The sequence below is a fragment of the Tamandua tetradactyla genome, chromosome 9, assembly GCF_023851605.1.
Source record: "Tamandua tetradactyla isolate mTamTet1 chromosome 9, mTamTet1.pri, whole genome shotgun sequence".
In the NCBI taxonomy this organism is placed as follows: domain Eukaryota; kingdom Metazoa; phylum Chordata; class Mammalia; order Pilosa; family Myrmecophagidae; genus Tamandua; species Tamandua tetradactyla.
The window spans coordinates 105260581-105332669 of NC_135335.1; the positions used below are offsets into that span (position 1 = coordinate 105260581).

Consider the following 72089-nt stretch of genomic DNA (forward strand, 5'->3'; position numbering starts at 1 on the left):
CAAATGTGACTTAGGGAGCCCCTTTCCTTTTCACCATGTCACTGAGGACAACCTAGAGTTAGCAGGTAGGTGTTTCTCTAATATACCTGGAAAAAGAGAAAAACAGCTTTGTTCTCCACACTCAGGTTTCCTCTGTAAGAACTGGGCTCCTCCAAAATTCTGAAAGTTCTGAAAACAGACCTCAAGAATGGGGATACAGAGACTGGATAATTAATCTTCCTATGAGCTCCTTGGCAAGCACGATGCTTTATTTATCTCTGGGTTTCCTGTCAACAGGGACTCCTGTTCAATAGCAACATGATAGCTGCTGAAGAGTTTTGAACTGCATCAATAAATATTTGTGTGTTAGCATGTTCAGGTTTTAGAATTTTATGACAGATAAATTGAGTATATATACAAAGAAGTGGACAGGAAACAGATTCTGGATTGTTTTTGCTCAGTTTTTCCTGTTTTCTATCCTTTTTCTTCTGCATTAATTGGACATGATGTTATTACATGGACTATACAAGCCCCTAAAACACATTACAAAGTTCTTCCCTCCTACCCTTTCTTTGTTCACATTAGGTGCTCCCAGAATGGTGTCATCGTGTGTTTGGGAAAGAACATGACCCCCAGGACTGCACAGCTGCTTGGGGAATAGAGAGATATGAATGTAGTGCAAAGATAAAGAGGTAAGACAAAAGGTGAATGACGGATTCTGATGCAGGAATTCCAGGAAAAAAGAATAAGAAGCTGCCACCTTTTGAAAGGGCAGACTCTCATCATCTGTTTTTATCTATTTGTTAGGGAATACCTTTTGCCAATTTTCTTTTACTAAGCTGTTTTCTTTATAGGTAATATAGTTGTCATAGAAAATAAACTCCATATAATGTGGTGAGTAATTAAAAGTACTTCTTGGTTCCTTACATTTGTGCCAACCAGAATGGTGGAAGTGACCAGGAGTTGCCCTGAATGAAAAGGAAGGAATAATAAATTGGAGATAAACATTATTAGACCTCTAACCAGAATCCATTCCAGGATCAACAGTCTCCTGCTAAGGAAAGTCTTGGTTTTCCTTTCAAGCACTGTTGCTTTGCTATTCCCTACATTAAAATCTTAGAGAAGATCTTGATGAGTTAAGTGATTTTATGTTCCTGTCATTAATTAAGTGCCAATTTGAAATGTATGCAAGTGTTGCTTGCTACTCCTAAAACCTAAATTCACCCCAAAGGAAATATGACATATAGCAGCTCAGTTTTATTGTTCCTCTTTCAATAATCTAGCAGTTTTCTCCTTGATCCTTCCAGTATGGTTTAGCTAACCCTATTAGGCTGCTGTTTGTTTGAGATAAAAGAACATCATAGACTTTAGGTCACCAACTGCCCCGCTCCAGAGTGTCCATTCACTTGGAAGATTACAGGTTTCCAACAGACCAAATTCCATGTGGTTCTATGCCAGAGTATCTACCCACAAAGGAATCCCAAATTATTTCCAAGGACTCTTCTCCCAAAGACTTCATTTGGAGTGTAACTCATGAAGCCATCAACCTGACTACCTACTAGAAACACTTGTCAACACTAAATTTTTCTTTGCATACAGATGCAGAAAGTACTGGGTGTCTGAGGCTCCTTTTGGTCTCCCAAAAGTCTGACTCATATAAGGAGCACTGGCTCAGTAGAAGAGGAAATCTATTCTATGAAAACAACAACAAAAAGTCCTAGGAAGAGTTCTAGGAGTAATTCCTACAAGGAAGCGTTTGACAGGTAGCACCGTACTCTTCTGTGTAGGTTCCTAACTCAGTTGTCTGTCCTGGAGGTGCCAGCTTGAGCCAGTGAGCTTGGCCCACCCGCTCAGCCACAAGGGCAGCAGCTCACTCATTGACTCAGGCAGAAATCCAGAGACTAGAAGGCTGGTAGGAAGTCTTTTCTCCTAAATCTTACAGACAAAAGAGGAAATACAGGCCATTATTATTTTTGTGGCTCTAGAGAATGAGACTGACTCGGTCTCCATTTCCCCGTATAAGTGATATTAAAACATTTAAAAATCCCACAGCCTTCCACTTTGTGAAAATTGAACAGATTCTCATCATAATAAGACCATGCTTGAGTGATGAGATATGCCAGGACATTAATCACCATGAAATGATTCAAATATCTTAGTGCTCAAATCTCAAGGCAAAAGGATGTGTGTGACATGGATGTAGCTGTATTGTATAAATATATAGGTAAAGAACCCTTAAAAACCTGTTTATGAAAAAAATGCATACATTAAAACCTTTTTTGGTGCATAATAGTGGGAAATATTTTTTGCTCTCTACCCATTTTCTCCCACCCACCTACCCTCAAATAAAGCCTGTATAGCTTTGTGCTTTCAGTTGCATCAAATTGTTTCTTATATACATGAGTTCACTCTTTCCATTTTTCATCAGGCTGATGTAAATCATTAATCTGCCCTCAATACTCAACACCAAAAGGTTAAACAAGGTGTGGCTCCAGCAAAGGGGAGGGAAACCTTTCTGCTCATGGAAACTAATGGTTAGTTTATAAATTCCTAGTCTGTAGAACTAGCCGGTGACTGATTTTTTTATGGCATATGTTCCTTTCTGTGTTTTTCATCTAATGACGTTTTAAAAACAGCCACTATTCATATGGAAGTGTCTGCAATTATCGTCAGATTGCCAACATGTAGCATGGATTTAGCACAAGAAGGTGTAAATACAGTATGCACACCCCATTAGGAAATGCCACATTTTACTTTCCTTTTGCCCAGTCTTTAATTATTTGAAGAGGTCTAAAAAATTCAGTTACTGATGAAAATAAGGCTGCACATGTAGTGTCATTCTGACAGCAAGAACAAGCTATCTTTCAACTGGAAAGACCAAAGCCCCACCCAAAGCTAATCATCACTTTTTAGCCTGACACAGTGTTTTACTGGAAAGATGATTATCTTCTTCAGGGATTGGCCTTTTAAAAATGTGAATTCCTTATGGTTTTATGGACAGAAATCCAACCATTTAAGCAGCATATGATTAAACAAATAAAACTCAGTTAAGGCTATTAAACCAAGTACACTGTTGAATTCAATGGTTAGATTTGGCAAACAGAGTGGCAGACAAATGGGTATTTCTAGCTTGGCAAGTCTAATAATGGATAGAAACTTGCAATCGATTTATAATATAGGGAATTGCCATGGGGATGGTTCCCCTGGTCCACACTATGAAACACAAAACCTGGGAGAACAGCTTTTGGCAGCTCTTAGAAATAACAAGGTTTTCTGGAGTTATTTTTCTTTAAAACAATAAAGGGCACATTGGTTAATATCCTCGCAGATAGACTTTGGCAAGATCAGAAACCTAGCTTGCCTGGGAGCTTTACTTTTGCCTGTCTGTGCAAGCCATTGCTGACTTGGGTGAGGAAATAAGATAATGCCTGCAGCAGGGAAAGAACCAGCTATTCAGTCTTTCTCTCTTCTTCCTTTGTTTCCACTCCCTTCTCCTTTCTCTACTTTCTCCACTGCCAAGAAAAGCATGTGCATGAGGCAACAATAAAGCAACTCAATGACTGCGGTGGGAATGGCAGTTGTGGGTGTGGAAATTCAACACACACATAAAAAATTATTAAATACTACTGTCCTGGAATCTGCTATTGGCCCTTCCACCAAGAGTTTTTAGAATAAGGCATCTCTTTTAATTCTTAAACAAAAGAATAATCACTGCAATATGTGAACTACCCAAACCCACCTAACCTCCTAAGGGAATCCCAATAAAAGCAGTTGTGTAAGATATCTGCATGCAAGCTTCCATCTGTTAGCCCTTCTCCAAAATTTAGCTTAGAACTCAACTTAGAATCTGTATTAAATTTCAAGTTCCTTTCTTCCCTTTTTCTCTGCCCTTTGGAATACTCTTTTTTGTTTGCTATGGCTATTTGAGACTTACTAAACATTGAGAATATGCTAAGCATTGTACAAAACTCCTCTGCCCTTCTCCAGATGACATGCTTCGCGGGTCATTCATTTGTTGGCTTGGAGTTTGGAGACCTAGTCTTAACTCTGCCACTAACACTGGTATTACCTTGGGTAAATTCCTTTACCTTTGTGGGATCGGTTCACTGATTGCATAAAAGAATTTCTTAGACATTCATCTCCAAGTCTCTTCCAACTCTAAAATTCCATAACCACTAGGTGATAGACTCCTTCACCTGAAAATTTAGTATGTTCCCATCAGAGGGAAAATTGTGAAGCTGAGAAGTCCATAAAGGTATTACATGAATAGCCTAAAGGTCCAAAGTCAGCAAGTGATAGAAGCAGGAATTGATGTCAAATATCTTTTATGCTATCCCATCTAAGTCATATATTTGCATTTAACCAATACTCTTGAAATAAAAATTCCTTAACACCAAAAAAGTTTCTAATAGTTGAGCAGATAGGTGGAACATGCAGAAGTCATTCATGGAATACCTCAAGGCCTATGAAAAGTCAATGGCCAAAAAAAAAAAAAAAAGGACAGACAATGGTGGCTCCATGGCAGAGTTCTTACCTGCCATGCCAGAGACCCGGCTTTGATTCCCAGAGCCTACCCATGCAAACAAACAAACAAACAAAAAATTCAATTATTAAAAAAGAAAAACAAAAAAAAAAAGAAACAATGGCCAACTTAGTCTATCCAGAGGGTGCAAACCTACCCTTTGCAAAAATGTGGTTGGAATCAAGGCACTTTAAGCCTATAATGTAACCTGAATCATTGGCGTAAATGTGTTTCTTCAAGAGATGTCTGAAATTCACTTTGATGACCAACACTCTCTGTTATTTTGCAAATCTCATCTAAATTGAAAGATTGAGGAACAGTTGAGTTTATTATTACATTTCTTGTTGCCCTTTTGAGACAGCCCAAATCTTAGAAACTTAGATGCAGCCTATATTCTCCAACACTGTTTTAGGCTGATCACAAATGTGATTACAATGGCTAACTTTCCATTCATGGCTGTACCCATGTTACACCATACATAAAGACCTAAAAACATCAATTTCTAATAAAACTTTTTAATATTGGATTCATATTTTAAATAATTTAGAGAATTTTAAGCGTCTGCACTGGGAAGCCTTTTTTAAGGAGGAAATGGTTTCCTAATTCATCAATTTTGCCAATTTAGATTTTCATAGGTTGTGTTTTTGTTAAAAGAAATTCCAAATATATTGCAAAAAGTTCTTTGTATACTCTATATCTTATCATGACAGTGTCTCCAATATACATAGATTTGCATGTGAAGCTAGAGATATGTCTTCAGTAAATAAGGTTGATGAAAGATTTTCTCGCATCTTAGGAAGGAAAAACAAATAAACTAATATCTATAGAAATTTTTCAGGACAAGCAAGGCATTGACACAAGGCAGGGGAGTTAGGAATTGGAATGTGGAGCTGTGACTGGAAGATAGAGGGATGGTAGAGGGAGACAGATTGGATGGATGTTTTGGGGGAGGAATCAGGTGAATGGTGGACGCATCTGGGCCAAAGCACACATATGAAGACAAAAACATGCTTTTTTCATCTTAAAATATAACCTCTCCCTTTCCTATTATTGCATTTCCATGAATGCAAGGCTGTTCTCCCAACTACCCAGGCTTGCAGCCTTTGAGTCATCTTTGGCTTAGAAATACATAGTATTTCAGAGCTGGAAAAAGTCTTAAATGATACCTCATCAAATTTCTTTATTTTATGGAAGAGGACATGGCAATCTGATGAGACCCTGCTTTCAGCAAGTTCACATTACAAACAACAGATCCAGGCCTAGACCCCTATTCAGTATTTCCGACACTGAACCACTCCATTCTTTCCTTTACTTCCCCTGTTATTTAGTTAGACAACAAATTCCACTGACTCTTCTTTTGGAATGTCTTTTATGAATTTCTTCTTTTGCTACCAACCTAGTCTAGGTTCTACTCTAAAATCACTTCCTAAAATGGCTCCAGGCCATTAGGCTCTCAGCTCTACTCCATCATATTCACCGTAACTAATTTAATCTTTCTCAGCTGTTAACTTCATCATGTCTCTCCAGAACCCCTCATCAAGCATGGGATAATAAAATGTATTTGGGTTTTAAAATCAGATAAACTTGGGTTCAAGCACCTTGCCTAACTCCAAACTTAGGCAAGTTACCTAATCCCTGCTTAAATTCATTTTCCTCATCAGTAAAATGGTGATTATGACAATCAATAAAAAAAATTAAAATGAGGGTTATAAAGAGAATGGACTGACTTCCAGTATGTTAAATTCCCTAGCAAATAACAGGCATTTGGAAAAATAATTCCTTTCCTGGATTTTATACCCCTGTGCTATTTAACAATTACCTACCTTCAGTCTTGTTTTTCACTGTCCTCCAGAACAAGTTCTCTGCTTTGGCCAGATTGGTCTACTCACTGTCCCCTGAACACACTGCTCAGTCTCAACTGCAAAGTTATTCTCACTATCTGAAGGTATCCCTTCCTTAGTGTTTGTACAAATCCTTAGAATTTTTCAAAACCTGTGTCTCCTCAGTTCTCACTTGTGCAGTCTAGAAGAAAATAGGAGTTGTTCAAACAGAATATGTGGGAAACAGTATGAAGTCTTTAGTTCTGAACTCTTAAACATGCCTCTCTTTTCTGGCAGAGGCTTGGGGGATCATGCATTCTCCTAGATGGTCCCATGCCATCCCTGCTCTGCTGTTGCTGGTTGCCCTGCCCCAACAGCCATTCATCCTTACAACTAGCCACCAGTACTGCATGGCACTCTGTAGTTTCTATAGCTCCCTATCTGACATCCTTCAACCCCCAGTGGGGTCCACAGCACTCCTTTCCTATTCTGTCCTTCTGCTCAGTCGTATCTAATAATACCACAAAGTGTTGGATTTCTTTGGAGTCCATGCATAATGAGGATATGACTCCATCCCTTTAGGTCTTCATCTTATCAATTCAAGACATCAGTTTATGTAAAGGGGAATATGGATACATGTGAGAAAGCCCTGAATGATCTCTGAAGGTATCACCATTCTCTGTGAGGCTTTAGGTAGCTGTTGTTGCATCTCTTTTATTAGGCTTGCTTTCCCAGTTTGTCAGAAACCCTGCCCCTTTCCTCTCATGGTATAAACTCTGGTATGAGCTGAGAGGCACTTCCAATGACTCTGCTCAGTGTTTTGTCCAAATATAAAGGTTTCTGAACTGATCGAAGACAATTATCTTTTACCTTGGAATACATTCTCAGTCTAAAAGGGTCTCTGCCCAGGGGATTAAGAAGCCCTTTTTGCCCTTACTCTCGTCTCCTCTCCCTTAGATAACTCACTTAAACTAGCTATGTTGCCTACAATTGTTCTCCAGTCATAGTGTTTGGGTGCTCACAATTGAGTTAATATGCATGAAGCACTTCCCTCTGTGTGGCTGTGTAGGTTATAGCAGGCCTTTGTGCTGGAGCATGTAGGGGCTAAAATCCAGCCCATGCTCCATTCTCCAACCCCAGGGCTTGGGCATGGGGCCAGATCTGCCCAGGGGTAAGGCACTTTTATTTATTTATTTATTTATTTTTTGCATGAACAGGCACCGGGAATCAAACCCAGGTCTCTGCTGCAGCAGGCAAGAATTCTGCCACCTAGCCACTGTAGCACTGTCCCAAGGCATCTCTTTTTAATCTTCCCAAAGTGTCATTGCTTGTCAAGCCCCACACCTAATCAGACAGGGGACTTTCTTCTAAGTTACATGAAGACTCTGTGTAGGTTAGTGCAAGCCTTGCTAGAATGTGGTGGGAGCTGGATGTATCGTAGTTATTATAATAGTTATTACTGAACCTAAGTAGTGGCTACCTCTAAGAGATTGTCCAGAATAAAAATACTGAGATACCAAGGGCTTTAAATTCGTGGAAACATCTAACACACAACCAAAGAAAAACACATTGTAATCTAACCAAATATTTTCCCATTGATCTTCTTTTCAGTGTCCATAAACTAACCAGAAATAATTCCTTAATAGAGTTGGTCTTATTCAAGCTTTAGAAATAGGACTTTTTCTTTAAAAAGGAATCTACTCCTTATTTTAATTTTGAGACACCATATCTCTGACTTAATTATCTGCTGATTTAGGGCATATGGATCATACTAATCCTGTAAGCGTATCATAGAGTAACAGTCAAGCAAAGAACACATCTGTTTTATGCAACAGTGAGTGGTAGGACAGTGTTTTATATAAAGAGGAACAAGAAAAAAATGTACTTTCCTTCCCACTGTAAATGCTGTGCAATGAAATTCTCAGACATGACATCACCAGTTTCTGATTTCACAATAAGGATTCTTAGTAGATAGAGCTGGCCAGGGGAGAAGAGGAGCAGATGCAACCAGTATCAGAAAAGACAACTTCTTCAGCTTTCAAAAATGTTAAGCTCTGGAGTAGCTGCTTGAAATAAACTCTACACAAAGTCCAGAATTGCTTAATGAGAACAAAAGCATGATTAGAGTGGTAGGTTTGAGAAAAGCAAGGAACTCAGGAGTTATCTAATTTTATAAAATGTGATTATTTTAAACATGTAGTATATAATATTCCTATGCAAGATTTTGTTGTAGCTTTAAGGACATTTAATAGTTATAAACAGGTATAAAACAATGCCTAATACCTATTGTTTAGGAATATTTATAGATAAACTGTACCACTTTCAAAGTAACTAAGAAAAGGCATACATATATTTAGTTTCAAAAACTGGTTTAAAAAGTTCAGTCCAGGCGGGCCGCGGTGGCTCAGCGGGCAAGAGTGCTTGCCTGCCGTGCCGGAGGACCCCGGTTCGATTCCCGGCCCCAGCCCATGTAAAAAACAAACAAACAAACAAAATATAATAAAACAAGAAAATGTTTAAAAATGTTTCCCTTTCTTCCTCCCTTCCTTCCTTCCATCCTTCCTTCCTTCTCTGTCTTTCCTTCCTTTAAAAAAAAAAAAAAAAAAAAAAAGTTCAGTCCAATGTAGTGCATTCATAGGAAAGGATTTTGAGAGACATTCTTGAGGAAGTACAAAGCTGAAATTCAAGGACTGATGAAGCATACATCAAAGAATAGATCTTATGTAAAAAGTTTACTGAACATAATCCTTACGTGACTTAAAAAATATGGAGAAAGTTGGTGGTGAACTTGTAAACCAAATGAAATATTATGAAATATTCCTGATTCTGGATGGAATTTATTTGCTTAGCACTTCCAAATACATTTAACACTTGCTGTGAGAAAATGCAGTCACAATAACTCCACACAGCTTGAATGGCTTTTAAGAAACCTCTGTGACCTAATAAACAAATAAGGTGTGGTGGGAACCAAAGTGGAAAATCAGGATCCCAGCTGCCACCTAAGAGTGTACTCCCTGTAATGGAACACACTAAGTCAATCTCAACCAAAAGCATTAAAAAATAAGGGAGACTAAGCCTGAGTAAGAAGAATTCTAATGCCTCATCGCCGAGTCAGAAGAAGAAAAGGAGGAGTCCTTTTTCCCCTTACTTATAGGTGGGAAGGAGAACCATTGTCTTTTTTCTACTTAGGCACAAGACTCCCTATACATCTGTCCTGAAAGCACATGGCTGCAAGCAATAGAAACCCCAATGAAGCAATGGCTTCACCAGTTTAGCGGTTTTATTTCCCTCATGTAACAACATGTCCAGAGGCAGGGAGTCAAGGGTTTGTGTAGTAGCTCCACAAGCTCCACAATTTCATCAGGGACCCAGGCTCCTTCTACCTTTCTGCTCGGTCATCTTCAGCAAATGACTTTCACCTTCATTCTTGTTGTACTGTAGTTACAAGATGGCTCTGACCAGGCAGGAAGAAGGGGGCATGGGAAGGGAAAAATCCTACCCAGAGTCTTCATACATATCTCATTGGCCAAAATGTTGTCACATGATTGCCTCTGGCTTCAGAGGATAATAGAAATATACACTTTTTAGCTGATCAGATTACCTTTCTTTTCTGAATAGTAGGGACAAAGGAGGGGAATGTGAATGGGTCAGCAGCAATCATTGTCTACCACACCCTACCACCCAACATTCAGTCTATCCATCCCCAGAAGCACACAGGATATGTGGGCCAACAGTCGACCTCAAGTTTATCTAACCAGCTCTCCATAATCTCTTCTGATGGAGTGCTGTTTAATCCAGTACCATTATCTTTACAACTGTATACCAGAAAAGCATAAATCCTCCAGGTGCAAACTTGGAAAAAGGGAGAAAAGAGTAAGCCAAGAGAATTTTTCTATCCTCAGTTGCAAATACTCTTAGTTGCTATTCAATTCCCCTATCCCCCTTACTTTGCTAAAAATTAAACTGCAAATTGACTTGGCAGCAATGCACCAAATTCTAGGTTAGGGGATGTCAAACTACAGCCCACAGGTCAAATCTATCTCACTGCCTGTTTTTGTAAATAAACTTTTATTGGAACACAGATGAATCCAATTTGTTCATGTAATTTCCAGGGGCCATTTTCTAGCTATAATGGCAGAGTTGAGAAGTTGCCACAGGGACCATCTGGCCTGCAAAACCTAAAATATTTATTATGTGGCCTTCTAAAGAAAATCTCGGCTGACCCCTGCCCTAAATTGTGGGTCATGATTGGACTGGCACCATTATAACAGCATTGTTCTTTATTTTCCCACCCTCTCTTGCACCTATGGACAGCCATGAGACCATATAATAGACAATTGCTGAGACATTTCTGGGAAAAAAAATTTCTGTTTGGGTAGCTGTTGCTAGTTCCATCTCCTGCTCCTCCTTCCTTTTTTTAAATGGGGACATAAAGATTGGAACTGCAACAGAAAACTTGGGATCATGAAAGAAAAGCCAAAAAATCATGAGGACATTGAACTTGACATCCTTAATCCACTAACTACATACTGAGAACAACCTACCTCCAAATCTCCTGTTATGTGAAAAACATAAATGCTTTTTTCTTTAAGCCCTGATATTAGAACTCATGTTCATTGCAGCTGAATGTTTCCTTAATGATACAGCTTATGTCCAGGATGGACTTTCTGATAACATTCAGCTAAACCCATTTGACTGAATGAAGCCAAGCACATATTGTACAACACAGCGTTGTCATTCAATCAGCTGCCACTTTTTTTTTTTAACCATGAAATTTGCAGTATCATAGAATCGAGCACGGTGTAGTAACTCTTAACTGTTACTTTCACATCACTTTGGACAAGTTACTTCACTTATCTAGAAATTTTCTCCTCTGTAAAAATCAGGAAAACAATAGTCTTACCACATACGCTTTTTGTGGGGATTAAATGATCTTATGACTGTGTAGCATTCAGCTGATCCACTGATGCTCAATAAATGATTTAAATTATTACCATCTGTTTTAGTTTTCATGGCTGCTAAAACAAATGCCATACAATGGGTTTGCTTTAAACTGCGGGAATGTATTGGCTCACAGTTTTGAGGCTAAGAGAAGTCCAAAGTCGAGGTATCAGCAAGACGATGATTTCTCCCCAAAGGCTGTGGGGTTCTGAAGCTGGCTAGTGGTCTGGTCCTTGGCTTCTCTATCACATGGCAGTGCACATATGACGTCTTCTCCTTTCTCCTCTGCGCTTCATAAGCTTCCAACTTTTTCCCATGGCTTTCACCTTCTATGTCTGAATTTCATTCTGCTTATAGAGGACCCCAGGAATCCACATTGAAGACCAATCTGATTCACTTGCACCGCATTTTACCTGAAGAAACATCTTGAAGAGGTCTTTTTAACAATGGGTCCAAACTCACCAGAATGCAGACCAAGACCAAAAACTGGGGCAAACAATTTAATCCACCACAGCCAGGGTAACCTAAGTTGGGTAAAGTATTCCTCCAGGCTTGACACCGTGAGAAAATATCCAAGGTCATCTATTTGTCCCTATCTAGAAAAAAGTTAAATAAACCTATCATTTGATTTACAATTCCATTTCTAGTGGCCTACTCTCCGTCAATATTCTTTCACATAGGTAGTTGTGTTCTGATGCCTTTATTCACTTCAGATTTGTTTTGACCTTGAATTTCTGGTTTTATTCACATCCTTTGGGGTCAAGGGCAAATTCCCATGTCAATAGGGAAGACTCAAGGTTGTGGTTTGTTTTTGTGGCAACTTTGGGCAAACTATAAACTGCTGCTCACTCTGGAAAATGAATTAGAGCAGAACTGAAACCCTCCCTCACTTGTCTCCTAAACTGTGTGCCTTTGTGCAGTACACACAGCCACCAGTTTGTGTGTGGCCTAATAGAGTTGCAGTCAAAGAGGGGGTCAGAAATTGTGCTAATGGGGAAAGGACTTAACAGTTGGATCAATCCTTTAAAATCATTATACAAAATGCTTCTGTTCCCTAGATTTCAGGACCCTGGGTAAAACATTTGTTTTGCCACTTTAGTTACTGGCCCTAGAATCACCCAGTCTACCGGCTCTGCTTCTCCCCACCTAACCCAGTCAATCATCAAGACTGTGTCTCCTGGGCCAGTCAGTCTCCTGGGCCTTTGTAGCCCTGCTGGAGTGTCCAGAGACCTACCTCTACTGACTGTGACACCCAGATCACTTTGCCTTCAGGTTGGGTTTGGCCAATGGCAACAAGAATGCCCGAGGTGAAAGGGAGAGAAAGGTATTGATTCCCACACTTATCCCACACTCCACCTTTTTGTCTTGCTGGATTCTGGTCATGGCTGTGCCAATCTTGGATTATAGCTTTTGAACTGTCAGATGGCTTCACCTCCACATCTCCAGCTCTCCAACTCTCTTGGGTTCCAATAACACTATTCCCTCCACTTGCCCCCAGGTGGTGATGGTTTCCTACTGTTGCCAGCCTCTGAGAGCTGCACTATTCTTTGCTGATCCCCTTAGTTTACTCAACCCACACCTCTGGAAAGAGTAGAGCCCATTCATTATATTCTCTTCAGTTAAACTCTTTGAACTATACAAATATTTAATGTCTTTCAATTATAATATTCTTTCATTTATGTTTAAAACTTGGTTGCCAACTCCTTAAGGCTTTTCCTTTCTTTTGTGTGACAAAAGATTAGGTTCTAACTATCATGGAATAGTAAGCTATATCAGACATGAACTTGGCCAACTTCCACATATCTGTGAAGTTAAGCATGTGTTCCTGGCGTCTGCAAAACTTAAAGCTTACCCTCACTAAGTTAATTGATATTCCAATAAATAAACATCACCCAAATGCAGGAAATGCTTTTTAAAAAAAAAGTTTGGGAAAATTCAAAGCATAATGCAGAAATTGTTTTGAAGCATTTTAATTGTGGACCGTATTGTGGATGTATTGGTTTTATCCTTTTTTTCAATTTTATTATTATTTTTATTCCCACTCTCTCTCTAACTCTTTGAAAATTTACCAAGCTTATTCTAGGTGCATTATTAGCACTGAAGCCTGGTGGAAAACATTTGGAATTTATGTGGAACTCCAACAGCTAAATAGATGGTGGTATATCATTTCTGTATTATTATATGCCTTATTAATTTAAGTTCCTCTTTGCAAGTACAATGTACATCAGCAAATTAAGTAAACAAGGGAATTGAAGACAATCTTTTTATATATTCTTGTCCCCAGATCATAATTAGTTCATCATTCTCCTTCCAGGTTATCAATCCTGATCTCAAAGACCTCAAAGAGGAAGATTTTACATTCATTGCTCATCATCCTAGTGCTGGGTTCTAGGCAGTAGTCTGGAAGACTGGAGCTGATCTACTTTGTCTCTCTGTCTTTCAGTTTAATAAACCTTGTTGGAATAATGGCTTTCATTATCACATGTTTTGCAACTTCCTATTCTCATATCCCTCTTTAATTGCATCCCTTCGATGTAAAATAGCATATTAAAATAAATATTTTATAACGGTAACTTGTATAATTCACTCTCGCAGCTGTCTTACCCTTTAAAGATGATAAAGACTTCCTTCTGCAGTTGCTAATCACAGCAATAGACACGTTGCAGTATAAAGTCCACTGAATTTGCAAAAAAGAATGTGAAATCGACACATCTAAATAACATCAAAAATTATGAGAAATGTGTTTTTATTCCCCCTTTACTTCCCCAAGTACTCTGTCTTTAACTGATAAGCAGGGAAATATCACTTACAATTTGAATCATAATGAAACGAATCTTGCTTCTGAAGACAGTATCTCCTGTTTTCTCTTTAAGTCTTAGCCAAATCTTAGTACAGATTTAAAGTAGTATCACTCCAGCAACTTTTAAATGAAAATGTCTTGTTTTCTGCTTTCACCTCTGTATTATGTCTTTTGGTAGAATGTCACATGAATTAAATGGTCTCTTTCTGAGCTGTAAGCTGTCATTTTGCTTGACATTACCTTAGAGAATGGAGTGTTAGAATCACAGTGTCCAGAACTGTGTGGGTCAGCTAAAGATGGGAAATGATATAGACAAGAGTGATCAGGAGGACGCTTAGAAAGGTATCAGGGAAAAACCACGTCTGATTTTCAAGGATCAACTAGAAATCAATCCCAAAGTGGGACACTACTTACCACTAGGATTCCCCAAACTAATGACGCCGTGTTTTCATATCACTCACTCTCCCCTTTAAGTATTTCATAGTTTATTTTACAGCAATTATTAAGGGATTTCTGGTACAGGATAAAAGTTTACTTTCAGATGCAGTGGAAACATTTACAACGTTCTGAAGCACACCCATAAAAATATCACTGTATGTTCTCAGAGTCCAATTGTTTTATAAAAACTCTTATCCCCCATGTCTTTTATAAATTCTTTCGTTATAACCCTAAATTCTTCCTGGGTATCAGGCTACCTGTTGTCATATTTTGTTTTTTGGTTTTTGTTATTTTTTAAACCTCTTCATAAGAAAATAAAAGTGAAGTCTGGGAATCTTGATGATATTATTGGCGTTTTGAAAAATGTACTCTATTCAGGTGTGGAAGTTGACCATTCTCACTAAGAAAAAAAAACTACAAGTTTGACTATGCATTGATTAGATGGGGCATGGGTTATCACCCAAGGAAATGGTGTGAATGGGTTCTTTTTATGGCAGCAAAAATTAATGAGATATTTAATGAGTAAAAAGGAAGATGAATGTGCTAGTTTGAAACCATTATGTAACTCTCAAAATCCATATTTTAATCCTGATCCAATCTTGTGGGACCAAACTTATTGTTTAGAGTGGAAAACTTTGCTTGGATTGTTTCCATGGAGATGTAACACACACCCATTGTGGGTGTGACTTTTTGGTTAAATTACTTCGATGAAGATATGACACACTCAATTGTGAGTATGGCCTTTTGATTAGATGGAGATGTGACTCCACCCACTCGAGTCAAGGTTAGTGTGCTGGTTTGAAAGGAAGTATGCCCCCTAAGAAAAGCCATGTTTTGATATAAATCCCATTTCTAAAAGGTAGAATAATCCTTATTCAATACTGTATATTTGAAACTGTAATGAGATCATCTCCCTGGTTGATGAGATTTAGTTAAGAATGGTTGTTAAACTGGATTAGGGGATGACATGTCTCCACCCATTTGAGTGGGTCTTGATTAGTTTCTGAAGTCCTGTGAAAGAGGAAACATTTTGGAGAATGAGAGACTCAGAGAGGGCAGAGAATGCTGCAACACTACAAAGCAGAGAGTCCACCAGCCAGCGACCTTTGGAGATGAAGAAGGGAAATGCCTCCCGGGGAGCTTCATGAAACCAGAAGCCAGGAGAGTAAGCTAGCAGATGATGCCGTGTCTGCCATGTGCCCTTCCAGCCGAGAGAGAAGCCCCGACTGCGTTCGCCATGTGCCTTTCCAGATGAGAGAGAAACCCTGAAACTTCATCGGCCTTCTTGAACCAAGGTATCTTTCCCCGGATGCCTTTGATTGGACATTTCTATAGACTTGTTTTAATTGGGACATTTTCTCGGCCTTGGATCTGTAAACTTGCAACTTATTAAATTCCCCTTGTTGAAGGCCGTTCCGTTTCTGGTATATTGCATTCCGGCAGCTAGCAAACTAGAACAGTTAGTTTACTAGATTTGTTTGAAAAGGGAAACATTTTGGAGAAACCTTAGATGCAGATGCTTGGAGAACAATTGCTCAAACCTGACAAAGGCACAGATGTGTGGAGATGCTTGGAGTGCTGATAGAGAGAACAGATGTCTAGACATAGGAAAAAGCCCAACAGACATTGACTTGTGCCTTCCCATGAGATGTTAAGCAAGCCAGACCCAGAATTACATTCCATAGGAGCAAAGTAAAGGCCCACAGATGCTTAAGGAGGAAACCACTGGCATCAGAAGCTTGAAGTGATGAAACTGGGAACAAGGACCAGCAGATGCCAGTCACATGCCTTCCCACATGAAAGACATCGGCCTTTCTTGAGTCAAGGTATTTTTTCCTGGATGCCTTAGTTTGGACATTTTTCTGACCTTTGAACTGCAAACTTGTAACACAATAAATTTCCTTTTTAACAGCTGTTCCATTTCTGGTATATTGCATTGCAGCAACATCAACAGGCCAATACAGTAGCAGAAACTGCTACCAGTTAGGCATAAACAACTTCATTTTTCTCCATTGTATAAGGTAAATTTATATTTCTCAACCTCCTCTGTACTTATATGTGATCTTGTAAATTGATTTATACCCTATGAGGTATGAGCAAAAATTGTATGTGCCATGTCTAGGGGAAAAAATTTATGACATTTGTACACTTTTCCTGGTATCTCTCCATTTTCTGGAAGAATGGTGGTCTCCAAGAACTTAGAATAGGGTAAGCCTGCAAAATGGACAAAGTCGGAGTACATGAATTACCTGCATTGGATTTCTATTTGAGGAGAAAAAAGGAATAATCCAAGGATATTTGAGCTATTTCTATAATATATGTTCATGTTAGCTTAACTCATAAAAATTTGGGACTTTAATATGTATAAATAGAAATCATTGCCAGCTTTTAAGCAGGGGAGTGTGTTGAAATCTCTGTGCAAGGAGCTAGCCTCTAAAATGACCCCCAGTGACCTTTATCTCCTGTCATTCACAACCTCTGTAGTTCCTACCATATTTTATCAGAGTTGTTCTGTGTGATCATTAGAATGGCAGAAGTGATGGTATGCATGTACAGGATTAGGCTTCCATATTGCTTTCTAAGTTTCTCTAGGATCACTGGTCCTGGAAAAAGCAATCTGCCATGTCATGAGCAGCCCTGTGGAGAGACTCCTGTGGCAAGGAACAATGATGTGAATGAGCCTTCTTGGACGTGGATCCTCCAACCTTGCTGAAGCTTTCAGATGACTTAGCACTGGCTGATAGATTGATTGCAATTCTCAAGTTTTAGGGGGGATCTTATTATATATGGTAAGGTGTGGCAAGGAGGAGCAACACAAGAGATGCTTGTCTTTTTCTTATTCTCACACATTCTATGGACAGAGTCACAGCATGCCTCATGGAGCTGCACAGGGGTAAAGCATCAGGGACTTGAGGCTCAACCAAGCAGGCAGGGAGCCAAAGAAGCACAAGAGGACCTGGAACTATGCTTTTATAGTATTAGAGAGATGGAGTTTGAGTTGGTCAGTCAGGTATTGAGGAGTGTTCAGAGCTAGGTGATAAGGGGGATCACATGGAAATAAAAATGGAAGATGGCAGAGTTGGAGAAATTGCATTAAGCATGATTGAGCAAGAAAATGATGGAAAAGTTATCCACAATGGAAATCCAAGCATACTTTTAAACAAGCCAATGTAAAAGGGATTATTCATTCATTTAACAAATATTAATTTACTTGCTTCAATTTCCCAAATATTTTAGCAAGTGTGGAATCCTACGGTGATTAACACCACCAATAAAAAATGAGAATCACTCATGCTGCCCTCATGGAGCTTACGGGCAAATTGGAGAAACGATAATTAGAAAACAAGTACACAAATAAAACAGATATACACTTACAACTTTGATTAATATTATAAAGATGTAACAAAGAGGTGCAAGGTGGTTTGAGGGTCCATAATAGGAAAATTTGCCATTATGAAGGGGGTTAGGGAAGGTTTTCCTGTGGAAGTGTTGATCGAGCTAAGATCTGGATAACAAGAGTTAGCTGGGTTGGGGATGGGCAAAGTCAAAGGTTGAGGGCACGTGGAATCACTTGTGTGAAGGGTCAGGGGTTGAAAGAAACATGGGGAATAAAAAAAACTCAGCCAAAGTCAGAGGGGTTGTAATGTGCAGAAAAGTCAGGAGGAAGTGAGATATGGAGAGTTATCCCAGGACTAGATGATGCATGGCCTTGTGGGTTATTTTAGGAAGTTTTGTCCTTATCTTAAGAGCAAGGGGAGGAAAATTGAAGAGTTTTTACATGACAGGGGGACAAAATGGGTAGTTAAGAAGAAAAGTGATGTGATCAGATTAGCCTTTTTTGAAAAAAATGTAAACTCTGACTACAAAGTAAAGAAAAAATTGGAGTGGGCAGAATGGTTTAAGGATGATCAATAGGAAAAGGTTGCAATAGTTCAGGTGAGAGGTGATTGCAACTTGGAAGAGGATAGTTGTGGTGGGGTGGAAAAAAAGGGGAAATACTTTTTCTTGGTAAAGCACTGACTATTAAACATGAGAGAGAGGGAGGTGTCAAGGATGATTGTGAGCTTTTGGACCAACACAACTGGTTGGAGGGAAGTATCAGTCATTGAAAAATGGAACATTGAATTTGGCTTAGAAATTAGGCAAGGAGATCATAAGTTCAGTTTTGAGTATGTTGAATTTATATTTGAGGACTTCAAAAAGATTCGTCAAATAGACAAATATATACATGGCTATGAAGCTCAGAGAAGAGGCCAGAGCTACAGATATCTGCTATGAGATATCTGCACATATGGAAAAATTGAAGCTGAGGTACAAATGAATGTATCCTGAACCTTAAAAAACTCCAACATTTAAAGGTCAAATAGAGAGAAGGGTCTTGTAAAGAAGATTAAGTATGATCAAGGAAATATATGGAGAAAAAGGGAGTAGTGGGTTTAGAAGTCAAGGGAAAAGGGTGCTTTAAAGATTAAGTTGTCATTGTGTCAACTTCCAGTGAGAAATCAAATAAAAAGCAAAGGAAGAATGGCTTCTACTGTGCTAAATAAAACAATTTTTGAAGCTTTTCTTCTAGAGGAATTCAATGTCTCTTAATTGATTCCCTAAATATCAGAATTATGGGAATGGTTAAAAAGCTTTTTTAGCATCAGGGACCATATAAGGCTCAGTATGATATAACCAAACTCAGAAAAGTGCACAATGCTCTTTATTCCATATGTTAGAAGTGGTACTCTAAGTTAGGAGTTTACCCCACAGTTACTTAAATTAGGTTTAAGAAGTTCTGATAGCCACCACCTTGATTTCATTTTGAAAATGTAGAGAAAAGTTCTTTAGAAACATTTGTAAAGATAGAAACCATTTTTAATGGACTGTGCCAGAAAACGAGAAGAGAGAATCCTCAAGAAACAATAGCAGGCAAATATATCCTCCCAAGACTCTAAATTATCTTTATTTTTTTCCTTTGGTTTATCCTGAGGTATGTGGATGTAGCGCTGTAGCAAAGCATAGGCCTTGTGCTCAATGTTTCTTACCCAATGGTTTTAATGCCATTTTAGTGAGATATATTCACATACCATATAATCATCCAAAGTATACAATCAAAGGTTCACAGTATCATCATATAGTTGCACACTCATCACAATCAATTTCTGAACATTTTTGTTATTCCAAAAACAATAATACCCAATGTTTCTTAAATATTGAAAAAAAGATGCCAACTTGAATCAGGCAAGCCAAATTTAGTTTTTAAAACTATAAGGAATCCACATCTCATCTTCAAAAAGAAAACTGACCCATTCCTTCGAACTAAATGAAAAATTGATATTCAGGCATAATTTTGACATTTTTCAAATTACCCAGTGCATTTCCTGGTCTCTGTCTTTCTTTCCATTTATTACTATACCAATATATGTAAGAAAAAATTTATTCGCTCTATAGGCCAGGGACAGCCTCTCCCATGAGGTGAAGAGGAAGAATTTACAGAGGCTGACACTCGAGCAATTGACATCTCATTTAGCCCTCACAATAAATTCATGAGATAGTCTCCCACATCTTACAGTTACAGATAATGAGATTCTGCTCTAGTATGAACAGTAAGTAAATACATTCATGCCTATAAGCCAGAGTCCAGGCTCTTTTCACTATCTGTGCTACGCATAAAACAGGGTTTGAAGGATGCTGGAAAGATTCCTCCCCTCAAATGCCATATTTACTTGGTTATAGAAGCCAAAATTTCTTTAAATGAGGATCACATTCCCATTCTAAATTAGACTTAAAAGGTAACACGCTTGAATGGAGAAGAGAAGTATGACGTTGGATTATTTCATATGAGCATATTATAATAAGATAGATAAAACATTACTGAACATCTGAGATATGAGAGGGACGTAGGCTGGGGAAAGAAGAGAGTCTCAAAAAGAGGACCTGGGGATACCAAAGACAGTTTCTTCATAATATTGTCTTTAACCAACCCTCTTGAAGGTAGAATCACTGTGTTTTTTATATAAAATTCTTTCAATCAATCACAATTAACATGTTTTTATAATGTATTTTCCCCTTATATATTTTCTAAAATAATGTTTCTCCATTTCTGAAGCCACAACTTTCGTCCAGGATATAATGAAGACCCTTATATGAGTTACTTTTGAATAGATTGAAAATTACACGAATAGAATGATCCAGGACATAATCCACAGGCTTTCTTATTGATTAACTCTTAGCTACATTGATTTTTCCCAAGGTCGTGATAAAGAAAAAATGAAAGAGCAGACTAAGTTCATGACCAGAGAATGTCAGTTCTAGCTAGTATCTTCCTCTGAATTTCTCAAATAGAGCCTCTATAAATAGTCATCCTTCACCCAGCAGAGTTTGATTTGGAAATTAACAGCTGCCTCCATAAAGTTTTAACCCCACAAAAGGGAGAAAAGTTTATTAGAGAAGCAGATGCTAATTGCTCTACTGCAGTTCCCAAATGTGTGACTCTTTCTGAACTGCAATACATTGCTGTTTCTTCAACATGGCATGTCTATTCCAAAAGTAGAACGTTACATCCTCGAAGTGACTTCAGCATTCTTTTAAAATACGCTCTTTAGAATATAAATGGGTGTATTGGTTTGAATCTGTGGTAGATCCCAGAAAAGCCATGTCATTTAATCCGCATTCAATATTGCTGGGTGAGAGCTTTTTGTTTATCCATGGAGATGTTACCCACTCAATTGTGGGTGGTAACTTTTGATTGAATGGTTTCCATGGAAATGTGTCTCCACCCTTCGAAGTGGGATTGTTTACTGGAGCCTTTAAGAAGCAACCATTTTGGAAAAAACTTTAGAGTCACAAGAGCCTACACAGCCAGAGACCTTTGGAGATGAAGAAGGAAATGGCCCCCAGGGGAGCTTCAGGAAACAAGAAGCTGGGAGAGAAAGCTAGCAGACGTTACCATGTGCCCTTCCAGCTGGAAGATAAACCCCAAACTTCATCAGCCTTTCTTCAGTGAAGGTAATCTCTTGTTGGTGCCTTAATTTGTACATTTTCAATTCCTTACCTTAATTTGAACATTTTCATGATCTTAGAACTATAAACCTGCAATGTAATAAATTCCCTTTTTAAAAGCTGTTCTGTTTCAGGTATATCACATTCCAGCAGTTTGCAAACTAGAACAGCGGGTAAAATAGAAGGCCAGATACCTCATTCAATAATTTACCTTCAATGCTCTCAAGGTAATAGTGCTAAGCTTATTCTCGTTGGTCTGAAATCAGCACTTCCTTCCTCTTTCTTGCAGCTTTACCATACACAGAATGGGTTATGGAAGCTGAAGAGGACCTGGGCACTTTCTAAGCCACTGTGGGCATCTGAAGAAGAGATTGTCTTCTTCCTGTGTGACAGACTCTGTAAGAAAGCCATCACCAAAATGTTGCTATCCAACCTCTGTAGAGAAACCAACATTCGATTAAAGTGTTTTGGTTTTGTTAAAATATTTCCAGTACTTTGTATTCTTTAAGTGACCCTTACTGGTTCCCTTCAATTCTGTGCCCTCTTCCAGATCTTCCTCTCCTGTCTTTTTTTTTTTTTTTTTTTTAATCTGCTGGTAGAACTTCTTTTAGTATTTCTTCTAAGGCCAGTCCCTTGTTGACAAATTCTCTCAGAATTTGTCAGTGAAAATTTTAATCTTTCCCTCAGTTTTGAAGGACAATTTGGCTGGGTACAGAATTCTTGGCTGGAAGTCTTTCTCTTTCAGGCTCTTAATTATATCATACTATTGCCTTCTCACCTCCATGGTGCCAGGTGAGTAGTCTGAACTCAGTCTTAGGTGGTTTCTCTTGCCGCTTTCAGGATTTTCTGCTTCTCTTCAATATTTGACATACTGATTAGTATGATTAGTCTTGTGGAAGGTCTACTTGGATTTTGTTCTATTTGGAGTTCATTGGGCTTCTTTGATTTGCATATTTATGTCTTTTATAAGGGTTGGGAAGTTTTCTTCCATTATATCCTCAAGTAATCCTCCTAGTCTTTTACTCTTCTTTTCTATGTGACACTGATAATTTGGGGGGGGGGGGGGGGGGGGGGGCAGTGCATGGTCTGGGAATTGAACCCAGGTCTCCTGCATGGAAGGGGAGCATTCTACCACTGAACCACCCAGGCACCCAGACACCAATGATTCTGATATTTGTGTGCTTTGTTTTCCATCATTTCCCTAAGATCCAATTCAAACTTTTTCCATCATTTTTGCCATTTGCTCTTTTGTGTGCTCAAAATCAGTTGTCCTTTCCTCTAGTCAACTTATCCTTTCTTCTGCCTCTTCAAATCTGCTGTTGCGTGCCCCTAGTATATTTTTAATTTGGTCTACAGCATCTTTAATCTCTATATCTGCTATTTTTCCATTTCTTTTTTCAAATTCTTCTTTATGCTATTCTAGTGTTCTCTTGATCTCCTTTATGCCATTAGCCACCCCACTGATTTTATTTTGTAGAGTCACATGAACATCTTTGATTAGTTGTTCCAAGGTCTGTGTCTCCTCTGCTGTTTTAATTTGGTCATTAGGCTGGGCTGTCTGTCTGCATCATATGCTTAGTGATCTTCTTTTGCCTTCAAGGCATGTAAATATCTTGATAGGCTTACTTTGGAAGTTGATTTCCTTCAGTAATCTAAAGCTTTGTATTTGTGGGACAGCTGTGGACAGGATGTGGGGGATGGGGTGGGACACAGTTGGGTGATGGGTTGCAGCATAGGTGTAAGCATGGGTAGGAATGTTATGCTGGTGTCTGTGAGGGTGGGTGTGGGGCACAGGGTCGTAGAGGTGCAATGTGGGATCCATGGGGTCAAGATGCAGCTCAGGCAGGCCTTGGAGCTCAGAGGCAGGGTGCAGCATGGGAGACACAGAGGTAGGGCACAGCAGAAGGCAGATGAGGGGGGCTGTGTGAATGCACAGGGGCTGGTGAGGAGGCAGAATGTAGGTGGGCATGTGGAACGTGGGACTCATGTGTATAGGGTATGAGGTACGGGGCACAGAGGTCACAGCACAGGGATGGCAGGGTCAAGTGTGTCTTTGTGCAGGGGAAGGTGTTCAGGGGGTCTGGGATGCCAATGCATGAATGTGTAGGGGTGAGGCACAGGTCATAGGGGTTACAGGACATAGGTCGGGGGCAGGTGATGTCAGGTGGGCATGGCTGTGCAGGTGTGGAGGGTTGGGGCAGGGGTGCATGCATGTAGCATAGCTGTGCATGTGAGCACCTCCCAGGTATGGGAGCAGGGCGCTTGTGCAGGGGTTGAGGGGGCAAGAGTGTGCATGTGTGCAGAGCAGGGGGCTGGAGTGCAGGGATCACGAGGTCGATGCATGGATACGTGGGCACCCAGTGGGGAGGATGTGTCTATGTGTGTGTGCCGCACGCATGCAGGGCACGGGGCCTTGGCAAAGCTCAAGGGTCTGGGTGGGGTTGCATGACTGTATGGGCTGGGGGCGAGTGTGGCTGGGGTATGAAGGTGAGCGCCCACAGGCAACCACCTGCAGGGTGGGGGACGTGAGGGTGGAGGGGCTGCATGCAGGTGCACAGCTCTCAGGGTGGGCGGGGTGAGACTATACCCTTGCTGAAAGGCTTGAAGCTACATATAAAGAAGGTGCAGTGTTATTGTAAGGAAGGAAGTAATAACATGTGGCTGAAATGATGATAAAAGTATTCAAGAAAAGCCTAATGTCTACTGTCTATTGACAATTTAAAACACTTTTTGCTCGCTTCTGTCTTTCTTCCGCATCTCAGGGACTGAAAGGGTTGAAGTTACATATACCTGAACCCCTTGTTAGTAAGACTTTGGGTTATATTCTGCCAATGACTGATGCACAAAATTTGGGAGGCAAAAGAAACATGGCACCATATTATTGTTTCTTTAACAGTAGCAAGTCAATGCATGAACTACAGTATTTTTGAGGATATTTAGTGACTTTTTTGGGGCATTTTCCTAAGGACCACCTACTTTCACACTCCAGGCAGTCATGAACATTGATGACAATTTCCTGTGGTTGTCTGAACTTCATCATTTGATGTTAGGAGCAAACCTGGAATAAGTAGTAGTTTTCTTTAGCTTTTTTTTCCCCCTGCAGCCGTTTCAAGCACTTATATCCTTGTATTAAGTCCTTTCCTACTTAAAATACCTGTTTACGGTATTTTAGCTGAGCCTATTGAAATGACCAGGGTTTTGGTATGGATGGCTAAGTGGGGGTAATCAAGAGCACTGTAGTCTAACAATTGACAGAAGCAGAAATGAATCATCTTATCATCATCCCCATCACCATCATGCCTTTAGAAGTCCTTACTATGTGCCAGGTGCTGTTCTAAGCACATTGTAACTCACTCAATCCTTAAAATGACCACTGACTAGTTGCTATAATTATCAGCATTGCAAACATTAAGAAATGGGAGCCAAGAGAGGTCAATTAAATTTGCCTAAAGTCACAAGACTACCAAGTGGTGAAACCACAATTCAAGTTTGGACAAAGAAGGGTATATGTAAGAATATATTGAAGATATGACCAGAGAGATTGAGCCAAGACATTGATGGGTGGCCTTAAGTATTATAAATTATTAGTTTTGTTAATTTTTTAATTAAAAATATTTGTAGACTTATAAGAACTTGCAAAAAGAAAAAAAGAACAGAGATATCCTGTATACCCTTTCCTCAGCTTCCCACAAATGGTAACATCATATATAATTATAGTACAATATCAAACCAGGAAACTGACATTGGTAAAATACTATTAACTAACGTATAGGCCTTATTCAGATTTCACCAGTTATTTTTCTAATGTACTCTTTTGTGGAGGGGAGTATTTGGATACAATGTTATCAAATAAATTACTACATTTAAACTCAAAAACTTAATTATATAGTTTTAAAATGTCTTAACAGATTTTCAGAACAAAATTATAGTGTGATGATTGAGAATGGTCTTAGATTGTCTTCGTAGAAATACAGTGCCCACACCCTTGGTGGTAACAGTTCCGCTATAGTATGTGTTACTGTGACCCCAGCCAGAAAATTGTGTTCATCTATGCCTGGAGAAACATGGTAAATGGATGTCGAGACGTGATGATGAAGGTCTGAATTCCTTACCATATGGACAAGGATTGAAAGAGTAGGCACAGTTTATCCCTGAGAATAGATGGTGTGGACGGACGTGGTGGCAAGCTGCCTGTCCAGCCTCATTTCACACTTACACAACACACATTGTTAAGCCAAGCCCCACTAAAACATGAGCATTGATACCTCTTTGCACTTGGTATGCCAGATTCTCAGGAAGACCTCCATGATTCTTAGTAATCCCTTCTTGGATATAGAGAACATTTACTAAATGAGCCACACCATATAGCCCAGTGGCTCTCAAAGTGTGGGTCCCAGATCAGCAGCATTAGCATCACCTGAGAACTTCTTGGGAATGCAAATTCTTGTACCCTATCTCTACTAAACCAGAAACTTTGGGGGCAGGGCCCAGCAATTTGTATTGTAACACGCCAACAGGTAAACTGATGTGTGCTAAGCTTAGGAACCACTGATACTGCCCTTAACGACCTGGGGTCTTACACTGTGTGGTGAGGTTGTAAATATGATATCCTCTCTCCCCAAAACTTGTAAGCTCTGTTCCCATTCAGCCCAAAACACCTCCAAGCAGACAGTGTATTGACTGATTCAGGGGACTCATTGTGCCTCTATTTCAAGAATTGTGTCTGTTCTGATACATATCTGGAGTTGGCTTTCATCCTAGAATAAGAGCTTCCTCTGACTTCCCAGGATTTAATGCAGTTCACTGTTTATCAAAGACAAGATGTTTGAAACTATGCCCTCCATCAACAACTGTAAATGTTGCCAACACACTTTTGACATTGAACCAAGAGCACAGACTTTGACATTTCCTTAAGGCTGACTACTACATAAATTTGGCAATCCGTACATACCCTAGGCTGACAATCCGTACATACCCCAGTCAAAAGAAAGTTAGCAAGCTGGCCTTACCATGAAGTTGGTTTCATATCAAAGCTCAGGTGTGAAAGCAAAGAACTGTAGCCTTCCATTCTAGTCTGTCCTCAGTTCCCTAAGCACATTGGAGTTGACTGCTTCCATTAGAAGTTACCAGTCTTGTTTTCAGAGATATATCACATAATCAAAGAGTATTTACTAAGCGACTGCTGGCTACATACATTTCTTATGTAGGTACTAAAATTCTTAGAATCATAGCCTGTAGGTCATTTACATATTAGTTCTGTGACTTTGGACAAATTGCTATAGCTCTGTTCCTCAGTAAAATAGTTCAACTGCATCCATGTAGTTGTAAGAATTAAAAGGAATTAATACATGTTAAGTGCTCAGGACAGAACCTGATATTTGCTAAGCTTTCAATAAATGTTAGTTATTATTATAGTTAATGCTGTTTCATATCAAACATTATTATCTCACCCCAATAATGAATTGCTGGACTCTGGATATGATCAGACATCAGGAATTCTTTACATCTTAAGGTAATCTTTTAGATTATCGAATAGCTCTACTTATTGGCAAACTCTGATTTATGCTGAGCTGAAATATGCTTCCCTGTAATTTCTATCCACTGGACACTGTTTGGTCCATTACAGCACTTTATAAAAGGATTGCTTCATGGCATTCCTTCATATATGCAGACTACTGCTATTTCTTCTCTCCTGCCTCGTAAACAAACAGCTCCTCAAATAACATAGCAGCAAGAACAGTAACACCTGCTTTACACTTTGTAAAGTTTTAACACTTAGATCATGTCATTTGAGCCTTTCAATACACAGGTTAAATATTACCACCACCACCACCATTTTATAGGTCAATAAATTCAGGCTCAGAGAAGGAATTGACTCCTGAATGACAAGGTCACAGCCAGTAGGTCATAGTGCTGGGAACAGCACATAGGCTGTCTAGTGCAAAGCTCTTTCCTCTACCATGTCTATTTTAAAATGCACACTTGGATTTTAAAATAATCCAAGTGCAAATAATCCAATTGCACACTGAAGAAAACTCTGCATTGTCAAATACACCCTTTTATTGCTGCATTGATTAGAATCCAGCCAGAAAAATAACCACTCTATATCTTCCGAACAGGGGTAACGTAATACGTGGTTACACATATGATGAGAGAGTTAAGAAACCAAACAGAGGATACAGAAGCAACCCAGAGATTAGCCAAAGCAGGAAGCCACTGCTATCCATAGGACACGGAAGCAGATAGTATTCCCAAAATCCAGGAGCCAGGTCAGCACAGTGGAAGCAGAGAATAGAGCCACAGGAAACAGGGTGTGGGAAAAATAATAATCTTGCTCCTCCCCTCTTCCCACCCTCAGGTCTTCAGTCCATGCTCTTCATTAACTAAACATACCTGGAAACCAGGGAGCAAGGGAGCTTAGGAAAGGCGGCTCTTGGATTATAGAGCAGAGCCAGGGAAGTGTGAGGAACGGATCTGAGAGCAACGTGGCTGTTAGATGCACAATTTCTTGGTGGCACAGTTTCTTAGTGGCCTACTCACGCTTCTAAGACACATTAAGCTTATTGTTAAGACCCAAGTCATTTTACATGTTCATTCTTTTTTTTTTTTAATTTTTTATTAATTAAAAAACTACAAGAAACAAACATTCCCAACACATACACTCAGCAATTCACAATATCATCACATAGTTGCATATTCATCATCATGATCATTTCCCAGAACATTAGCATCAATTCAGAAAAAGAAATAAAAAGACAACAGAAAAATATAACAAACAGAAAAAAAATATTTTACAGGTCATACCCCTTACTGATCCCTTGCATTGATCACTAGAATTTCAAATTAAATCTGTTTTAACATTTGTTCCCCCTATTATTTATTTTTATTCCATGTGTTCCTCTCATCTGTTGACAAGGTAGATAAAAGGAGCATCAGACACAAGGTTTTCACAATCACACAGTCACACTGTGAAAGCTATATCATTATACAATCATCATCAAGAAACATGGCTACTGGAACACAGCTCTACATTTTCAGGCAGTTCCTTCTAGCTTCTCCATTACATCTTGGATAATAAGGTGATATCTACTTAATGCATAAGAACAACCTCCAGGATAACCTCTCGACTCTGTTTGGAATCTCTCAGCCATTGACACTTTGTCTCATTTCACTCTTTCCCTTTTGGTCGAGAAGGTTTTCTCAATCCCTTGATGGTGGGCCTCAGCTCATTCTAGAGTTTTTCTCAATCCCTTGATGCTAAATCTCAGCTTATTCTAGAGTTTTTCTCAATCCCTTGATGCTGAATCTCAGTTTATTCTAGAGTTTTTCTCAATCCCTTGATGCTGAATCTCAGCTCATTCTGGGATTTCTGTCCCACTCTGCCAGGAAGATCCACACCCCTGGCAGTCATGTCCCACATAGACAGGGGGAGGGTGGTGAGTCTGCCTGCTGTGTTGGCTGGAGAGAGAGGCCACATCTGAGCCACAAAAGAGGTTCTCTTGGGGGTGACTCTTAGGCTTAATTTTAAGTAGGCTTGACCTATCCCCTGTGGGGTTAAGTTTCATATGAACAAACCCCAAGACTGGGGGCTCAGCCTATAGCTTTTACTGTCCACACTGCTTGTGAGAATATCAAGAATTCAACTTGGGGAAGTTGAGTTTTCCCCCGTTCTCACCATTCCCCGAAGGGGACTTTGCAAATACTTTTCCACTCACTGATCAAGTCACTCTGGGATTCATCAGGACATCACCTGGACAAACCAACAAAATCTCATGTCCTATACCAAGTTCCATGTACTTAAGGTGTTCAATCAACTATCTACATAAGTTATATTAGGAGATGCACTAGTCAAAGTATAGATTTGTACCAAATAAACATTTTTTGCTTTAGTCTCACACATTAGTTGAAATTTTAAAATATTAAGTACCGTCTATTTTCAGCACACTGCAGTAATGACATTCTTTTGTTCTTCCTCATGCAAAAACTTTTTAAATTTGTACATTTAGTCAGTATCATTATATACTCTAGGCATTCCTAGATTACACCATCTCAATCTTTATCGTCTTTCTTTGTGATTTCATTTATGCCCCAGCCCTCCTCCCTCTATCATTCTCATATGCAGCTTCCTTCAGTGTTTTAACATAATTGTATTACAGTTAGGTAATATGGTGCTGTCCATTTTTGAGTTTTTATATTCAGTCCTGTTGCACAATCTGTATCCCTTCAGCTCCAATTATCCAATATCTTACCCTATTTCTATCTCCTGATGGTCTCTGTTACCAAGGAAATATTCCAAGTTTATTCACTAATGTCAGTTCATATCAGTGAGATCATACAGTATTTGTCTTTTTGTTTCTGGCTAATCACACTCAGCATAATGTCCTTAAGGTCCATTCATGTTGTTACATACTTCATAACTTTATTCTGTCTTACAGCTGCATAATATTCCATCTTATGTAAATGTCACAGTTTGTTTAGCCAACTGTCTGTTGATGGACATTTTGGCTGTTTCCATCTCTTGGTAATTGTTAATAATGCTGCTATAAACATTGGTGTGTAAATGTCCATTTGTGTCCTTGGCCTCGTGTCCTTTGAGTAGAGACAGCATATAGATGGGTCCTGTTTTTTAATCCATTCTGCCAGACTATGTCTTTTGATTGGAGAGTTTAATCCATGAACATTCAGTGTTATTACTGCATGAGTAGTACTTTCTTCTACTATTTTGCCTTCTGGATTTTATAGGTCATATCTAATTTTCTTTCTTTTTACCTTTACTCATAGTCTTCCTTTCTACACTCTTCTCCACACCTCTCTCTTCTGTCTTCATATCTGTCTCTAGTGTTCCCTTTAGTATTTCTTGCAGAGCTGGTCTCGTGGTCACAAATTCTCTCAGTGATTTTTTGTCTGAAAATGTTTTAATTTCTCCCTCATTTTTGAAGGACAATTTTGCTGGATATGGAATTCTTGGTTGGCAGTTTTTCTCTTTTAATAATTTAAATATATTATCCCACTGTCTTCTCGCTTCCATGGTTTCTGTTGAGAGATCTGCGCATAGTCTTATTGGGCTTCCCTTGTATGTGATGGATTGCTTTTCTCTTGCTGCTTTCAAGATCCTCTCTTTCTCTTTGACCTCTGACATCTGATTATTAAATGTCTTGGAGTATGTCTATTTGGATCTATTCTCTTTGGGGTACGCTGCACTTCTTGGATCTGTAATTTTAAGTCTTGCATAAGAGTTGGGAAATTTTCAGTGATAATTTCCTCCATTAGTTTTTCTCCTCCTTTTCCCTTCTCTTCTCCTTCTGGGACACTCACAACACGTATATTCATGCACTTCATATTGTCTTTCAATTCCCTGAGTCCCTGCTCATATTTTTCCATTTTTTTTCCTATAGTTTCTGTTTCTTGTCGGATTTCAGATGTTCCATCCTCCAGTTCAGAAATCCTACCTGTTCTGTCTCTTGAAATCTACCATTGTAGGTTTCCATTGTTTTTTCATCTCTTCTACTGTGTCTTTCATTCCCATAAGTTCTGTGATTTGTTTTTTCAGACTTTCAGTTTCTTCTTTTTGTCTTTTCCTTGCCTTCTTTATATCCTCCCTCAGTTCATTGGTTTGGTTTTTTTTTTCCTTTCATTTTTTTTTTTAAATATGGAACGCTTCACGAATTTGCGTGTCATCCTTGCACAGGGGCCATGCTAATCTTCTCTGTATCGTTCCAATTTTAGTATATGTGCTGCCGAAGTGAGCACCATTGGTTTGGTTTTTGATGAGGTTTTCCATGTCTGTTCGTACATTCTGAATTAATTGTTTCAGCTCCTATATGTCATTTGAATTGTTGATTTGTTCCTTTGACTGGGCCATATCTTCAATTTTCCTAGTGTGATTTGTTATTTTTTGCTGGCATCTAGGCATTTAATTACCCTAATTAGTTTATTCTGGAGATTGCTTTCACTTCTTTTATCTAGGGTTTTCTTGCTGGATGAATTTGTTGTCTATCTGTTCTTTGACATTCTGTTCAGCTTTATCTGGACCTTTAGCTTAAGTTTTGTTTAACAGAGGAGAATTTTTCAGTTCTTGTTTTCTTGTTTCTTGCCCTGCTTGTGTGGTGCCTTTCCCCCACACACACTTAGGAGGGTCTGTTTAGATATTATAGACTGCAGCCAGATTTTCCCAAACCAAACTGGCCTCTTATCAGGAGGAAAGAGTCACCTGTGTCGATTTTCCCTGAGGGTGAGACCCAGCAGGTTGAAAGACTTTCCTGTGAGGTCTCTGGACTCTGTTTTTCTTATCCTGCCCAGTATGTGGTGCTTGTCTGACTGCAGGTCCCACCAGCATAAGGTGATGCGGTACCTTTAACTTTGGCAAACTCTCCCTGCTGGGGGCGTGGTGGAGACAGAGGAGAGGTTATAGGCTGGTTTTAATGACTTCAGATTACCAAGCCCTAGTGTCTGAATTCCTTGATGGAGGGATTCCACCTGGGTGGGGCTTCACCCCTCCCCTGGGGAAGGCACAAGCTCCAGATAAGCCCCCAAAAGAGCTCACTTCTGCCTATGCCTGGGGCAGTTGCAGCCTGAAAAGTCCTGCCACTGTATCCAGAGGCAGTCAAGCCTTTGTAGATACACAGCCATAAAAACCTCTGTTTCCTTCTTTTTTTTTTCCCCTTTTTCTGTCAGTCCTGCCCCCTTGGCGCCGGGGCAAAAATGAGCAACCTCCGCTTTGATCAGGTTCACCTAAGCTGGGGGTCTATTTTTAGTAGTCAGAATTTGTTAATTAGTTCCCAAATTGGTGTTTGATTGTGCCCAGTCCCTGCTGCTGGTAAAGTTCTTTCCTTTCCCCTCTGGGAAGCAGCCTGTGGGGGAGGGGCACTGGCTGCCACAGCTTTGGAACTCACGGTTCTGGGGGGTGCTCGCAGCCAGTCCAGCTGGTCCAGACTGGGGTACGCTGTGTGTCCAGTCACTGATGTGGCCCCAGGAGCTGTTCTGTACTGTTTCTGGTTATTTAGTAGTTGTTCTGGAGGATGAACTAAAATGCGCACATTGTTAAGCTGCCATCTTGACCCAGAAGTCCCTACATGTTCATTCTTAATGAATTAGTTCTTCTTTTTGTATTTGACAATTCACTTTTTGAATATAAGCAAGGGCATTACAGTTAGCTTAATTTCATTGTTTGACATTTGGCCAGCCTTTCACTTGCTGAAAATCTCCTTCATTTCATCTAGTTTTGAATAATCTAAACAGTAATAAACATTATTTATGTACCTAATCAAACTATTATTGGATATTCTGAACAGGACAGGGACAACATTTGAGATCAATACATAAAGCAACTGGGATGAGGCAAGTGACCTACTGGCCTCAGGTGCAAAACCTAAGGAGAGTACTGAAAAATGCAGTAATCAGGATAAATTACATTAGAGTGAAGCTTTTCTTTTTAAAATCAAAATTAATGTAAAATTTCATGATGACAAAATATCAAAATCATTAAAACAGAATTCATGATTGATGAGCATTGATCAATATCTCAACCAATTTCAAATTCTCCTTCCTGTCTTCCCTACACGTTTCATCTAACAGTCAAAGATATGACTAAAGACTTTGTAAATACCATCTAAGTATTTTAATATTTGATGTCCTAGAATCTAAAACATTAATTTACTAACAGTACAGAGACTGAGAAAAAATTCAGGATCAGATCTAGGTTGGTCAGGTCTGAAGCTTATATAAATTAGAGGAAGGCTTTAATGAGATTCCTAAATTACTTTTGAGTCAAGTTAGACATAGGAAAAACATCTTGCAAGCCCTGAGACACTTTCAGAGGAGGTGCAGGGGGAGGGCATCTGGTGACAACAGTCAGGTTCCTGAAACCCAAAGCAGTCAGACGAACAAGACAGAATACACCGTTCAACTAAAGGGCATGGACCAATTATAATAACCCATTTACATTCCTTAATTTGAATATCTAGACAACCTATCACAATAGCTCACTTATAATTCTTTATTTACGCGTTTACAAACCAATCACAGGAATGTATAGACGATCAATCATAGGAATGTATAGGCAACTAATCAAGAATATATTGACAGCCAATAGTTATAGCCCATTTGCAACACTTAATTTGAATGCTTTCTAACCAATTACAATGTACCAACATCTCAAAACCCCCATTTTCCTTTGTTTAATCTGATAAAAACCCTTGTGCCAAACAAACTGCATGTGTCTCTCTCTTGATCATGCCCCCACTCAACCCTTTAAGTATGTACTTATTTTTCTCTTCAATAAACTTTTCTCACTTGCTTATACCTACTTGTCTCTTCCTTGCATTTCTTTGTGCAAGAAGACAACGAGCCTGGAACTGGGCTCCGGTGACAAAGGAGCTCTGGCAACACTGAGAACCACATAAATATACCTCCCTAAACTCTTTTAATTACCAAATGTATCCACAACTCTACATCCCTTTAGCCAAATCCCCAAAATGTGGTCACTGCAATGCTACCTTACAGGAGGGAGTATGTGACAAAGGGCAAGTCAGGGTGAAAAGAGAAAGCGGTCTTAACTAATTGTGGTTAAAATATTTTGCATGCTTTCCAAAAACATATATTCTTTTGAACATATGGTGCCCCTTCTAGGGCTAGGGAAGGTGCCATTTCAAATCACGTTTTATTACCTTCACGGTAAACCTTACTTGGAATTTAGTCAAAACTCATAGTAAAACTTCACTCATGTAAAAACGAATTACAGTAGCAACTTCCCTTCTTCATTATTACACAGATCTAATTTCTTCCTAGATCGAGTCATACCTTCTGGCCAAAATTCTTTTTCTATTTATGCATAGATTGGAATAAATGGTTTTGAAGATGCCCTCTAATTTTAAAATCCTGCCCCATTTTGTAAAATAAAGGAGGGCTGTTTCAGACATATCCCAAAACAAAGATAACAGTCAGTGGTCTGAATATAAAGTGTTTTTCTTTTGTATAATTTTTCATATACAAAATTGCATTCTCAATTAGCAAGAAGAACTAAATTCACTGTCAGTTTTTACTAAAGAAGACAAATATCCAGTGTGTTTTAACCAGATAACCAACTACGAAAGAAAAAATAACTGAGCATTAAATTTCAAAAGATGGTCTTCCTATTGGTGCTTGTTCAAGGGAAGTGCTCACAAAAATAAGCTCAAATGAGGCTGGAGGGAAGTGCCTGAAAACGTAGAGCTGTATTCCAGTAGCCATGTTTCTTGAAGATGATTGTATAATGATATAGCTTTCCCAATGTGACTGTGTGATTGTGAAAACCTTGTGTCTGATGCTCCTTTTATCTACCTTATTGACAGACAAGTAAACCATATGGATTAAAAATAAATAAATAATAAGGGGAACAAGTGCTAAAATAAATTTAGTAGATTGAAATGCTGGTGATCGGTGATGGGGAAGGGTAGGGGGTATGGTATGTACAAATTTTTTTCTTTTTTCTTTTTATTTCTTTTTCTGGATTGATGCAAATGTTCTGAGAGGTGATCATGGTGATAAATATACAACTATGTGATGATGATGTGAGTTATTGTTTATATACCAAGAATGGAATGATCATATGGTAAGAATGTTGTGTTTATATGTTGTTATGTTTAAAAAAAAATTTTAAATTAAAAAATATACCAAATGATAACTTTAAAAAATAAGTCATTGGATATAACAGGGGAATTTAAAGAAATGATTTGAAAATGCTAATATGGATGCTGTAAACACAAATCCATAAATATCTCAAGTTTAATAGTTGAAAACTGATTGTCTTATGAAGTAGTATCATTGACTACTTAGAGTATGGAAAACTTACATAGAGAATGGAAAACTAATTCACAATGAATGACAAAGTCAATGTGTTAGGAGGTAGTAGTATAGGCTGGTAAGAAAATCTAAGCAAAGATTGATTTGTCAGAAAAAAGTATTTTCAGCCTTCAATTTGGAGATGGTAAATACCCATTTTAGAACAAGAGGCACAGTATGACTCAGCTACATTAAGTGCATTTCCTTATTACTCTGGAAAACCACCCACAAACAAGAGTCAGCTCTCTGCTTAAATCATAATAAATTTTCATAACTCTTTAAGTTTGTAAAGTTGCCGTTGACTCTTAATAAAATACAGTGGAAGGCATTGTAATTTCTTACTGGTTGACATTTAAATGCTGGATTTGATTATTTAGCTCTTGCTGCTTTTTAAGAGTCAATGTTTTAAGGAACAATTTGCAATATCACAGACTTGGCAGTGTAGAAGCATGGATTGCACATTCCAAGTCCATAGTAAAAAATAAAATAATATAAAATCTCTTCCACTTTATCAAGTGTGGTACTATTTTGACAATGACCTAATTTCTTTCAGAAGATACAAATGATACTTGTTTTAGTTGTTAATCATTCTAATAAGCACTATCTAGTATTTTGACCCATTTTGCAATTCTTGATTTGTTAGTATTATGTTTATTATTCAATTTTCTTGGTTGTTTTTAGGAACATGTTTACAATTTTATCAGAATACATAGAAATAAAATTTGATTTTACTTCCTCTCCAAAGGAAGAGGAAGTCAATCAATAATTGTACAGCTAATGACTTCATATCTTAAAATCTTAGAGCTGCCACTATAGCAAAAGGTGGAAAGAATTTAAATATATTGAGTCTTGTTATCAACAAACACCATTTAATGGTTTCAGTTGTCCTTAATGGAGGGAAAATGGACAATGTACAAACATATTTGTAACAACCTGATTCCATGTGGTCTTGTTTATGCAAAAGAGGTCAAGAAAAACACTAACCACTCACTGAATTCAGCTTCACATTGTGGTAATGAACTAGTTCTCCTCAGTAAGTTATTTTAACTACTTGCAGAGAGAACAAAATGTATATTAGCATATTCATCATTATACTTTGAAATAAGTTTTGACACTCATTACTCATGAATAAAAGAATGTTGAGGCAATGAAATCCTCTGAGGCAATTTTCATAACACCAGGACTTATTTCTTCATCCCAAATCCTCCACTACTGAGGGATTTTTTGGAACTTGAACTTAATGCTTCAAAGTGCATATCTGAAAAGAAAATAAAATTTAATTTTTGAAGCTGAGCTTTTTATTTCACATATTTCCCCTCAAGAAGATGCAGCAGATGCAATTCAGAAGATACAAAACAACTCTAGTTTGCTTTATGTTGATAGAAACGTTTAGATTCTCATTCTGATCACAATTCATATTTTCTCTTGTATACATGAAAAAGATGAAATATTAGACCTGCTTTGAGCATAAGGTAATTTCCCATCTCCTGTAATATTAATTAGTTTGTTGGAAATGCTTATCTTTAAGTATACTATAGTACCATCTGCCATTATTATTTATAGAACACTTGTATTTCAGAGTATTTTGATGAGTTTTACAGTCATTTCTCATTGTATCCTCTGCAGCTGTATTATTTCTCTCATTTGCTGCACAATGAAAACCATGAATAAGGATATTAAGGCCATGATTTACACTGTGCCAAAAATATGCATTTGATTCCATCAATGCAGCTAATTCAGTCATGGAGGAAAAAATAGTAGCTCAATCAAAGCATCTGGCACTATCTGGACAATAAAGAAAAAAAATAGATACACAAGTTTGCAGACATGATCTAAATGGATGATATGGCCACTCAAAATATGTTTGTTACAACAAAACGTCACACCTAGCTTCTATCCAAGATATGAATTATTATGGAACAATAATAGCTCTTCTCTAAATGGAACGTTTTTCCTGAACAAAAAAAATAATACTTTTTAAATGACTACCTACAAAACAGCTTTATTTTTTTCAAAAAGGGAGTAGTTGGAGAAGTGTGGGGGAGTTTACTATGCGCATTTGAAATTAGTCCTGCTCAAGCTTTTACCCTCATTAAGAGTTAAGTTTCCACCAATTGTGAATATTTTGAAGAAAAAAAATGCTAGCTGATAATTACTGAGTCTTGACTCTGTGCCAGCCATTATTGTGGATCATTTCAACAAATCCTTTGAAGGTTCATGGTCTTAACAGGTGGGCTTTATGCCTGACAGGTGATATAACAGCCTCAGACAGAAATGCCAAGGAACTTGCCCAGAGTCACAAAACTGGTTATGGTATAGCTGGGATTTGGACTCAGGTGGTCTGACCTTAGAATCTGCATGCTTTACCATTTTCATCAGATGAAAGTAAAAAATCCAAAATTCATCATGATGTAAGATGTAGAGTTCAGCATGACGTCCTTTACTTTGACTTGTCCTCTTACCAACCCCTATGGACTCATTCCTTGGTTCTCGGTAGAGACCACATTGTGAGTAAAACCTGAAATAGGTTTTTCACTAATAACTCTCAAAACAGCAGTACTTTGACACTCACCTGATGAAGTGTCACATAAAATGGGTGGGTTGGTGTTCTTCCCTCTTCTGCATATGATGTACCCATACACAGCATGTCTTTAGCCACCGAAAGCTCCAGAATATACACCCTTGCTTGGACAAGTGAAAGAGCAGAACATTGCTTATGGTGATTCCCAGGACTAGAGGCCCTGGGTGGGTGGGCCTTGTGTTCACGTTTAAAAGGAACTGGAATAGTAAAAGGATAAACAATGGCCTGTGGCTATAGCAGCTAGAAGTACCCTTATGATATCAGTCAGATGTTCTCTACAGACTCCATAAGTAAGAGGATAGAAAAGAACCTCAGTGAAAGCTGAAGTTTCTATAATAATGAGTAGGAATGAGAGTCCAGAAAATCAACATTGTAAGTGTTCATCTCACAGATTGCACAAAATAAATGAATTCACTCCTCCCACAATGCCCTTTCTACACTAACTCTGATAAATAGCATTTTCAACAGTTCTCACTCCACTTTGATGGTTTTGATTTCCATTTTTCCACTCTACTTGAGCTCACTACGCATTATCAGTAATATATCATACTGTGATTAGCAAGATCTGAGTTTATCTCTTCATACAGCATATAATTGTCACCAGCCAAAAAAATTAAATTGACATTTTATGTAAAAATAAAATGTTTGCATTCAAAGTTAAAATGTAGGTTTAGGAAGAAATCCAAAGGAAATACACCAATACTATAGGAGCCACATAAGTCCCAAGACAACGTCATGTTATCCAAAGCTAATAATTTCTGTTCTGTTTTGTTTCATGCATCTGACATCTTCAGGGGCTTATAGATAAGAAATCTTTATTATTTCTTTTTGTGGCAATGATCACTTCTAGAGGTTCCTAATAGATAGTTGAAAGAACAGGCATGGTCTAAAGGATTTTACTTTCAAGGCCAAAATTGTAAGTAGATTGTAAAGAGGTATGTCAAGGAGAATAAATAGAGCACATGCACACACACATGAAGACACATGCATAGTTTTATGTCCCTTGGAAGAGGGACAGGCATTTCTGCTCAGAATTAGCAGTACCAAAGTGACATGTTGGACATGGTAGGCAGCTGAAGCAAAGGGACCAAAAATCTAGTTTTCTGAGTTTCTAGGAAAAACACCAAGATTCGATATTCCCAAAGCTGTGGAAGTCAAACTTTAGGGGTTCACCTTAGAAACAAACTCCTTGCCTTAAATGAGGCTTGGACAATGAAGAGAATCCAGCCTTTCCCAGCCCCTAATGGAACTGTGAATTTTGAGTGCCTCAGGGCTTCATATGAACTGTACTCCCAGTACCTTTCCCTCAATAGAAAAAACTTCCATCTATACTCTGCTTTGCTTATGACATCTGTATTAATGATTATTAACAGGGCCTCATTTTGTTAGAGCACTTTGCATTTTACAAAAGTATTTCCACACAATTATACAATGTACTCCTCATAATATCCCTGAAATAGAGTCTGGGTAGTATTTTCCTTGACTTGAAGATGAGGACACAGACTCAGAGAAGGATGTGGTCTAGGTTAAACAGCTAGACAGTGACAAAGGCCACTCTTTTGACTTTGGGACAGCTTACCCTGCCACAGCCCATGCTGCCTCTCCCGTTGTGGCCAAGCTTCCAAAGACATGAACAGCTAAGCTACTGGGAAGTTTCATCGTTAAATTGTACTTCTGCCCATGAATTTGGTAGAAGTTGGGCCTCTTTAAACATTTTTGGATCAAGTGAAAAAAAGAGTTGAATTATATTTTGCTTGCACTCTCTGTCTTCAGATTTTATTTACCACTGACTCTATAATGATGAATAAATTAACTTCCCAATGATCAATCTCTCTGTCTCTAAAATGGAGAAGATGATATTCTCCACCTACTAACATCACTTGAGTGAAGGAACTCATGCTTCTAAAATGCTGTGAAAGATGCTTTCAAAGAGATGCTCTAGAAATAGAAATGTGAGATTTATATTGAATACATTTAAATGTGATTTTTAACTGAAATTAAGGTTTCACCAAATATCTTGCCAAACTGAACTCATCATGATTTGTGTTATTATTGCTTTTTTTTTTCATTTTCACTTTAAATGCCTATGCAGTAAACATCATTTCGAATTTTCATTGTCTGTCATTTTACAGCCCCTGATAAGGACTGAAATCTTCTCTTGCACCCTCTACCAGACACTTCACTTGGTTTGCATTCACTAAGGATAAACATGGCCTATTTTGCTCTATGTAGGCAAGAACATGCTCTTTAGACACTGGTTCAGGAAAAGGATGAAATGATAAAGCAGGCTTTGCATCATCACCAAAATTGCAGCTCTGCTACATAACCCAGCAACGGGACTGCTGCCCTGGTGATCACATCACAGCGACAGTCTTCGTTAGTCAGGCTGTCAGGCCTCCCACTCAAGGGAACTACAGAATGGATAATCTCTCCAAAGACAGCCTGAGGTGCAGCAACGAGACAGCTGAAACTTCCTAATGAATGACTTTACTTCAGCAAGCCACAGTTCCTGGGGATAAAACCACTGATCCAGGGAGGCAGCTTCGGCTTGCAAATTTCATTCAGTATTTCCTTCTTGAAAGGACATTTTTAGATAAGAAATGTAAATTTTCATGCTGGACTAGGTTGTCTAAAGCACCTGAACCAACACATTGTTTTCCACAAAGGTGCCGTCGGCTAACAAGGTTGACCTTGAAATGATCCAGAAACGCTTTTCTGAAAGAACCTGAAATTCACAAAGAAGAATTTTCATGAATGATATTTGACATCATCGACTATTTATAGGAAGTTGACTTTTCTAAATTGGACTTAGAGTCGCTTAGCTTTTCTACCTTTCTCTTGTTTTCAGGACAATAAGTTAATACAGTTCTAAAAGTCTTCTCAGAAATAGCCAAATTGTCTCTTTAACACACCTGTCGAGGTACTTCACTTAGTCCTACTCAACAATGTCTATCACAAAAGGACAAGTTCATTCCATAAAGGGTGCTATTTATATGTTTGTTTTCTCAAATACATGGATTTTTAGCTCAATATATTCAAAAAAATTCATTCTTCCTCATGGTTCCTGCCTTATATTTTGAACATTTTGGTTAGAGATGTGCTTCTTGTGCTGTTTGCTTTATTTCAGTAAGTAAGCAATGCTCTTCCTTCTGGTTTTCAGGAAAGTGTCTTTCCATGCATCTCACATCCATTTAAAGCAGGCACAAAATGACTGGAAAACAAATCACAATAACTGCAAAGTGGTTGGTAGATGGAATATTACAAAACCCAGAGAGTCTCTCTACTTCACATTCATGAGAAACTTGTCCCTTCAGACTTTTGAATGCTTTAATATATTAGACTGGTACTGTGGCAACAGTGCTACATAAATAATATTAATATATTTGGTAATTTTTCTAAAAATCCCAGTGTTTCACTGGAAAAAAAGTCATTTAAAACACATCAAAAACATAAGACAGTGTCTGTGGAACTGAAATAAGTGATATTTCTTAAATGTTAGTAACAGGCTATTCTTTATTCTGAAATAATATAGAAGGAAAAAGAGAAAGAGCCTACTTTCCTCACAGGAAATTTGAGTTTTGTGATATGTCCTTTAATTTCTGCATTTTTTTTAAATAAAAAACTCTCAACTTTCAATAATATATTGACACAGCCTAAGTTTCATTTTTTAAAATATGCTTCAACTTTGATTATTAATTCTTGGATATCTTTAAATACACAGAAAAGTTTCATTCTTTAATCACTATGTCTCCCTCTCTTTATTTGTGGTTTTGTTCTTCTGTCCAATACAAGATTTTTCTTCTAAAAAACCATGTTGCAGTGCTTATGCTATGAATTCTAAGAGCAAAGCCATTTAGAGTCTGCGAATCCTGCATAAAAATTTCAAACTGCTACACTATACATTACCACGGATTTTTTACTCCACTAAAGCAAACCAGCTATTATATGCCTGACATAAAGCATATTTCTACTTTCAGTTTTTAGATAAGCCCATAAAACGTGTCAATAAAATAACAATTCTAAATGACGCAGTACATTGACAATGTTACTAAGTTCAAGATGAAATTCTTTTGATGGTTCTAGGAACACTGAAGAAGATTATTTTATAACTTCCTTTCCTAGATAATTATGACATCTTGCTGTGCTTAGTTAGCATTGTCACGTCAGCTCATACTGACCGAGAAAACTGGTGTGGCTATATTCAACTTCTTATCTCTAGGAGACTTTCATCACTCTGCAGCGTATTTTAAAATCAATGAGATCTTAAGTTATCCCCAGGACACATTTCAAATTCATCAAAATGAATCTTATATTCATTCACATTCTTGTAGACTTATTTTTCCAGTTGTGCCAACCTACATTGAAGGAATTCACTTTTATTCAAAACAAGGACTCTGCATTTCAATTTCAGTCCTTCCTCTTTGATTCCAGGATAAAATCGTGTTGCCGTTTAATACAATTATATACTTCAAAGTTGAAATCACAATTACTTGATGATGAGTCCAAATCTGTGCAAGATTAGTGATTAGAGAAGCATATCCTGCCCAAATGCATTTCTTTTATTGTCATTTACCAGATGGTACCTGTCATTAATTTTTGTGAATAACTTTTACCACCAGAATCGTAAGTGGTTGTAACAAGCTGATAAAATGCTAATAATAAAAAACCTAGCAGAGCCTGAATAAATTTGTTGAGCCTGGATTTATTTTTCTGCTGCTCTGCTTAATGAAGTAGAAAAATAAAGTCATACACTTTGTAAAGGATTGACAATTTTTATCCTACCTTTTGTAGGGGAAGTGATTGAAATCAAAGGTGCAGCAGCTTGGAAAGTGGGTCATGCCTGGGGTATTTTAGCCACATTAGACTCACATGGGATAGAAATGAAGCTCTCATAGGATGACCATATACTATATCTTCCAAACCCAGACACTTTCTACTGGCACAAGGCATGATGGTGACCTTCCTAGACAAACAGAGGTCCACGGTCACCGTCCATGTGCACAATGTCTCCGGTACTGTACAACCATTCAATATCAGTGAGAAAAAACAAAATCAGATTATTTCATTCATAGCTACACAAACGTATTACGAACTATGTGGAGAGTGAGTTGCTGCATGGTGCATTGTGGGAACACAGGCCCAAATTCAACAGAAACTTTCAGAGAATGACTATTTTCTGACTTACAAAGCACGAAGGGTCTAAGGAGCAGGGGAAGACACTGCTGCAGGTCTCCCTCCCAACAAGGCCTAACTGCTTGAATCAGGGTGGGTGAATGGCAGCTCTGGACTCTCCATTTGATGTCTGATGGGAGAGACAAAAGGACAAATCTGTCCTGCCAAGGATCGGGTATTTATATGGCCTCTGGGGAGGGGGCCTTGCCACTGAGATTTCCCGCCCTGATAAGTCTGCCCTGGGGCTGCTTGTTTCCTTCATCTGGGTTCAAGGTATGGTCAGGCCTTTTCTTTAGATGGAGCATCTTCCCTTAGGGCTGCAGAATGGAAACACATTGAAAACAGACAAAGGGAAGGTGGGTAGGCCAGGGTTCTGAGCATGTGCCTGTGACATCCCGAGCACTGTGTGATAGAAATTGAAGGATGCACCTCAGTCAAAGTAAAAATAAAATTATGTATCAGGAACGGCATGAAATTTACTCAGTTCAGGTGTTCTGACTTCTGCACTGAACCAAGAAGTGACAAGTTCCATGTCACTTCTAAATACATAACTCCTTTCCTCACTATATCATTAAAATAAATCCATTAAAGCTTACCCTTCTAGGGAGATCTCAAAATAAAATGTTGGATGAAAAATTCTTATTCTTTTATATTCAATATGATACATCCACATACTTTGTGAGGTAGGTTCTTCACAGGAAGTGATGCTGAAGGAAGAGGCTATACAACCTGATAACTGTAATTTTCAGAATAAAGGACTACCCACTTGCTTTCTTCTAAACCCAAAATGTCTACCGCAAGCCAAAGTAAGCATGGACTAAAGTTTATTTTTAAACATTTCAATTGTATCATTATAAGGAAATACAAATCTTCAAAAGTCAGTTGCAAACCTTTCCTTATTATCTGGGTTGTAAACTTGACTTAGTGACCAGGCCATCCAGTTGATTTCTGGGCTATCATTTTCTCCCACTAAAAAGGAAACTTTCTTACCGAGGTGAGGTAATAGATTAAACTTCTGAACTACAAAATTATGATGCCAGAAATGGTAATTAATTCTCTATTTACCCAAATATTGTCCTACAGCCTTAAAGAGGCGGGCTTTCACCCTGAGCTAACTGAAAGGTTCAAGATCTTTTGAAAGCAAGTTTTGATTACCCAGGTCAATTACTAAATAATTGGCAAACAATGTTCCAGGAAGCACTTATTGAAATCTTAAAAGTTATTCCAAGTAAAACATTGTCCCAGAGAAAATAAGTTTGGAAAAACCTTCACACTCTGTCCCTCTCTTGGAAATTCACAAGGCAGATTTAAGATATTAAAGTTTTCTGAGAAGTCATGAATTGACCTAAAGGAAACTGTTTAATTTATTTAACCCGATATTTCTCAAAAGAATTTGCCAGTAGAATACATTTTTTTTCAGGAATATTTTATGATCAAAATGAATTTTATATTCCTTAGAACACAGTAGGGAAATTTTTCCAAAGGTAATTGAGAAGTGACCATAAAAGAAAGAAAAAGCAACAAAAGGAAATTCAAATGCAGGAAATGTTTGTGACTTGCCTTTGATTTTGTCAGTCAAAAGAGAATAAATTGCTTTCACTTTGGAAGAATTTCTTAACTTGATTTCCCTTGGAGCATGATGAATAACAAAAGTAATGATTGAAAGGCTCTGATAAAAAATTAACTGTTAAATATAAGATACACTCTTTACAGAATGACAGCAGTACAATAACATATAGATTATAGATAACCACTGACGTCAATATAGAAGAGATAAAGAGGTAATATGCACAGGAAACTATTAATAAAGACATGATATTAAAATAATTTAAAAAGGAAGAAAACCATTTTCATTTGTCCTGTTATTATTTTTGAACCATAAAAAGTTGCCTTTGTCATAAGTCAACATGTCAAATACTGTCAATTTCATGTTGTTCAACCTAATAGACTCTAATACAGTTATTTTCCTTTACAGCTGAGAAAAATAAGAAATCAAGCAGTATTTTGTCTATGATTCCTCAGTTAGCAGTTGGCCCAGGTGCTTCAAACTTGATAAAATACAATTCATGTCCCAAGCTTTTCCTGCTAAATCATGTTTGTTTTCATATTTGCTTATTTTTGTTTTTGTTTTAGCTACATGATATTTCTTATTTTGGGAAATGATTTTTGCCATTATTTTTGTATTTTAAACATAAAATACAACATGAATTATTTCTCTGAAGGTAATCATAGTTTTTTTCCTCATGCATTGGGACTTGGAAAATGCATTCATTTGCATATTTACATTTAGGTCAAACAATTTGGTTTTCACTGCTATTCTTGAACGCATTTATAAAGTCTGCTGCAAAACTAATTTTAAAATGCAGTTTGTGAGTTACCATGTTAAAGTTAAAAAGATTTCTCTATTGTTGACTACTTCGTTCTCTCAAGCAATTGTGAAATATTTGGGTATACATGTGTATCTATACACATACATACATGCACAGTTCTGAAAAAAATCTGAGTAATATATCATATTAATTTATTACAAAACTCAAAAGTTATTCTGTTTCTTTATTTGTCTAGGTAGCAAAGTCGTATTTGGAAGAACATATAACCGCTTCAACTCAAATATTTTAGGTAAAGCCAGAAAGCCATATGCTTCTCTTGGGCCAATTTCAGTCAATTGCTCTTTTCTGTGACTAATCTATATTGACAACATTCCTTTGGAGTTTAATCCTTAGTCTCTCTCTAACAAAACTGTCAGTCATATCTATAGGTTAATGAATGGAAACATGGAGGTTTGTCATTAAAGGATAGATGGAGGTAAATTCACATGTGGCAGGTGAACCTTGCTGCTATAAAGTTGCAGCTTCACAACACACATACATTCCTTCACCTCTAGTGATTATGTTATGATTTCTATCAATATAAAAGAAACAAAGAGAACTAGCTGCAATAGCTGCAGATATTTCAGAAACAGTAAAGTGATCTATCAACAAGTCTAAAGAAGGGAATGGTGACAGATTATGATATCTGCTACTAAAAGTTTTTTTTCAAAACAACAATGCAATTAAATGAAGAACAATATCCTGTTCCTAGTCTACTAAACTTCCCAATTGAGCTTTAGCTCAAATTTAATCATGAATTTAAGAGAAGGATGCAAGATTAATCTAATACTTTATATTGACCAGCTAAGAATCCACAGAGGAAAAAAAATACTCAGATATTGGTGAAACTCTTGGGTGGTAGGTACAACCTCTGGTCAAGTTCTTCAATAGCCTGCCAAGACAATCCGCCACATCTCTTCAACTATAATTGAACATTAACACCAATTAAACCACTAAAACTCAACCCCAGAAAGAAACTTTTGGTGAAGTCACACTTTTCTCAAAATGGTCGAAAGAACGATTTTGAAAGAAAACCAGATTTCATATTCAGAATTTGAAAATCTAAGGAACCTGTAAAAGCTTCATCTGACACTAAGCCAAGGGAGTTCACTTTCAAATGTCTAGAGGTCCCTAGTGAGTGAAGCAGTCAGGAGAGGGCTGTGGGGAGGGCTCCTAGAGAGGACAGCTGCTCCTCTGCTCCCACTGATTGTCAGTATGTGGAGATGCAAATACAGTATTGCCTGACCATGAAGTTGTTCAAAAGAAGTTGGGAAATCTTCATTTTTACCTGTACTCTCCCAATGATTAAGGAATGGCAATTACTTGCAAATGTTTTAAAACCCTCTGTATTCAAATGTGTCTGCTGCTAATTTCCTATTTCAGCTCTTAAGACTTGCTTTCCTTCTGTGTGGATTCCATCTTCCCCTTCCATTCCTACCAGCTTTGGACTCACATCATGTTCTCAAATGCCTATTACTGGAATACAATTACATGCCTGTATTAGAATATATTGACATTCATCCTGTACACAAATTCCTAGGAAAACAGATGGCTGAGAATTTGTGTGTGTGTGGTTAACTTTCATGCACAGAAATATGTTAGGTTTTAAGAAACTGACTATCAATATATTTAAAATCTAGTTTTTTGTACTTTTAAGTCCAATCTAAAAAGAATAGAATAATCATATGTATTTAACAAAACATTTTAAGGAGACTCTATAAAGTTTCACTAATTAAGTTTATGTTTTCAGAAACTTAAAACCTCCAGATTGTTCCTATGCCAGATAAGCCCAAAAACTTAGAGGTAACAGTTGTATTCCCCTACTCCATAATGTCAACATACCTTTTCAACTTGAAGAAGGTAGAATGATCATTGCCCAAATATCCATGGAGACTGAGAGAATGATGAAATGAGAGGGAGGAGTTGTAACAGTGAAATTAGGATTTAGTAAATGATTGTAAAAAATGATTATGACTACTGAATCAATATATAGATTTTTCTTTTTAGTTTCTAGTGTACTAGAACAGCCAGAAGGAAGGAATTGTAGAACTGTAATCCATGGTATACCTTGAAATCTACTCTATAACTACTTGTCAAACTGCACTTTGAAATTTGTACATATGTTATATTTTACAATGAAAAATGTTTAAAAAAAAAAACCTAATCCATTCCTGTGGGTGTGAACCCACTCTAAGTAGGAACTTTTGATGAGGTTATTTCAGTTAATTTGTCTGTCTTAATCCTATCACTGTAGTCCTTTATAAGTGGAATGAAATTTAGACATAGAGAAAGCCAAATGATGAGCAAATCAATTCCCATTGTTTAACCTGATCCATTTCATGGTATTTTCTTAAGCAGCCTAGAAAACTAAAATACTTAGGCTGGCTGAGGTTTCATGTACAATGAGTGGTATGAACTAAGGTACTTTCCTGTTTAAGTTGCTAAGGAGATGTACCAAGACCTATTAATTATACAGGATATAGGGATGATCTCCTAGATCTCAGAGGTCATATATTCCACAGCCCTGGGTTTGAGTCATATCCAATACTTGGATAGAGCTGGTCTATACAGGTTTACATGAATTGATGGTTATAATTTCAGGAATCATGCATCATTTAAAATTAAATTATATAAACTTACAATTAAACAATTTATATTAAAAACATAAGCAATAAGTATTCAGAATTTATCACTATCTAATTGTTTTGCTGCATTTTACTATGATCTATGTTTTGAAATTATTTACTTCTGTTTTATCTGTATGGTGGAAATACTTTATAACCACATGCTACTGCGCCACATCGTCCTGAGTCTGTGTTCAGTGAAATCACACGGCTAGCTTGAATTAGGTCATGGTAAGTGTATTTACACCATGGCAATTAGCAAATAAAAAAATCAAGGCTCCCTCCACCCCCACCCCACCCCCATCATAGGAATGAGAAGTTACCCATTTATCAGGATACCACTAGGTATATCATTATCTGATTCTCTATGTGCACTCCCTCCAAGGTTGCTGCATCATTTGCTAGGATTTTGTATCTCTTTAGCTACTGAGATATTTAAACATCTTCCATGTGGTTCTAAAGGTCTTTGAAATTAATGTAATCCTGCATTTTTTTTACATTCTTTCTTTTTAGAAGGACCACAGAATCAGATATTAAATTGTTGTCCCATTGAAATTCTCTTGGTATGTCCAACTTGCGTGGTCATAACTGTAAAGTCATTTTGCAGCCACTAATCCCAAAGGAGATCAAAAGAAAGGCATTGTTCCTTTCTTTCATTTATACCTGTTGCCTGATTTCTTGTCGCAGTAATCGGTTACAGGCCCAGAAGATAGAATTTTATCTAACTTGCTTGGTTGGGTTAAAATATCTAATCCTTCAGTATTTTGTAGCATAGACAGTTCAGTAAATTTGCTATTTTTATATCTACTTGGAAGGGAAGTTGTTGCACCTTACTCATTAAAATCAATTTTGCTTTGCATATAAATATATTATAAGGCTACTCTCAGGGGCCAAATCTATATAGTCTATTCAACTGAATTCCAAATATTGATGAACCATGATATTAGATTTTAACACTGCATATGGGAGTTTAACTTTTTTATTTGAATTCACTAATATAATTAAATTGTGGCAATTCAAACAAAGAGATGCTTTCCACTACTAAAGTTAATAAGGCATAAAGTGATCCTAGAACAAAGCACGAATCTAAGCATCTATAGAGTAGAATCTCCTGAGAGTCAAGAAAAAATAAAATGGAATCTACAGGTTTCTCTTTTAGAACAGTTTATTCCAAGCTTCAGCCACATACTGATTCTCCTATGCATGCAATTGCTATAAAATACCCAAACTGATTTTCTCTATGTATCTTATGAAAATTCATGTTAGTCAAAAATAGTTACACTGATTTTCATTAGATCAAAATCTTTGTCATGTTAAAAAGGTCTGAAGATGTTTCAAGTCACAGAGACCTGAACCAAGAATATCCTTGTCAGTGTCCTCAATCCAACCTTACACTGCCTGTCAACCCGCTGCCTAGCTAAGCTCAGCCCTTAGTATTTCTGTCACTTGAAATTTAGAGGGAAGAGAAGACAGACATGGTTAAAAAAAAAAAAGCAGTGGAGGAGAAAAGATAAGAAAGTAGAAAATGGGCCACTCATTTGCCTATTAAAACTCAGTCCCTTCACTTCTCTTCCCCTGCTATGTTCTGCAATATAGGGATGAACTCTATAACTACATTTTCTCAGGTTTCTTTACTACTGGCTTCCTGCTCTTTCGGCCAATGGAAGACTTGAGGACAGGAAGAAGAAAGAAGCCAGAACATATTCTTCCTTTTCTTTCTCAACCAGGTATGTACAGGAGTCACTATAAGCCATGATGACATTTGCTCCATGATTTCAAGTCCCGGGCAACAGTGACCAGCACGGTTCTAGTTTCTTCCTCAAAGCTCCCATTTCCGGGCTCTCTTAACACTGCTTTCTCTTTGGTTTGCTCCAGCCATAGGAGTGGTGCTCGTTTCCTGTATTGCTAATCTCTGGGTTGCCTCATCACCTTCCATTTGGCCTCCAAGCGCTTCCATTTGTGTAACCCATGCTACTTTGATTGAATTCCTTCTTTTTCAAATACCTATTCCTGAATGGATTCTGATTGACACAGAAAGGAAGACCAGAACTGAGAGAAATGCATACGAGTCACTTATTTTCTTTTCTAGGTAACAGGACTCCTGCCATTTTGGATATAGAAGGAGGCAGGGGAAACGTAGAACAAGAAAAGGAGCAAATACTAATCGAGCATCTTTAGTGTGCAAGTGTTTTAGTATAATAAATCATCACAGATGAGGAAACTGAGATGCAGAGAGATTAGGTGCTTGCTGAAGATCACATTGTAGATACGAGTTTGAACAGGAGTTTGAAGTCAGGACCACCTGATTCCAAAGCCTTTTTCCACAGCAGCATGATGTCTCACTAGCACATATAAAGTTACCTTTAGAAATGGTTCTTGAAGGGTTGAGGGAACTAAGGTATGCATGTAGAAAATGTCAAATATCACTCAACCTAGTGATCCAGGTTCCTGTCATGGCCACACCAAGCTTAAGTAACTGTCATCATTACCATGCATCAAAACTAATACATCTTTGAAAATTGCCTTTTATCCCACCCTACACCCTGCTGGGATCTGGGATGGCTAATGGAGAAGCACTCTTGGGGACCAAAAGTATCCATTAAACACATCCCTTATTTTTAAATATTATGGAATTCAGGGGTCCTTTGTTTGAAAGGCTATAAGTTAATTGAGAATTCTTTATACTTCCCCCACAGCAAAATTTAATCAACTCGCAATACTTTAATGTAGATATCTTCAGAACCTTAAAAAAATCATGCTGCTGAGTAGACGGAATGACAGAAATTCATCCTTATGTGTTCTCATCTACTCTTAATGTTTTTATCTAAAACCCAGGAACCCAGATTTGGTTCCTCACAAATCTAGATCTCTCTTGAGATGTAGACCTATTTGTGTATATTCAGGCAAATGTGACTTAACATGACCCAAACTAAACTTGCTATATTTCCTACAATATCAGGCTCTTCCATCTAAGCTCCTAATTCATTTCAGTCAACAGCACCGCAGTATACCACCTTCCCAAACTGGCTGCCCCAGCCAATAATTCTAAACTCCACCCATCTTCTCAGGCTCTATATCCTGTTAAAATAAACTTTCTAAGTTTCTCCCAAATCTGTTCTCATTCATTCATTCAATGGCACTGGGGACACTGAAATAAACCAAATGAGCTAAAGTAGTTAATTTATTTGTTCCTTTTCATTATGAAACCTTGGGTCTTTGCTCACCCAGGCCATAACATTAATCTCCTTACTATTTGGATTGTCTCTCTTCATCTAGTTCCCCACCCATGTTCCCTGTGCCCTCAGAATGAACTTTATAAAACTGAAATTCGATGTCACTTTCCAACTTATGATCTTTCAAAAGCTACCCAACTCTTCCAGATAAGAGCCTCTGGATGGCATGTGGGATGTATCACATTCGTCTTCTCCAGCAGTTACCTACGATGCTCAGACCTACCAGCCCCTACTGCTACCTTCTTATAATTGGGTATTTGTACATCATTCCTTTTTCGTAGAACACCCTTCATCATCTCACTTTATTTGATCATACTCATCTCTCAAAATTCAACAAAAAATATTTTCCTCTCTAGAATCTGATCTCTGAATCCATCCCCTGGCTGGATTTCCTCCCATATGATTCCTGTTCCAGATCCCCACAACACCTAGTGCATGCCTTTAGCATTTATCACCACCCTTATCAGACTAATAGGGAAATGGACTGTCTCCTGCACTCCACTGTGACGTCCTTGAGAGTAGGGAGTGACTCAGTTCACTTTACATCACCAATGCCAGGCTCTGGATCTGGCACACAGACACTCATATAAAACGGGTAAGTGCATTTTTTGAAACTATGATGAAACAATGTTACTTTGTGAAACTCCTAAGGAACTCTTTTTTTTTCTTTTTACAATTTCCACACTCCTATCCTTTCTCTTCTGCTCAAAAGAATATAATTTCTATAAAATAGAAACTACTTTTGCACACCCAGCTATTAGTATAATTATTCAATTTTCTTCTGCTATTACCATAAGTCAATTAACAAGTGTTAAGTTGTATACCTGGCCAGAGAAGTCCAGCCAGCAGGAATTAATCTAGGATCCATGAAAATATCCTTAGTACATTCCCCAGAACAAGCCCAAAATTTGTATTAATTTTAAAGAAATGTAGAACTACACTAACAGTTCTACGCTGTAATGTACAGGATACTAGTATAGATACACCTAATAAATTGAAGTGCTTCTTTTATCAGGATAGTATTTTCTTTACAGCCCATTATTAAAAAACTAAAAAAAAAAAATTGTCTCATTTGCAGGTCATCATAAGGTCAGAATAACAGGATGAACAGCTTTTCTTTACACATGTCAAAGAGTAGATCCCACTGAAAGAGAAAATCCTTCTCAGACTAGCCTCTTTAGATAATTCATAAGCATAGCTTTGTTCCAGTACCACTCCTCAAATTCTGTGCACCAGAAGGAAAAGAAAATGACGTTTACCACTTCCTTCCCACTACTGAAGTCATGTGTTAGTACTGCCAGCAGCGCTGCATGTGTGTAGGCAGGTTTAAGCTGAGTAATGCATTTAGGTGGTGTGGTATTATAATGCAGAGTTTTCACCAGAGTAAGATAAACTTCCTGTACCTATTGGCACTTAATAATAGAGGTTTGTTTACACAGGATTACTCCAGTTTTCAGCTCAAAGCCAAACTAGTTTTGAGGAAATACCGCAGAGAGCAATTGACTTTGAATTTAGTTGGAGGCCAATATTTTGGTTCTAACAAGAGTGGTATTTTTGTTTACTGTTCTGGAGACAAATTTACCCAGAAAGTTTATGATTGCACTTCAGGTATTAAAGACTGATTTTCCAGCAATTAAGATAAAAAAAATTAGAGATCTAGTTTTCTGTGTATGCTTCTATATTCATGCCATGCCAAACAGTGTGAAGAATCCATTATCATAGACTATTGCGATGTGGTAAAATGTCATATTAAAGACAGGAGAGTGCTGTTTCAGCTTTTCTATACTCTTTATTGCCAATAGTTTAAAATGGTCAACATAAAAAAAAGATTTTGATAATAAATACTGCTCTTTGGGCTGTAATAAATAAAAAGTTTATTAACAAGGAATGCACTTTTCCAGCCACAAATGTCTTCAAAAATTAACAACAACAACAAAAATATATATATATTTATATATATATAGGGCCATATTTCACAGTTAAGCAGCCAAAAGCTGCTCCAATTACAGCCTTTGAACAACATGGGAGCTTCCTCCCTTCTCCCTCCCCTTCAGGAAGTATATTCACAGTTCCAAGTCCTCTGTCTGAAATGCTCTCTACAGAGAGAAGTTAAGAGTCAATGCGTCTTTCTGCAAAATTTTCTGATAAACCTTTTAAAACAGGTATGCCCAGGAAAACTGCATTCTGGTTCACTCTTGGATTAGTCCAAAGCCCAAGAATTGTATGCCTCAGACTGGTCTGGACCCACCCTGTCCAGCAGACCACAGAGGAATTGTTTTCGTACCACCACCTGTCCATCTTCTTCAACATGCTGTAGATCATTCCATTGGCTTCCCTGGAGATCTCACAGTGGAAAAGAGGAGTCCCATAGGGTTCATTCAAAAAATCTTCTAGTTACATCTCTGTAAGAGCATGTTCAGAGCATATTCCATTCGGTTTTTTAATTCTAATGAACAGCCAGACATCAGCAGAGTTGTCAGCCTGAATGTTGTAGATATCCTGTCCTCGTTGATATAAGTGAGTAAGTATTCTTCATTTTGGCTACAGATGATAATTTTCGTATGGTCATGGTAGAAATTCACCTTAAAAATAAGCGTAGGTATTAGATCTCTCTAAACATTCAAGAATTAGAAAAGTACATACAATAATTAAACTAGTCAGGTAAAAAACATTTCTCAGGAAATAAACATTCACTTTACTGAAGGGTCCATTTACCTGAAAGGTACCATCATTGAAGAGCATCATTAAGGCTTTATCAGATTTTAGCCACTGAAGGAGGTAGAGCCGAGGTCTTCGAATATCTGTAACACTAGGCAGATCTCCACCCTGGAAGAGATTAGGAGAGTTAGCTGGTGCCTTTAAATATATTGCAGCATGCACTCAATTCTTCTAAGCAAATGCCTCTCAAACTGAAGTAAGTAAGCATCAGAATCTCCTGGAGATTCAAGGCCCCACCCCCCACAAGTTTCGACTCAGTAGAACTAGGGAAGGGTATGAGAATCTGCACTTCTAACGAGCTTTCAGGTGATCCAATGCTTTAACTCTCACTGCTCTAAAGTCACAATACTTACATCCATGAGGTTCTCCTCCATGTAATGAGAAAAGTATTTCAGCACCGTCACTTGACTAATGAATTGTTCAGGGGCATCTGTTGCTGAGAAAACCGAGCATTGGCCAAGCTCTGCATAGTAGTGAACTGTTCTAAAAAACAGGAATGATAGGGAAAGAATGATAGGGAGAGAAGAGTTAGTTGCCATTTTTTCAGATTTCTAGTCCAAGATTAGAGAACTAACAGAATTTTACTAACTGGATACACTTACTTTTTGTCTGGAAGGAGACTCATATGAGCACCATTGTTGAAAAGAACTCCAACAGTATGGTCTGAGAGCTGGTACCCAAAGCCATATTTGTTAGAGTAATCGACCCACTTGGTGACCCACTGAAAAGACGTGCTCAGTTGTTCTTTGGGAATGCAGTCAGCTTCTGGCATGTTTTCTAGACATCCTCGAAGTACTCTTGCCACTGTATCTGCAACACTTCCCATGGTACTGTCCTCAAGGCCTGAAAAATCAGAGAAAAATAGAAATCATAAAACAATTCATGATAATACTTTAGGTTTTGGTAGACGTTAAGTTTCCCATTAGCTAAGGATGCAGAACTCAGAATTTTCTCCCAGCTTTTCCCAATTCCTCTAATTTTGTTTTTTCTGCGTTAACTTAGGTACAAAATAAGTTGACTTCAGTTACTTAGTATACTACTGGCATTTATAGTTTCATTATTTAAAATAAGATTGTCAACCACTTACATTCACTACTGCTGCTGCAGCTTCCAAGAGTCCCTCTAACTATCATCCGGATAGCATCCCCAATTTGCTGCTTGTTTTCTATTGCAGGTGTTCCAGTTCTGGCAACTGTAGTGGTCGGGGGCTGGAGCTCCTGAGAAGAGGGAAGAGTCATGTAATGAGTCAAGAATCTAAATTCATTTAAGGTTGAGAATTCCCAGTTAGGCTAAGGTTATGAACACAAGTCAGAAAAATAATATTGCAGTAATTCAGTTACATGCAACATTAAAAGACAAAATCACTCCCTTCAAAAGGTAGGAAGAAAAGTTTTAAAAATATAGTATGTGTGACCCATGATAACCATGGTCCTAATGCTAACTAACACAGAATGGATATAATTTAAAGTGTTTATGTACATTTTAATTTTTTCCAACATACCTCATCTGTCCTATGTTTGCTGGGTTGCTGAGTTATTGAGGTCTTTTTCAAATCATGCCTAAGCTTGTAAATTTCTTCATCTTCTTTAGACACTCTATCTGTAAATCAAGGAAAATAATTATGAGCATTACTCTAAATTCAGGTAGAAACACAGCTAGTCATATTTTCTCCTCTTGCACTATTAACCAACTTATGAGCACATAAGGTAAAAACAGCATTTTGTCATTGTCATCAGCTGCAATTATACAAGAAGCACACTTTAATGTTTAAGAAACAAAAAGCTATCAATCACAAAATAATTTACAGTATGGATTTATTATGCTATGAATGCCAAAGTTCAATAGTATATAAACATACCAGCTAAGTTATGCTGGTATAAAAACTCCTTTTAACTAACCTATTGAATTTAAATACGACATTGACTACATAAAGGATAATTCTTAACACTTACTATGTGTGTCAATATATCTTGCTTTGTCTTTTTTGCCACCAAAAAGAGCAGCAGCAGCTTTCTTAAAGAAATTCTTTGCTGGGCTTGACAAGTGGAAATCTGGAACTGTATGACAACAGCTAGAAGAAAGTCTGTCAGGAGTGAAGCCCTGTGGAGTATTAGAAAAGGCCATCAAAAATCTGCGAGGTAACTGGGATCAACAGCATATAATAAAATGGCATAACACACCAACCAACCTGCAAAAAAAAGTCATGTCGAATGATGTCATCCAAACTAGGGCGATCCTCTGGATTTTTGGACAACATGCTGGCTATTAAGTGCTTTGCAGGAGCCAGCAATGAAGACGGCATTGTATACCTTGCTTCTCTTATACACCTATAAGTTTCTTTCAGATTTGTAGTTTCAAAAGGGGGTCTTCCTAGTAACATTGTATACCTGTGTGTAAAGAAACATTTCTTTAGGAATGGTTATAAAGCAACTCTTTGCAACTGCGCAAATGTAAATTCAAATTTGCTTTTTAATTTATTTTTGTGCATTTACTTACATTACACAGCCTAAGGCCCAAATGTCTGATTCACAACCATGTCCTTGTTTGTTGAGTACTTCTGGAGAGAGATAATTTGGGGTACCACATATTGTTCTGGAAAGACAAAATACCAAGATCTTGTTAGGTACTATTCAACAGTTTTCAACTTAGTTCTCTGGTTGTGACTTGATGGGAAGTAACACCTTAAAAATACATTGAATTTCTACTTGGAAATAAATATTCAATTTCCAAGTGACTTCTAATAATTCTTTAAGTGCATATAAAATGTTTTCAGCTTACATGACAAAAATGTTCTTATATAACCTGGACAGCATGAATTCTAAGGAGAACATGGTTTTTTTATACATTTCATATAAATATAAGACAGACTTCTTTGATTGTTTAGATTATCAATTCAAAGGTTTAGGGCACTCTGCCTGGGCTCAGAGTAGGCACTTAAGAAATGTTTCCTTAAATTTATATTTTGTGGTTTATAAATTTAATATCTATAAACATTAATTGAAAAATAATAAGGGTATATTTTCAGCAAAAACCCTAATAGGATATATCTTTCTGATCATTACCTCCTTCTGTGTTCCAAGGGTTCCAGCCGTGCTGCCAAACCAAAGTCTCCAACTTTTAGTTCCATGGCTTCATTAATAAAAAAGTTTCCTAAATGATAAACAAAACAAAACATGAAATCCCTTTGAAAAGGTGTTCTAACCTAATACAAATGAATTCACTCTGGATGCAGGCAGTCAACTGTTATATTAAAGTCATCCATTCAAAAGCAAGATTGCATAGGCTACACTGTAATTAAAAACACTGATAAAAAGAGAAAGAAGAAAAACGCACCTCTTTCTAAAGCAAAAGTCAACATTTGGGGTAGAGAGCTTACCCAGTTTAAGATCTCTGTGTAAGATTTCTTGTTCATGTAGGTATTTTAGTCCAGATACAATCTGCCTGAGGTAGTATCGGACTTCTGGCTCTGTCAACACCTTTCTTGCTTTCAAGATATGAGCCATGGACTAGAAAGGGAAGGAAAAAAAGAGAATCTGTCAAATAAAGTTATTAAAATCACTGGTTTCCCTTTGCATACCGAGTATCGAAAGTTGATGTTATAATTATCACAACTAAAATCTCAGATATAATGCAATTTTAAAAATCTGTCAGTTTTAGGGAAGTAAATGTAAGTTAACACTTACCCGTCTACTGCAGTATTCCATGAGAATGTAAATGTTTTCTTTGTCCTCAAAGTAGTGGTAAAACTGCACTACATGCTTATGGTGAAGAATTCTGTGAAGCTCTATTTCTTTGTCAATCTAAAATAGGTAAGAAATGGTTTATTAGTCTCCAGTCACCTCTGAAAAGCCAGTGCTTACACATGCAGAAGACATTTTCCTAAAAGGGAAGGGCCATTCTTGCACACAAAGAAAATACTTTACTCAACAGTCATACACACCTTTTCCCTTTGATGAGGTTTAGCTACTCTGCTGTGAGGAATAATTTTTGCAGCATAGACTTTGTTGTTCGTCAAATCTGTCATCTCATAACATTTTGCAAAGCCACCCTGAAAAGAAACAAAGCCCAGACAGAATTAAGTATGGCAGAAAAATGGACGTTTATATATATATATATATATCAATGAATAAAGCAAAAATATGAGGTAGGGACAATGGGAATGTAGTCTACTTTTTACAAATCCCTTCATGAGAGGATAAGCATTCTTGAAAACAGTAATTAAAAAAAACAGTTTCTCTTCTTTTACAAAAGGGAGCTTAGAGGAGGGGGCGATATAAGAAACGTCTTATGAAATTAAAAAAAAAAAACACCGACTCTCTGCGGAGCAGGTGGAAGGACAGGTTTGGTGTAGAAAACCCTGTCTGTAGAAAGATCAGTTTCACTGGGCTGCGGGAGGTCTACAGAGCCGTGGTCACGGATGCAAAGCCGCTTCCCAGCGCTGTCAGCACACAAAAGCCAGAGGAAGGCAGGTGAGGGGCCCACGTCGCGCCCCGATCGGATCCCCGGTGGAACCGAGAAGCGGTGGGGGCTCAGGGCCCGGCTCGGGACTCGCCCAGACAGACCTCCCTCCCGCCTGCCAGCCGAGCGCCCGCCGCTTGTCACCTTTCCCAGCACTTTGCCCCGGCAGTAGCGCTTCCCAGTCGTGGGGTCGACGATAATCCTCGAGATCTCGGCCCCGGAGTGCGTGTGGTGGTGGTGGTGGTGGTGCGGGGCCGCCGGCGGCACCTGCGCCTGGGGCTGCGGCTCCTCGGGGGGCTGCTGCCGCTTCTTCTTCGAGTCCCCGCCACAAGCCTTGCCCAGCGCCTGCTCGCACATCTTGGTGCTGGCGGCCGGCTGATAGGTGATAGTCCGCAAGAGCTCCATTGTCGACACACCGCCCCGCAACGCTATCAACCCCGAGGCGCGGACACACGTCCGAACTTGCCCTCGAGCCCCCGCGGCGCCGGTCAACCCGCGCCCGACGCCCTCGTCCAACTTGTGCGAGTGGGAACGCGCGACGAACTCATATATATGGGCTGGGGAGGGGCGGAGACTCGAAAAGGGATACGACGTCACGGACGACGCCCCGCCCACCGGCCGCGCGCACCAGCCCGGTGGAGCCGGCGGAGTAGGTCACCGAGACCCGTTTCGAAGTGGTGAGCGGTGCCGCACGCTGGCGGCCGGGAGTGCGCGCCGCGTCGGAGAGGCCGTCCCCGGGCCGCCACCCGTTCTTCGAATGCTCGGAACTTTGGCGTTTAAAATAGAAAACCGAGGGCCGTATGCCTGACTCCATCCCCCGCCCCTCAGCTCTGCCCTCGCCCTTCTCCCTCCCCCAGCCTGCCGGGGGCCACGCGGTGAAGAGCTCGCCGCCCCGCCGGGCGCGCCAGTAAAAGCACGTCCTTTGCTCCCGCCACGGTCCCTCGGCCGGCCGGCAACCTGACGCCACCTGGTCAAGGTGTGCGTGCCCGGAGTCCGTGGCACAGACCCGCCGAGGCCTCACCCTGGCCTTCAGGAGGGGCTTCGTTGCTGCTCCCCCGGCCTCGCCGCCCCGGCCCCTCATGGAACTGGCTCTTGCCGAGCTTGAGGCACCGGCGAGACCATGCCAAGATGACCGGAAAGGAAGGGTTCCCCCCGCGGGGAACTCCCGGGTTCACGAAGCGTTGCCCCGGGGGCGGGGCGCGCGGTCGGAGGTCAGGGTTTGCCCTTCCCCGGGGCCTGGGAGGCCGACGCCGGACGGAGCCTTCGTCTTCAGCGGGCCCCAGTTCCGGAAGGCAAGGTCGCCACCGCGTGGAATGTTCCAGAAGTACGGTTAGCGGTTCCGAGGGGGCAGGCGTTCACGACGGCGCGGGCCTCGGCCGGTGGGCGGTGCGGAAACGCGCCGGCCGCTGTGGCTTGGGCGTGGGACTCGCCCGTCGCTCGGGTTGTGGCGCGCAGACCACGCGTCGAGCCGCGGCGTTTGTTGGCCTCGGTGCTGGGGGGTCCAGCCCACGCAGAGCAGGGGCGGAGGAGCCGAGACGCGGCTTAATCTCTCCTTCTAGATTTTGCTTCTCAATTATACCAACCTAAGAACACCATTTTGTTTCTTGCTTTAGTTATAATAGGGTGACATTTTAGACTTTTGAAATACCTTAATTAATCCTATGACAGTTCTGAGTGGGAAACGCTGTTATTGTTCCCATTCTGCAGATGGGACTTGCTTAATGAATTCCAATTTAGTACGTTTGCATATGCAGCTTACGGTTTATATGTATGCATCAATGCATGATTTACGTAGTTTATGATTTGTAGTTTAGTAATCATCCAAGCTAGTCACGTTATGTTAGCGGCAGGCTTCATTCTTTGTGTGTATGATAACAAAATGTGGTAAGCTGAGGATACTGAGTTCCAGAGTCATTTAGAAGCCCGGATTGATAAAGCACTGGAAGGACTTTAGAGGATAGGTTTGCTCCAGTCTAAGATTGACCGTGTATGGCCTCAATTAAACGAACATTTGCGAAGACATTTTTCCTCGTAATGTCCAGCAGGGGCTTCTCTGGCATTGGCGAGCAGTCAGCTCAGGGCAAGTCCGGGCATGCTCCTCGTAAATAACAGTAGCCTCTACCTCCAGGATTATCAGGTTTAGAATAAGGGGTGGGTCTGGGAGGCGGAAGGGAAGAATTACATAATCCTCCCCTTTATTCATAAATTAGGAATGATCTTTGTTCCCCAGATTTATGCAAACTTGTTTGCCTGTAGGCTTGCCGGTTTGGAGAATACTACCTTAATTTCCAAAGCTAGTTTATACACCATGCCCTTACTTTATTAGTTGATAATGAACTTCTCTCTCTCTCTCTCTCTCTCTCTCTCTCTCTCTCTCTCTCTCTCTCTCTCTCTCTCTCCCCATATATATATATATATATACACATTCATATGTGTATGAAAAACTGTGTATATATATTTTAAATATATATATATTTTTTTGCATGGGGAGGCACTGGGAACCAAACCCGGGTCTCCAGCACGGCAGGCAAGAATTCTGCCTACTGAGCCACCCTGGCCGCCCTCAAATGTATTTATATATAGGTCTCTAGAATAAAAGAACTCTAAGAAAGTTGTCATGACATTTTCATTATTATGTCAAGTATCTCTCTCATAAATCTGGTTGTTTCAGTTTGTGCTGCCATCATGTGGACTGGACCAAACAAAATGAAATAAATGTACTTTCCATTGAGGCTGAATCTTTAATGATGGTCTATTTCTTTGTAAATCTGTAGTTTTAATGTAACCACAGTTAAAATCCCAATAGGACTTTTCACTAAAACTGGACAAGCTGAAATGTATATGAACATGTTAAGAGGCAAGAATAGCAAAGTCACTTTAAAGAAGACTAAATGAGGGAGTAGTTATGATGAAGTGGTAGCAGTTAAGGAAGTTGGTACAGTCACAGGGATAGGTAAAATGACCAGTAGAATAGAATAGAGAGCCTAGAAATAGATCCATATGTATACAGAATTTTGATAGCTGAAGGAGGGGGCTTGATAGGTTGGTGAATAAAGGAGGAACTATTCAGCAGATGGAGCTAGAAATGAATAGTTTTTCCATATGGAAAAAATGTAATCACTGTCTCACACTATACAAAAAAATGATCCCAGATGGAATGAGGACTTAAATGTCAAGAACAAAACTTTAAAATACAGGTAGACAATATAGGGAAATAACTTTTGTGCTTAGGGTAGTGAAAGATTGCTTGAACAATACACAAAACATGCTAACTCCATAAGACGATTGATAAATTTGACTAAGTTTGTCAAGGGATGCCTGAAGTAAAAAGCAAAACTGGGAGAAATTGTTTATATACACATCTCCAACAAAGAATTAGTACAAGAATATATAAAGTGCTCCTAAAAATTGTAAAGAAAAACAACCCCAAGAAAAATGAGCAAAACACAAGAACAAGCCTTTCACAGAAGAGGAATTACTTATAGCTAAAAAACATGTAATGAGAATCTCAACATTTTTGGTAATCAGGAAAATGTAAATCAAGACCATTTAACTAAACTCCTAATTGATATTAGGAGGCCCCAAAATATTAAGAGCTGGGAAAGACGTAGATCAAAAATTTATTTATACAATTCTGTTGGCAGAGTAAACTGATCCTTCTTATATCCTATAGCCCAGCAAGAGAAATGCCTGCACATGGGTACCAGAAGACATACTCATAGCACTTTTTGTAATAGCAAAAAAAAAAAAAAAATGTAAATGGATTAAATGTAAGTAGAAGAACTGATAAAGAAATCATGCAACATACATAAAATGGGATACAGTGCAATTGTGAAAATCAGTGGTTTACAGCTATCCACATTAGTATGTGTGAGTCTGAATAATGTTAAGTTAAAGGCAAATTGAAAATCTTTTTATATATTTCAAAAATCTAAATCTCACTTTTTTTAGGTATGCACTTAATTTTTATCTGATTAAAAATACTATTTTAGGGCAGTGCGATGATGGCTCAGTGGCAGAATTCGTTTCTGCCATGCCAGAGACCCCGGTTTGATTCCAGGTGCCTGCCGATGCAAAAAAAGAAAAGAAAAAAAAATACAATTTTAAAATACAAGGGAATGCTAAAGACAAAATTTAGGATTGTAGTTACCTTGTATAGGTGAGGCAGGGATAAAGGATAGAGCAAGAACTTCCGTCATTTCTGTTGATAAATTCTAGGGTTGGATTGTGGGTTCATGAATGTTATAATTTGATAAACAGACACTCCAAATGGGCATGCATGCATGCATGCATGCAGAGACAGTGATAGCTACGTTATGTGAGCAAAGGAGTATGGTTAATTATATGTACCTTAAATAAAAAAAAAATCACTTTCAGTTAACCATATGACATTAGGAAATGAAACAAGGAGAAGAACGTTTTGATATATGACTGTGTCCCTGAGAGGTACAAGGGCTATGTTGGGCATATTAAATCTGAGTTGGAATATCCTGGGCATCTAATGCTTCAGTCTGGAAGGTTAGAAAAGCCCAAACCTCATGTTCATCACAATATTTTTCTTTGGTTGGAAATTTAAATATCATTAAATATAATGAAAAGCAGCTTAATGAATATAAAATAAAGGTTAATTTTAGGTTTTAAATTTAAATATTAAATATCTTTTATATTATATTGATATTGACACGCTGGCATTTTGTAAAAAATAAAATGCTGTGGCAAATTCTCCCAGTAATCTTTGATAAAGGTTCATATTATACACTGATCAAAATGTTTAACTCAAATTGACTTTCTTATTACTCTTTTTTCTCTCTCCCTCTTTCCCCCTCCCTCCCCGTCTCCCTCCTTCCCTCCCTCCACCCATCCATCCATCTTTCTGGACTATTTTGGAGACTTTTATCTGATATATGGTAACAGCAGTGTGGAGAATACCTTTTTTTCCCTTTTCACTGTTGGACCAACAGCCACTGCTTATTTGTTGCTGTGGGCTTCTATCTCCCTCTGCTGGTAGAAAATGATAATGACAAGCCTATAAAGTTTGTAAAGTTGTTTAAAAAGCAGCTATATATATATTTCTTAAGTTCTGTCTACAATGTCATTACCTTGTGCAGAATCGACATAAGAAATTTCACTTTTACATCTATCTTAGAAGAAACAATTTTTTAAAATCAACTTATTTAAAATTTTATAATTAAAAATAAATTATTAGATGAATATACACAAAAATAAACTGAAGGTGTTTTAGTTTTTCCTCACTCTTGGACATGAGAACTTTCCATAACATTTTCTGTATCACTGACCTCCTTAAAAAATTTTTTTTAAAGAGCATTTTCCTCTTTTCCCCTTTTGGATTCTTATAGTGTACCTACTCTCTACACTTACATTTCTGAATTTCTTACTCACTTAAGATCATTTCTTCAAATGTTATGTTTGAAAAAAAATAAATCGGAAAATTTTCCCTTACTCTATATGGTCCATTCAAGTCTAGACTTTTCAGAGTGTTATTCTCAAACTTCACAATGAAATCACATTCAATTTGAATTTTACATGGAACAATATCAACCTATAGCACCATTTTATTTAGAATAAAGAACTCTTTCTTGACATTTCTATTTTAATACTGACATTTTATGAGGTCCTGCCTTATTTTTTTTAAGGGTGTTTGAAATACTGGTCAATAATTTGTCCATTACCCTTGGAAAACTGTTTTATCAGGAATCTACGGGTAAGTCAGGTGGGAAATTTAATTAAAAAAACAGAAACAAATATATATCTGTATAGACTTCGTTTTGGCTTCTGACCAAAGCCTTCAGTATAATACAAAGACACAAGTGAAAATATTAGAACTATTCAAAACCACTGCTCTTAAGAAAGAGTTAAAGTTATTAAACTTAGAAATGTTGAGTATTTATTAAACTCAAGCATCATAAAAGATAATAAGCAGTAGTAAAGTACATTTCATCTGGATGGATATTTTGCCTACTAGTTAGATACACTGCCCCTCTCTGGAAGAGGCGTTCCAGATTTCCAGTGTCTTCAGAAAATAAGGAAGGCATATGTATATGTAATGCTGTTCTGAGTTGCAGATGCCCTATCCTCCTTGCCTTTTTGTTTCTCCCAGTAAAATCTCTTCTATTAAAAGGTAGGGAAAGTTCTAACCTGAATTTACTAAAATGTTTCATCGACAACTCACTCTGGACCAGCTTATGCTTGCCTTTTCCTCCCAAGGCTGACCTTATATTATTCTTCCTCCTGGATTTTGAATTGTTTTCATTATTTAAAGACTTTTTAAAAATTACTTATGCTCCACTTATTAGTTGTATAATCTCTAGAAAGTTATTTTGAGCCTGTCTTTCTCCGTCTATAAAATGGAGTTAGTAACAACTATCCATAACATTGAAATAAGGTTGAAATAATCCATGTAAAATGCTTTTGAAAGTGCTTGGAGAATACTGTGTTTAATAAATATTACCTATGAGGAACTTCATATAGCAACATGGCTATGTAATTTGCATTTCCCCCTGCAAATTCAGAAAACTATATGAAAGGAAACTGGATAATAAAACCCATAAAGTTCTTTATTAATAAAACTAGGGAGAGAGACTCCAAAATATTTGTGGGGCCTGCCAAATATGAGAACAGTTGTTTAAAATTTACATTTAAGAAATTTAACTTGAACAACAGTTGTATCAAATAAAAAATGCAAATCTAAACCTAAACTTCAGGATATGTAGAAAAAAATGTTAAAACACTATCAGGTCCATGGTATAAAGCTGTGGTTCTTGGCAGGGATGAGGACATATTTGTTCCTCACAGGACATTTGGCAATGTCCAGAGAGAGTTTTGGTTCACACAGTTGTGTTGGGGGATATTTGTTATTGGTATCTAGTGATTAGAGGCAAGGAAGGCTACAAAACATTCTAGAATGCATGGGAAAATCCCCCACAACTAGAATTACCCTACCTAAAATGTCAACAGCACTGAGGTTGAAAACCCCTCAACTGAAGAAAGCTCAAAAGCAAATTCATAGGCACTCTAGCTCATTTAGTGAGCACTCTGCACCTCCTGCCAAGGTTTCAACAGACCTCACCAAAATGCCATCTCAAATGAAACACCATGGAAACTATGATGTTTACGTTTCACAAATTTGTGGGGGATAAAGGCTACTTAACAAAGGGGGAATTGAGAGTAGTAATGGAAAAGGAATTTCCTGGTTTTTGGTAAATCAAAAAGACCCTCTCTCTGGCTGTGGACAAAATAATGAAGGATCTGGTCTAGTGTTGAGATGGCAAAGTGGACTTCCAGAGCTTTTTGTCACTAATTGCTGGGCTTACCATTGCGTGTAACGACTATTTTGTGGTACACATGAAGCAGAAGGGAAAGAAGTAGGTAGAATTGAATTAATTCTCCCCACCCTCATAAGAATTATTCCAAAAGTTACTTAAGGAATCTGCTCCACAGCTTCCCTCCGCATAACAATTTCAAAGCAGATTGGGTCCTTAGAAAATGTACAAATAAAATCCAACTCCCATTTGACAAGCAGTGGAAGAAAAGTCAATTAAATGCCAGATAATCTTTTACTTTTTATATTGTTTGCATCCTCTTGCCCTCAATAAAACAATTTCTTTTATAATGTCTAAAAAAAAAAAGCAAATTTGTAGCCTTAAATACTTATATCAATAAATGAAGACAAAAAATATACCTATTTTAAAGATAATAAAACAACCTGCTAACTAGCTCAGACTCCACTCCCCACCCCTCCCCAAAAGAGGTGGTGTAGAGAAAGTATATTTAAAGAAAATAATCATAGAAGGAATTTAAAGAATAATTGGTGATTACTTTATCCTATACAAGTCACATAAATATAAAATGAGATGGATAATTTTATAGGAAACATAATTTTATCAATTCTGACCCTGAAAATTTTTAAAAATCGAAACAGACCAATTTCTACAGAAGAAATACAGAAAACTAAGTAAGAACTGAAACTTAGAAAGTCTCTATGCCTAGATAATTTCACATGACAACTGTTAAAGTTGAAACTGTTAAAGCTAAAATAATCCCAGTGTTATATATTATCCATAAAGCAGCATAGAATAAAGAGAAAAAGTTCGATATATTTTTAGGAAGCAAACAAAATATTTACATCAATAGCTGACAAAGATTATAGAGACAACACAGATATTCACTTATGAATATTTATGGGAATTTTTGAATAAAACATTAGCAAATAAAACCCAGAAGCATATTAATAGAATATTACAGTATGAACAACTGGAGTTTATTCCAAGAATGTAAGGAGGCCTCAAGGTTAAGAATTCAGTTTTAATTATTTACAAATGTACTGCAATATTAATGAATTATAATGATAGACCTAAGAAGAAAAATCAAACAATCATGTTCATAAATGTTGAAAAAGGCATTGATAATTTCACCATCTATTCATAATAGAACCACTTGATAAATTAAGAATTGCTAGACATTTACTTTAAAATAATATTTATAGCTATTTTAATGCAAAAGACAGCATATCTAGTGGGGAAAAATTAAAAGTCCTCAAACTGAAGTTAGGAAACAGCTAGCATGCTTGCCTTCATCACTATTATCTCTTTTGGAAATGCTGGACATTCATTGCTGTTAAAGAAGAGAAAGAAATAAGTATTCAAATGGAAAGGAGATAAAACTTACTATTTGTAGATAATGTGTATAACTGGAAAGCTTTAGAGAATTTACCAAGAATTACTGTAAAGAATAGAATCAGTAAGTAGTAAAATACTGAAATTAATATACTGATCACAGTAGTAGCTAGAAGAGTTAATGAAAGAAATATTTTCTTATACAAGGACCAGAGGGCAGAGTAAGAATCTCCAAGAATTAGTCCCTCCACTAGAACAACCATTAAACAGGCAGGAACTCTCTGAATCAACGATTTCGAAACTCTGGAGTCCAATAGAGCACTGTGCTCCAGGGAAGAATAGAAGGAAAAGGCTGGTAAATTATGGTAAATACCAGTAAATTGCTCTCTCTGCATAGGGGTTGCTATTGCCCATCCCCTACTCTTACAGCAGACAGCTGTGGTGTCAGGCCCCTGGTGTAGCTTGCTGATGCCAGAGAGGGACATAAAAATTTACTTCCCCAAGATCTTGAGATAGGGGCACAGTCCAGTCATTGAACACTGCTTTTGACTATTTTGGATTGCTGGGGGGGTCTGGCTCTGAGGACAGCCATTGTTCCAACCCACCGAGGACAAAACTGGTGGAGGAGACTTAAAGGTGGTATACACTTTAGAGATGTGGAGGACAGTTAAAGGGCTCCATTGACTGGGCAGGTGCCAAGTCAAGAATATGCAGCTTTGGGGAACTGTGGGATGAGCTTCTGGCACCCTTCACGGCTCTTCCCATATCCCCTCCCCAGGACAGTTTAAATCTTGCTGGCAGTCCCTTTGTGGGTTCATGGCTCTGTTCCAGCTGGGAGAGACTGAATTGGGAAACTCCTTTTCATTGTGCCCCCTTTCCCCAGAATTTGCCCTCCAGGCAAAAAGAAATTGAGACAATAAAGGCAGTGTAAGAAACAATTGAGGTGGGTGGCCTTAGGCAAAGACTTACCAGCTTTAAGTCCTGCAATGAAACATGTGGGAGAAGGAGAAGTTCTGTTTCCTGGGAAGTAAAGGGTACATTCAAACTACTAACAGGGGAATTCCTAAGGCTACTAGCAAGCACAGCCCAGGGCAAGACACAAGCCAAGAAAAGATAGAAAGGACCCTTGCACTTTGCATTTGCCTTGGGCTGACTTTCATTATGAGTACACTGAACTCTGAGGGAGAGCACTAGCAAAAACAAAGACAATTTGCAAAGCAAGTGAAAGATGCTTTTTGCTTAGGTTCGTTTGGCTTTGCTAGCTCCTGACACCCAAGAAAACCTCTGGCATGTTGCCAGCTGGATACAATTCAAGAAGCAAACATCTCATGGAATAAATCCCAGAGTTAATTTTAATATTTTAAAATGTATAGTGTGCAAAAAAAATTTATAAGACAAGGAAACTTGAAATAATGACCTATCCAAAGGAAGATGATAAAAATCCAGAAAACATCACAGAAGAAGACCAGACTGTGGGCATACCGGATGATAGCTTAGAAAAATATATTTACTATGCTCGAAGAGATGAAAGAAAATGCAGAGAAAGAACTAAAAGATATCAGAAAAATAACGAATGAACAATATAAGGATCTCAATAAAGGGATTGACAGTTTTTAAAAGGAACAAAACAGAACTACTGGAATTGAAGACCAAAATAAATAAAATGAAAAAATTCCCAGGAGGGTTTCTGTAGCAGATTGGAACTGAGAGAAGAACAAATCATTGAACTCAAAGACAAAACATTGAGATGAGTCAGGCTGAGAAGCAAGAAGAAAAGGATAATTATAAAAAGTCAGCATAGAGTCCTCTGGAATACCATCAAGCATACCAATATACATATTATGGGAGTTCCAGAAGAAGGAGAGAAAGGGGCAGAAGGAATATGTAAAGAAGTAATGATAGAAAACTTCCCAAACTTAGCAAAAGGCATGAATATACACGTCCAAGAAGTTCAGAGAATACCGAACAGGAAAAACTGAAAAAATATATATATAACTTGCCACATTCTGATCAAACTGTTAAATGATAAGAATAAAGAAAGAATTACAAAAACTGCAAAAGAAAAACAAGTTACATATAAAAGAGTCCCAATTAAATTTCGTTCCAATTTCTGATCAGAAACCATGGAGGCAAAAAGGGAGTGGATTGAAATACTTAGTGTTGAAAGAAAACAATTATCTACCAAGATTTTATATCCAGTGAGACTTTCTTCCAAAAATGAGGGAGAGATTAAGGCAGATAAAAGCTGAGGGAATTCACTGCCATTAGACCTGCCCTATAAGCAATGCTAAAGGAAGTTCTTCGAACTAGAAGGAAAGAATGCTAGACAGTGGTTCAAAGTGGCCTAAAGAAATAAAGATCTCCAGTAAAGGTACCATATGAGTAATTATAAATACCAATAAAATTGTTTCATATTTTTTGGTATGTAAATGTACTTCTTACTTCCTATAGGTGCAAAAATTCAAATTAATAAAAAGTAATGATAAATCTACATAGTACAAAGATATAATTCTAACAAGTACAAAAAAGTTGGGAGAATGTACGTGTAGAGAAACAGTGTATATGTATGCTATTGAAATCAAGTTGGTACCAAATCATATATGATTGTTGTACGTTTAGGATGTTGTGGTTTGGAGCTGTATGTACACCAGAGAAAAACATGTGCTTTAAGATCTAATCCATTCCTGTGGGTGTAAACCCATTTTAAGTAGGATCTTTTGATAAGGATCTTTTGGTACTGTGTGACCCACCTCATTCAGGATGGGTCTTAATCCTATTTCAGGAGTCCCTTATAAATGGAAGCAAGATAGAGAAAATCACTGAAGCAAGAAGCTGAGAGCAGTGAAACCCAAAAGAGAAGGGAGAGACCAGCAGGCACCGCATAGGCCTTGCGATGTGGCAGAGGAATCAGGAATCCCGGCAGCTAGTCTTTGGAAAGAAAGCCTTACCTTGATGATGGCCTGGCCTGGTCTCAAACTGTAAATTAATAAATTCCCATGGTTTAAGCCAACTCATTTCATGGTATTTGTTTTCAGCAGCCTAGGAAACTAAAACAGATTTTGGTACCAGAAGAGTGAGGACCTATTATTGAAAATACCAAAAATGTGGGAGCAGCTTTGGAATTGGGAAATAGGTAGGGGGTGAAAGAATTATGCAGTAATTGATAGAATAAGGTTTAGATTGCTTTAAGAGATTGTTGTAGAAATATGGATGCCAAAGGTACTTCTGAGGCCTTAGACAGAAATGATGAATGTATTATTGGAAAATGGAAGAAGGATGACCTTTGTTTTAAAGCAGCAGAGAACTTAGTAAATTTGAGTTCTAATGTCAGATGGAAACAGAATTTTGAAAGTGATAAAGTTGGATATTTAGCTGAGGAGCTTTTGAGGCTAATATGAAAAGTGCAGCCTGGTTTCTCCTTGCAGCTTATAGAAAATGCGAAAGAAAAAAGTATAAGCTGAGAACTGAACCCAAACTGGGCACAAAGAAATCAGAAATTGATGATTTGGAAAAAGCTGAGCTTCCAGAAAGTGAATCCCCAGAAAATAGTGCCCTGTGTGAGGGGTTAGCTGAACATGGAACCAGTCAGCCGTTTTTGTGCAAGTAAGGACTTGGAGGTTCAGTTTTCTAGGAAGAATTTGTGAAAAGTCCTGCTGTCTGATGGTTTGGACCTCATGCAAATCTGACAAGATTTTTGCAAGATCTGTAGGAATAGAAGCTGCCAACCTAGACTAAAAAGGACAGAAAAGGGAGAGATTGAAGGAAAAATCACTTCAAAGAAAGACCCATGGAAGGGTCTGTACTGAACACAACTTCTTAATTGCCAAGAGAGCAGGCACACCCATGTGTGTAGAAAGGATGAATCTGCCCTGGAGCCTGGAGCAGGTGCACCTTCCATCACATAGTTCAGAAAGAGTTCTGCCACCCCAATGTTTTCACAGGTTAGTGCCTATTCCCCAGGATTGCAGAGTGCCTGGCCACCACCCCAGTTTTCTCAGAGGATAGGGCCTATCCCTAGGGAATGCAGAGAGTCTGACTGTCACCCCATTGTTCTCAGATGGTGGACCAACAACTCAGTATTTGGGAAGAACGTGGCCACTGCACACTTGGTAAGGGTAGGGGTGCCTCTCCATCAGAGAACAAAGCATCCTTCTGTGCTGGATATCACTTCGGTCCCCGTTCCTCCAGCTCTTTACCTAGCAACTATTTACAGCACATTTCTAACCATCCCATTGGTCCTTCAAGTGAGGACCAGCCCTTCCTCTAAAACCCCTGCCTGAGCCTTCCATTTATGGCAATAAAACCCGTCCCAACCAATCAAAAAATTGCTCTAAGCCCTTCTCGCTCACCCCTCCCCTAAACGCTTCACCCTATATAAGCAACTGCACTTCCTCTAATAAACGTCCTCTAATAACACCTCCACTCGTTCCCGCGACTCTTCCTTGAGCGTCGCGCGCCCTCCACACCTTCGAGCCCCCGGGACCGAAAGCAGATCCGGACTGCCCGAGTCCCCCCGTTCGCTAAGAGACGGACCCCAAGCAGGAGTCACAGAAACCAGGACAGGAAACGGCTCCCGCACTTCCGTAGATAACTCTTTAGATGTTGAAATCTAATGGAGTTTGCCCTGCAGGGTTTCATAATTGATTGGGACCTTTGATCCCTGTTTTCCTTCTAATTTCTCCCTTTGGGAATGGGAATGTTTTTTCCTATGCTTGTCCTTCCTTTGTATATTGAAAGCAGAAAACTTGTTCTCTTGGTTTTTCAGATCCTCAGACAGAGGAATTGTGTCCTAGGACAGAGCACACCTATAACCAATTTGAATGAGTCTTTGTACTAAACATTTTTGAAATGACTTAAGACGTTTAGGATATTGTGATGGAATGAATGTATTTTGCGTATGGAAAGAACGTCTTCTTGGCATTCAGAGGTGGAGTGTGATGGTTTGATATTGTATGTATCACAGAAAAACATGTTCCTAAATCTAATCCATTCCTGT

The 72089-nt window shown here is 38.3% G+C and overlaps 1 protein-coding gene, 1 long non-coding RNA gene and 1 other non-coding gene across 3 annotated transcripts; 1 reads left to right on the top strand and 2 right to left on the bottom strand.

Moving 5' to 3' along the window:
• Positions 1–31130: 31130 nt before the first annotated feature.
• On the bottom strand, positions 31131–31237 carry LOC143647548 (U6 spliceosomal RNA). The gene has a single exon (XR_013158160.1). It is a non-coding gene; the product is annotated as a U6 spliceosomal RNA (small nuclear RNA).
• A 20549-nt stretch (positions 31238–51786) lies between these two features.
• Positions 51787–56105, top strand: LOC143647336 (uncharacterized). Its single transcript, XR_013157984.1, has 3 exons — positions 51787–51879; positions 55177–55379; positions 56001–56105. It is a non-coding gene; the product is annotated as an uncharacterized LOC143647336 (long non-coding RNA).
• PLK2 (polo like kinase 2) lies at positions 53142–58981 on the bottom strand. The gene is made up of 14 exons (XM_077117205.1): positions 58605–58981; positions 57943–58050; positions 57686–57802; positions 57379–57508; positions 57065–57152; positions 56499–56594; positions 56191–56389; positions 55955–56102; positions 55504–55601; positions 55090–55219; positions 54605–54845; positions 54356–54485; positions 54000–54110; positions 53142–53866 (listed from the first exon to the last, which is right to left on the bottom strand). Exons 1-14 carry the CDS (start codon positions 58863–58865, stop codon positions 53675–53677), a joined length of 2049 nt encoding a protein of 682 aa, XP_076973320.1. The 5' UTR covers positions 58866–58981; the 3' UTR covers positions 53142–53674.
• Positions 58982–72089: the final 13108 nt, after the last annotated feature.

What these genes read in the sequence shown, in the direction of transcription:
- PLK2 (XM_077117205.1), bottom strand. Translation starts at nt 58,865, where the DNA reads ATGGAGCTCTTGCGGACTATCACCTATCAGCCGGCCGCCAGCACCAAG. An exon ending in TGGAATACTGCAGTAGACGG is followed by an intron (nt 57,509 to 57,685) that starts GTAAGTGTTAAC and finishes TTCCCTTTCTAG; the next exon opens with TCCATGGCTCATATCTTGAA. An exon ending in TCAATGATGGTACCTTTCAG is followed by an intron (nt 53,867 to 53,999) that starts GTAAATGGACCC and finishes CTTATTTTTAAG; the next exon opens with GTGAATTTCTACCATGACCA.